Here is a 71,223-nt window from a genome sequence, read left to right as displayed (position 1 = left end):
TGATGTATTTTATTATTACTTAGGGTGATTTTATGTGTTGTAACTCTTTTAGAATTGATTTGGAGTATTTTAATGCTAGTTTTGAGCAACTTTTAGTCTTGGTTTACGTGCGTATATGGACATACTTAAAAATGCGAATTGCATGCAGGAAATTTTCCAAAAAACCGACGCAGTCCATCGGTTTTCTGGAAATTAATTTTGGAAATTTTCCAGAAAACTGACTCAGTCCATCGGTTTTCTAGAAATTAATTCTTAAATTTTATGAAAAAATCGACGCACTGTGTCGGTTTTTTATTTAAAATAAAAAAATTAGTGCGTCGGTTTTTTCATAAAATATATATTGTTTTTATATAAGATAAAAAATCAGAAATTAAAAAAACCGACTCAGTCCGTCGGTTTTTGTTATTTTTTTTTTTATTTTTTTAAATTATTGATAAAAACCCGACGGACCACGTAACCGACGCAGTCGGTTGCAAAAAACTGACGTGGTCCGTCGGTTTTCAAAAAGCGAGGCTATGTAAACTGACGGACCGTAAAGGGTCGGTTTCATTGAAAAAAACGACGCGGTCCGTCGGTTTTCGTCGTCGATTTTTGCCAGTTTTTTAGTAGTGCTATAAGGCAAGTGGAACTCAAAAGTTCAAAATCATCCATTTATAATGGATATGATAACGTCCTAGACCAAACCGTCTATTTAGCACCCAAACTCTAGGAAAATCAACCAAATTATGTTCAAAAACTTGGGCATAAGCATTCTTATGGAAGTAATCAATGGGCATAAGCATTCTTATGGAAGTAATCAATGGGCATAAGCATTCATATGGAAGTAATCAATGTGTTAAAGCATGATCATCGAGTCGGAATACACGTGAAAGTTGATATTGAGATACCTTATTATTTATGCAATGTAATATACTTATATTAGTTCAGCTTTGTATTAGCTTAGTTTGTATCAGTTCAGTCTAATCTAGTCAAACGAAGTCAAAGGTAGTTAAGTAGGTGATTAGGGTGTTAGTTGTGGTTAGTTAGAGAGTGGGCCAGCTATGTCCAGCTAGCACAATGCTGTTAGTCCAATTAGATATTTTGTAATCTGTACATATACTTCAATTCAATGAAGAAGTAAGGCTAAGCTTTCATTTCCTCACATCTCTTCTTCTCGTTTTCAATTCCCTATTGTTGCCAATGTTCATCTCAGATTAAAACCACCATTGAAGCTTCAATCTAAGCTTAGTTTCTTTCATTTCTCTTGTTATGGTATCAGAGCAAGGCTCGTTTCGTCCATTCCGCATTTAATTTTTGGTCAGTAATCCTCAATTTCTCAATTCATTTTTTTCTGGTTCAACTTCATTTCGCGTGTGCGATTGTGATTTCTTCTCAATACGAGTGTTGAGACAATAGTTTCTGTTCTCGACTGTATTGTTTGGCTTTTAAATTTTCGATTTCTATGAGTTTATTCAAGCTTTGACTTGTAACAATGGCGGTTACTGATAATAATGAACAATCGAGTGGTTCTAATAGTTCTACGATTGATTCTAGTAGTCCATTATACATGCATCCATCTGAAAATCCAGGTGCGATGCTGGTGCCAAATGTTTTCAATGGTACTCATTTTAGGTCTTGGAGAAGAGAAGTTTTGAGGTCATTATCGGTGAAAAACAAGTTAGGTTTTATTAACAGAGAATGTAAGAAGCTAGATCTTAATTCTAGAGAATATAGGTCATGGGAAAGATGTGATGATATGGTCACCCAATGGATCATGAATTCATTAGGGAAAGAGATAGCTGACAGTGTGGAATATATGAGTGCTGCTGTGGAACTTTGCAATGAATTAGAGGACAGATATGATCAGACAAATGGTGCTAAGTTGTATGAAATTCAGAGAGAGATTAATAACTTGTCACAGGGTAGTTCAGATGTGACTAGCTATTACACTAAAATGAAAAAGTTATGGGAGGAGATAAGTAATTTGAATACCAAGGCTCAATGTAGTTGCAATTGCACTTGTGGTGCCAAGGAAAGTATGCAGAAAGTGGAACAGGACAGAAGATTAGTCCAATTCTGATGGCTTGAATGAAGTCTATACAGCTGTGAGAGGCAGCATCCTCATGATGAATCACTTGCCATCTCTTGCCTTAGCCTTCTCCATCCTCATTCAAGATGAGAAGCAAAGAGAGATTAGGCCTAATAACCAATTGTACACTGGTTCTACATTACTAAATGCCAATGCATCAACAATGTAAGCTTTTCACAAGCGGAAGGAAATGGCAATGGCAGTAACAACAACTTCAGGACAAATTATGCACCAAGCTATGGACCTAGTTCAAGCAGAACAAGTATCATATGTGAGTACTGTAAGAAACCAGGTCATACAAAGGACAAGTGCTTCAAGTTTCATGGTTATCCTGCTAACAACACAAACAACAACTTTCAGAATCACAACAATTTTCAGTTCCAAAATCAGGGCCAAAACAACTACAGGAACAACAGAGGCAATTCTGACTATAAGGGAAAAAGAGTTGCCAAAAATTATGTGGGCCTTCTGTTGATAATCAGTCTGGAAGAAGAATGATGGAAACTATAGAGACAATACATCAGGTGTAACTCTCACAAAGGAGCAATTTGATCAACTTGTGAAGTTCTTACAATAGTACCATGGAAATACTAATGGAGGTGAATAAAACAATGATAATACCATAAATGAAATGGTGAACTTTGCAGGTATAGCAGTCTACTCTAGTAAAATTCTCCCTATTGATTTTGGTAAGTTCTCATGTACATGTTCAAGATCAGTTAATGATGTATGGATTATAGACTCAGGTACCTCAAACCACATAACATTTAGCAAAACACACCTGTCTAACATCAGACCCTTACCATATCCCATACTTATCACGTTACCTAATGGCTATAGGGTGAAAGTGACAGAAGTTGTAAATGTGTTCTTGACTTTTAAAATCATACTATACAGTGTTTTATTTGTCCCTTCTTTTAAATACAATCTCAGTTCATTACATTGTTTAACTTCTAGCCTTAAAGACATTGTATCCTTCACTGACAGTGCTTGTCTACTGCAAGTCCCTTCAATGAAGAGGCCTCTGGTAGTTGGTAAGGTGGAGGATGGGCTATATATCCTATGCTCTCAGTGTTTGAAGCCCACTGCTGCTGGTAGTTCTACTTCCACTCCTAGTGTTTTCAATTCTGTTTAGTGCCACTATGTCTGCAGATGATACTGGTTTTAATGCTTCCAATAAAGTGCACTGTAAGTCTGAGTCAAAATCTACTGTAAATACTATGAATAAAGTGCATATTTCTACATCTTTGAATTCTTGTTCCTTGTCTTTTTCCACATCTCAAAACTGTATTGATGTATTGTGGCATTACAAATTGGGACATGTGCCCTTTGGGAAAATAAGGGGCATATCCGCAATACCAGCAACTTTCTCCTCCAAGCAACCTTTTGAATGTCCCATTTGTCCAATGGCAAGACAAACTAGACTACCATTTCCCCAAAGGACTAGTCCAAGTAGCCACATCTTTGACCTTTTGCACATTGACTTGTGGGGACCTTACCATGTAACCACACATGATAATTTCAAATACTACCTTACCATAGTGGATGATCATAGCAGGTCCACTTGGACTCAACTTTTGACATGCAAAAGCAATGCCTTGCAGAGTGTCAAAGCATTCATTAACCTTGTTGAAAACCAATTTGAAACCAAAGTCAAGACCATAAGATCTGACAATGACCTAGAGTTTGTCAATAACGAGGCCAGTATTTTCTTCCAAACTAAAGGAATTATTCACCAAAGAAGTTGTCCATACACACCACAATAAAATGGTGTGGTGGAAAGAAAACACAAGTACTTGTTGGAAACTGCTAGGGCAATTTTATTTTAGTCTAAAATTCCTACCAAATACTAGGGAGAATGTGTTCTCACAGCAACATATATCATCGATAGATTACCAACCACTTACTTGAATAATAAGTGTCCTTATGAGATATTATATCAAAGAAAACCAAATTACACCACCTTGAGAACATTTGGATGCTTATGCTATCCTACAGTGCCAATGAACCTAAGAGACAAACTGGAACCAAGAACCACACCTCATGTTTTTGTTGGATACCCTTTTGGATCTAAGGGATACAAAGTCCTCAGTCTGACCACAAAGAAGATACATGTTTCTAGAGATGTCATTTTCCATGAGAGTGTTTCCATTTGCTATTTCTGATTTCTCTGATACTATTTCTACCATTTCACATGATATTTTTTATTTTTCTTCTAATGCTCGGTCTACTAGAGAGTTTTTTCCTACTGTAAGTAGTGGTGACAGTATTTCAAATGACATTTCCAACACTGAACCTGAGCCTGTACACTCTTTACCCATGAATGACTATGTTGCCATTAGGAATGATTCCATACCTACAACTGAGTTAACTACAACTTTGACAGAACCAGCTCAACTACTTCAAGTAACTAGACCAACTAGGACATCTCATAGGATACACAATAAACCATCCCACCTCAAAGACTATATTCACTCCTTACCCATACTCAAACCAAACCAAGACAATGTTTCCCTAAATGCCTTGTTTTCCTTAAAACACCATGTAAAACCTGATGGTATGGTCCATGACAGTCAGAAATTGGTTGACAGTATGTGCCAGGATAATGAGCCAAATTCTTATGAAGAAGCCACAGTTAATCCTGCATGGCAGAAGGCCATGACACAGGAGTTTATGGCATTATATGCAAATAACACTTGGGATTTAATTCCCTTACCATCACATAAGCAGGCCATTGGATGTAAATGGGTATATAAAGCGAAACACAAGGAAGATGGAAGCATAAAAAGGTTTAAGGCCAGGTTAGTTGTCAAAGGATACACTCGGCAACAAGGTGTTGATTATACAGAAACATTTTCACCTGTCATTAAAATGACCACTATTAGATCATTGATAGCCATAGCAGTAAAGAAAGATTGGTACATTTATCAGTTGGATATAAATAATACATTTCTGCATGGTGACTTATATTAAGAGGTATATATGCAAGTACCACAAGGTTTGGTCGTGGAAAATTCCAGTTTGGTATGCAAGCTAAACAAGTCATTGTATGGGTTGAAGCAGGCAAGTAGGCAATGGTATGCCAAATTGACTGAAGCCTTATACTCAAGAGGGTACAAACATTCTTTGAATGATTACTCTCTGTTCTACAAAAAGGAAGGTAATTCAGTGGTGTTTGTAGCTGTATATGTTGATGATGTTCTACTTAGAGGGACAAATCAACTTAAAATTCTTTAGTTGAAGACTTTTCTCCATGAACCTTTCAGAATCAAAGACTTAGGCAAGCTGCACTATTCCTTAGGCCCAGAGATGCTCTACAAGGATGATGGGGTGATTATATCTCAAAGAAAGTTTGTCCTTAATCTCTTGAAGGAATACAACTGTCTAAATTGTCATAGTTTCTCTTCCCCACTTGATCCAATTGTTAAACTGAAAGCAAAAGAGGGTGTGCTACTTGAAGATCCTACTGCATATAGGAAGTTGGTTAGAAAGTTGAACTTCCTCACCAACACCAGAGTAGACATAGCATATGGCGTTCAACACCTTAGTCAATTCATGCAAGAACCAATAGACACTCATATGAAAGCTGTTTTTCATCTCCTAAGGTATCTACGTTGGTGATCCTACTCTAGGACTTTTTATGTCCAAAGATCCAGATTCATGTTAGGGCATACTGTGATTCAGACTGGGCATCTTGCCCTGATTCCAGAAGATTAATGAGTGGCTATTAGGAGCAAGTCCCATCAGCTGGAAGTCCAAGAAACAGGAAATAGTGTCACTCTCCTCAGCTGAGGCAGAGTACAAATCACTAGGGAAGGTGGTAAGTCAACTGGTATGGCTCAATAGGTTGTTTGATGAACTCACGCGTTGCCATACTCTATTCCAATCTCAGTGTTTTGTGACGGTCGATCATGGTACTTTGCACGTTGCTCACAGAACTCAGTTTTCGATGAAATGACAAAGCACATAGAGGTTGATTGCCATTATGTTAGAGACAAACTTCAAGAAGGCCTTATTGATCTACACAATATCTCTACAAATGAGCAGTTGGTTGATGTTCTTACCAAAGCTTTGACAAGGGTTAAACATGCCGAAGTTTCTTGGCAGTTCGGCAAGCTTCACACTTCCAACTTGGGGGGGGGGGGCGATTGAGAGACCTTATTATTTATGCAATGTAATATACTTGTATTAGTTCAGCTATGTATTAGCTTAGTTTGTATCAATTCAATCTAATCTAGTCAAACGAAGTCAAAGGTAGTTAAGTAGGTGATTAGGGTGTTAGTTGTGGTTAGTTAGATAGTGGGCCAGCTGTGTCCAGCTGGCACAATGCAGTTAGTCCAATTAGATATTTTGTAATCTGTACATATACTTCAATTCAATGAAGAAGTAAGGCTAAGCTTTCATTTCCTCACATTTCTCTTTCTCATTTTCAATTCCCCATTGTTGCCAATGTTCATCTCAGATTAAAACCACCATTGAAGCTTCAATCTAAGCTCAGTTTTCTCTCATTTCTCTTGTTAGTTGATTTAAACTATGATAAAGAAAATTAAGCAGTGAATACATTAAAACCAAACAACAACAATGAATTCAAATGATAATAGACCGGGAGAAGGTGTAGGAAATTAATGACAAGAAGACTTGTACAAGTTGGCTAAATCTTTGACAAAATTCATTTATTATATTCAACAGCATAGTTCGCTTTCAATCTCTTCAATCTTTGGTAGCTCAAATCGATCAAATTAAAAAACAAATGAACATGTGGACTATAAATGGATCAAACTCATTGAATATAGGTAATTGACTCTAGCTTATGTATTATTTTCTCTCTAGAAATGACTTGTTGCACGCGTTGCTGTTTTATTAAATAGCCACAAGCCCTTATCCATAAATGCGTGAAGCCAAAATCTACTACTGTTTTTATGCATGCAATGCCCCCCTATAAATTAGACAACTTTCCTTAGTTTCTTCCAATTGTCTTTGCTATATGACAAAGTGACTTACTCGTGAACCATTCCTGTCTTGTCAATATGTTGTAGTCCTTCGTGTAGATTTGTTGTAACAGCTGTAACCAGATAGATTTTTTTTCTAATTTTTTGGAAGTTGTTGTCTCATCTTAATTTTCAATATCATGAGTAGTTTATTGGATTTTTTCAATTTTTCCTAATCCATTGACCAAGTATCAATTGTATGATTAGTGGATTGTTGGGATATGATGATTTACTTTGCTGGTACTCATGGGGTGGCAAAGTTAGCCCAATAGAAACTTGGCCCGCCCAATTCAGCCTATCTTGACCTGACCAAATCAGTCATTTAAAAGTTGGGCTAGTTTGGACAAGTATGCAGCCCAAACTAACCCATGTGAATCTTTTGATAATATTTTTTATTATTATTATTTTTTTTTTTTTTTTTTTTTTTTGGTAACATGGAGGTCAAAAGCTATCAATGGTAAGGTACATATTGGGAGCATACTTTAGACAAATAAGTCATGACCATGAAGTTCCAAATGTCCAACCATGAGTCCATAAATTTGGAGATAATATAGAAAAGGACAATTACCCTTTCTTTTAATCTTGAAGTTACATAGCAAAGTTTACTTGAACACAATCTTAGCATTACAAGATGCCTTAGAAAACCCCATTATTTGTGATTTGATTTTTTCTCTGTGAAGAGAGTCTCTTGATTTGGAAAGCTCTGCACACAAGAACATTTCTTGCAATACTTTTCCATGCTTCAACAAGAACTTGACTAAACTAACATCACTTTCACACTCTGAGAATCCATGAATTTTCACTACTTTAAGATGTTGAAGGAAGGAATTCATTGCATTACTTTGTGACTCCCAAAATCGTTCTTCACCTGAGTTTGACAATTGCCATAGGTCCCTATTCCATTTCTGAAACTTGGACAAGGCAAAATGTGTGAGGCTACACATCAATGTAATGAGAAATATATATATCGATAGTACTATCAATGAAATTTAATTTAACCTATTGTATCGTTGCAGAGGCTAGTCTCCAAACTTAGAACTTTGCACACATTCACCCAAACAACCAATCAACTAGAAAATGATTTAAGCTATATACATAGACAACAGTGATTTTAACTTGTGAAAGTGGGTTAGTTACTATATTTATCAAATTATCAGGAGGTTTACCTGAAATTACTTAATAATGATTGATTATCTAGATTTTTTTTACAGTACAGTGCGTACAATTTAAATTCAATGTAAAATGAGGACTTAGGGTATAACTTTAATTTATGTACGTTGTCAGTGTAATAAAATTCAATACAGGCAATCATTAATATGGTAAGACTAAGACATGTTTAAAGTACTGAGTATCCCACAACCTATGATTTTATTTTATTTTCTTTTCATTTTTATAATGTTAGGAAATCAGCATTTTCTCTTGGAAGATTCTTTTCAGACTTTTCACCAGTCCTTTCCCCAAAATTTTTACCTTTTCAGATTTCATTTCTCATAAAAGTGATGAGCCTATTTGGATGGGCTTAAAAAAAAAGCAGCTTATAAGCTGAATAAAAAAAAATAAGTTGGCTTATAAGTTGTTTGTACTTTTATCGCTTTTTTAAATGTTCTTAAATCCGCCAACTTATTTTTTTCGACTTATTTTAAACACAAAATGACTTATAAGCCTAACTAAAATAAACACTCAAAAAAGTTTTAAAGTTAAAATTTTTTATAAGTTGTTTTAACTTATAAAAGTTAAGCTAAACGGGCATATATGAGCCGTTTGGATTATTTTATACGTCATTAAACATTTATAAGTCATTTTTAACTTATTTGAATGTTTGGTAAAATAGAAAACAATTTAAATTAAGTTAAAAAGTGCTTAAAATAAGCCAAAATCAAGAAGTTGCTCAACCCCAACTTATATTTTTTTTTTTTTGTTTGACCAACAACATTACCCTTTTATCTCTTATATTTTCTGTTAATTTCAATACTACCCTCACTTCTAAAAACCCTCAAAGCACTTTTATCCAAACACGTAATTGCTTATTTATAAAATAACTTTCAGCACGTAAAAAGTACTTTAAGCACTTATGCTTAAAAGCCACTTTTTCAGCTAATTGGGCTCTAATTTGTCTTTTAAGACGAGTTAAAGGTTGTCTAGAGAAAAAGCTTCCTTAAATCCCACACTTATCTCAATGATAAACCTGTCTTTAACTAGAACAATTAGGCTTAATTCACCTAGAGAGCCGTTGGGATGGAGCCAAAGACCAAGGTACGGGTTCGGTCAAGTCCAGCAATTTTGGTCCAAATTTTGTATTTAACTTAAGTAATCCATTAAATATATACAAATTATTAATTTAAAACTAGTTACTGAAAAGGGCTAAAATCTTGAACTCATAGACTTCAAATCCTAATTCCGCCTCTGCTTATCCGTATCATTTACAAGGAATTTTAGCTTCTACTGTTTTATATTCTTAACAATGTAGTTTACAAATTACTTAAGATCATAATTTCTTTTAGACTATTTTCGTCGTTTGATTTCAAGGTCTACGTACCTCGTAACCTATATCTTATATACTCTTTTGCGCCAACAATATTCAATAGTGATCATAGAAGATCGATTTAACTAAGATGGATTTTTTGCTGAATGAAAAATTGCTTACCCTTCTTTGGATGTTGTGCTCATTGGTAATCTTGAGAATGAGTGTGTTAGTTGCTGGAGAACTCCTAAACAGATTTGCTAATCCTGGAATGTTGTGTTTGTGGAACCCTGTTTGCAACTCTAACGATCTCAGTTTAGTAAAAGGACGCAGAGATATGCCCGCCAAGTGATTATTCTTCGATAGAATCTGCAAGAAAATTAGAGTGTTAAAATAAAAATCTTAATTTTTCACTAATAATATGATATGCGCATAATCCCAGTAAATTGCAAATATGCATATCATATATGATTATTTCACTAATATCAATTTTAATTCTATAATGATATAACAACAAAATTGCACCCAAAGATGTATATCTTAGTGGTTAATAAAGTGGAAGAAGGACCATGAGGTCTGAGGTTCAAATCCTAGTGATTTCTTCACATCTGTCAAGTCTTGGTGGATAAAGTTATTGGAAGATATCAAATAGATGCTAAATTACTTAATCAAGCAAGCCTCATCCCGACACCACAGTTATAAAAGTACACACATATATATATATATAGATAGAATTAGATCATGGGAGATTAGAGCTCATATCTTGATAGGGACAAAATCAGGGCTCAAATCTCACTAAGGATAACAAAAATTAGGTGATTGCATTTGCCTAAATCTTAATGGACTGAGTTACTCAAGTACTATGCTAGTCGAAAATTGACAAACATCATGTAAACAAAAAACTGCCACACATCGATCCATAGAACTTAGAAGAGATCGATTTCTCACTAAATAAAAACATGAAAGTTGGTAAATCAAGTAAATAGTACCTCAACACTTTGGTTTTCAAGAACTAAAGAATGTGAATGTGAGAGCCCCGACAAGAAATCATTCATGCTCCGAAGCTTCATTGCACCAAGATCCTCCAAAAGAACAAAAAAACCAATCAATGCCTCAATTAACGAAGTTAAATTCTCCAAACAACTTTGATCCGTAATAGTATTATTCGACCATATTATCCTTTTAAGTCTCGGACAAACAATCTTAACCTCAGTACCACTGGTGTACGAATCGAAACAACTCTTGACACTCAATTTCTCCAATTTCGGACCCGTGATGTCTAAATGCTCCAATTGAAAACAATTCTCGAGAATTAATTCTTCGAGTACACGACAACTTACGTGTAAGTACATTAACCCACTGCAACCATCAAGATTCAATTTCTTAAGCAACGGGAAAGATGTATCCGTGAATAAATCGTGTAGCGAAGGTTGCTCGTACATAATGATGCACGAAAGTGACAATGAGAACAAATTTTTGAAACCATTTTTCATTATTGACGAAGGTGGTAACCTGAACCCTGGATATTTAGACTTTAATTTAAAAACCCTTAAAGAGTCACTGTTAATAGCACTTCGAGGGAAATTAAAATAGTCATTGGTCGCAACTTCGACGTCGAGTTCTTGGACATTGTGCTTGACAGCGCCACGAATCAGGGCATTTAATCGTGAGAAACTCAAATTTGCACGAAAACGAAGGACCCTAATTCCTGAATTTTTATCATGAAGGGACAACACTTGATCGATGAAATCAGCTCCTCCAATACTAGTCCAATTTGTGTTTTGCAATTTTTTGTTACGACTGTTTGGGCCGACTTTTGGGGTTGAGTTAGCAGATGATGGGACGTTGATCGTGGTGAAATCGAGATCTGGGAATGCGTGCCATATTTGCCTCCATCGCTTAGAGAGTACGCTAAGTTTGGCGATGGATTTAATGGGAAGAAAGAAAAGAATGTGGTGAAGAACTGCATCAGGTAGATCACTGATCCGGTCTTCACCACATGAAAAGCTCGCGTAGATTTCATCGAGAAGCCTTTTTTTCTTAACGGATCTTGTTTCCATTAAAATGATTTTTGTGTTCTTCATCTAATGTCACATCTGATCACCTTTTTCTTCTACAATTTAGATGAGATGTAACAGTGTCATTGGGGTTAGTTAAGTTTAGGGTTTGAAACTTTCAAAAAGAGTAACAAAAGAGAGGAAAAAAGACTTTCAAAAGAGTGAAATACTACTAGAATTCGTGCGGGAAGAACGCTTGAGTTTGTTTCGATTCAAATTGGACATTTTTCTTTAATCTCTTATTGTCTTAGTCTATTTTAAGTAGGACTTTTAATGTGCGTAAAAGAAAAAAATGATACGTACATAAGTCAGGCACGAATTGATTAATTGGAACACTGCAATAGTAACAAATTTTAATGAAAAAGGTTCCCTAGGCATTTACAATGGACAGCTTATGCATTTATTATGCAGCTTATGCAAGTTCCTGTTTTGTATAAGAAGAATATCAAGAAAATAGCATGACTCTGTATATAAAATACCGTTATGATCATTTCATTAAACTTTCAGAGATCTCGGATCAAGCATTTACGTCTCATATCCCCCATGGGCACCGTAACCAATTTAATTTCATCACCTATTTTTAAGATGAATTTATATTATATATACCGAAATTATAAAGATGTTTTCTATCATTAGTTCAATTTAACCTGCAATAACTATTTATTACTCTCGTTTTCAAGTTGAAATCAAACCAGCAATGAAATTTGACCTTCTATTGTAAGTCAACTTAACCTGATGATGTAAAAAAGTTTACAAAGAGTAAACTCTAATATGATTAGATTCCGGCACGTCATTTCTCAACCTTTACAACATTAATAATGAATCAAATTTCAAAATTTATGACCTTCACACCTAATTCCTTAGGGAATATGAACCTTTTGACTGTTGCGCGTATTATTTTCTAACGAATATTTGTCATTTTTTGTACAGAAAAAGGGGAAGGATAGTGGTTTCTTAGATCTTTGTTTCATGTGCTCATGCTTTTGTTGGTGCTTCTTGTGATGAAATATGAATAGCATCATGATGCTCGCATAAATCTGATTGCAACTTGACTAAGATGTAAAATTGAATCCATCGTATCATCAGTGTGAAAAATTGGAGAGGTTATGCATCCAAAAAAAAAAAAAATCATTTAATTTTTCAAATTACTAACTTGGTATGATGCATTTTTTTTATTAAATAACTGTTTTCTTCATGTACCACTAATATAATTCGGAAGCCAAAATGAATATGTAAAACTATGCGCCTACTCAAGAACTCAAGATGTTGCTGATATTGGATAAATGTACGTACCCGACTTTCTAAAATTACATTTAAGCCCACTACCTAATTGGGCCTACAAGTAGAGGTTCGTGATTGGGCTGGCGACCCAAGAGCACGGCTCCTGTACATCTTTTTTTCTTCAAAAAATTGCGTGGATTGTCCTTCATACGGACAGGTCTTTAATTTTTGTCCCTCAATTCGCTGGTCTTTAATTTTTTTTCCCTACTTCTCATTTAATGAAAATATGTGGGCTAAGTACCCTTTTCGCACCAGAAATTCTGGGTTCGATCCCCAGTAGAGTCGAATGGATGAAGTTACATAGAACCTATGCCTTGTTCGGAAAAGGTTTGTGGAAATGAAGTTCTGCCTTAATTTCGCAACTATCCCTATAGGCATAGGTTCTATGTAGTTCTATAGAAACCTTTGTCGTGTCCGGCATAGTTTCTGTATAGCTATATAATGAATAGGCATAGTTTCATATGAACTTATGTCTTGTTATTTTTTTCTTTTACTGAGCAGGGGTTCGAACCCAGAACCTCAAGGTATTTTCGGCTACCTTTTAAGCTAAGGGAAAAAATTAAAGACCTGCCTCTTTGAAGGGAAATCGTGCAAATTGCCCCTTTTTTTTAGGGAAAAGGACATTGAGAGGCCCCGAGCAAAACAAAGGCTGAAAACGTCCCCATTTTGGGCCTAATACCGCAAGGTGGCCTTTCGGCCCAAATAAATACCAGGCGCTAGACACCCAGCCCTTCCCTACCAAAAAAAAAAAAAAAAATTGACCTTTGTGGCGACTTTAGTCGCCACTAAAAGTCGTCACTAAAAGTTCGTTGCAAAAAGAACAGGACTATTTGTAAAGTCGCCACTAAAGATCAACCAAAAAAATTCTGAGCCTTGTAAAAATACATATACAATAGTGATACATATTCTATACATATACAGTATAATCATTGTTGTATAGAATGTGTATCACTACTGTATATGTATAGAAACAATGTATTACACATATAGAAACTGTATCATTATCATATAGAATATATATCCGTAAAGTATATGTATAGAAAATATATCATTGTTGTATAATTTGTGTATAAAAAATGTATAATCAACTTATAATTCCTGTTTAATAAATATATAATTAATGTATACTTACTAATTATACACATATTATATATTTTTTTAATACATATACAGTAGTGATACATTTCTATGCAACATTCTATACATATACAATATAATCATTGTTGTATCGAATATGTATCACTAATGTATATGTATAATACGTTTTCTATACGTATGATACACTTCTATACAAGAATGATACAATATATATATATATATATATATATATATGCTGGAATTAGTTAAAAAAATAGCGAGAAAATGAAATTATTTTGAAAAGGCTAAAAAATGACCTTTAAGATTCTTGGGCCACTAGGTGTCAATACTTTCACCCGGATGGTCATATGTGTCCTTTTCCCTTTTCTTTAAAGATGTGTCTGATGACAGTTTTTGTGATGGGTTATTTCATAAAGAGATAATAGTCCAAAACACACCTGATAGTTCAAGTGTGTTTTGCTAAATAGGTGGTGATAATTCAAGTAGAAAACGCAAACACTTGATAGATCGGATAGAAAACTAGCAAAATTGTGATATTTCAGGTTTTTTCTTTCTTTTTTTTTTTTTTTTTTTTTTTTTTTTTTTTACCCATTATCTCTTTCATAAATATTTTCTTAAATATTAGACGATTGTGGCTAAGAGATGTCCTATTTACAGAGTTTGCAAGTGAAGGATTTCATATTTGGAGTTTCAATTAGGATACATATAAAGTTTATAAACTATGAAGAAGGATCCAACGTAAACGGATCTATGCTCCCATTGAGTCCAAGGTTCATCACTCAAAGCCCATCGTATACTTCTGTCTTTTGATTGTTAGAACCAACACTTTTTGCTTGGACAATGTATTTTATCTTTTGAGTTCCAACTTAATTGACCCACAAAGTGGGTGTTTGATCCAAAATACCCACTAAAAAAAAAAAAAAGTTACAATACTACCTGCGCAAATGACTTAACAGTTAACGACGCTGTTATGTCCTTTAGCGCAGAAAATTCTTGCGCAATAGGTAAAAGTCCTTTTGCGCAGGATATTCTTGCGGGATGGGGGTTAATTATTTAGCAACCCACATCTGACAACATTATGCTCGCTTTTGACCGCTTTTATATAACTCATTAAAAAAAAAAAAAAATCGTCATTCATTACAATAACAAAATACTTAGGGGTGGTTTGGTAGGAGGATAAGTTATCCCATGTAGATGGGATTGGGTGGGATAAGATGGGATTACTAATCCCACCTTATCCCACCTTTTATCCCATCTACATGGGATTGGATGGGATATCAAAAAAGTTATCCCACCAACCAAACATAGGATTAATTCCAATCCCATTAGATTAATAATTCAGCCCATCTTATCCCTCCTACCAAACGACCCCTTAAGATTCATAATTCAGGACAATTCGAATACATCAAGAAGAATTAAAATACATTCATAAAATCATGAGGTTCTTCAACCACGAGAGTTTTGTCCACTATGAGAGGTACTTGCACCACCACGGCTCCGTAGGTTACACAAGCGCTTATCATGGCCAAACTCATTACACGTCGAGCTCCTTCGAGAGTATGTCCTATCCGAAACATCCATTTGATTGGGAATCCGCCCTCGTGTGTTAACACTTATTTTACGGATATACTCCCTGTTAGCAATCATTAAAAATGGCTCGTTTGGCCAATAAGACTGATCACTAAGTGGGTAGAAACTATCGGCATATGCTCTACGATAACTATTGATGCTGTATTCCGATGCCACATAATTTGATACCGTTTTTCTCATTGCCTCGAAACACTTGATGGCATGAGAACGCGACATGTAGTATGATTACCACTTACTACAACTACACGTTCTCGTGTTCTCATAAACGGTATGAATGTTTCCTCTCCGACCTTGGTAATAACCTGTCCTTACTTCATACACATGTTCAATATGGTTATACTCTACCATCTTGTGTAGCACATATTTTTCCTATGATGCTCGAACATTTTTACAGGATTTGGCATCCACTTCCCACCATCTGCTAATATGGCTTTGGCATGTCTTGTTCTAATCATAAACCGCTCCACAACTTGCTCGTAAGTCATTCTCACCATTGCAGTAACGGGCAGTCCCCGAAGCAGATTTTAGAAAACCATTGAATGACTCCGAGCTATTTGTTGTTAGCATCCCCCATCTCATGCCTTCATCCGCATGTAATGTCCATTTGTCAACATCGATTTCTTTAACCAATCATATGCTTCCGGCTTCATTACCTTAATCATCTCCATCCGCACAAGAAACCTTTTTTCTTGATGCTTTATTGCAGCCGTCCACATTAATTTGTTTAGTGTGTTGTTTTCAAATTTCGTTTGAAAATTTGCCTATATGTGCCTTAAACAAAAACAACGGTAAGCAAAGGGAGGCTGCCACCCCGCCAAATGAAATATATTGTTCAATATACCGTCATGTCGATCAGATAGCATGCATATGCCCATATGATCCTTAATAACATATCGCCTCAAATGTGTCAAAAACATCCCCCATGTCTCGTTGCTCTCGTTAGTGGCAATGGCGAAAGCAAGAGGGAATATCGACCCATTGGCAGCTATTCCTATTGCAATCAGTAGCTTGATGTCGTATATCCCGTACACATGTATGCCATCTATGGATATGACTGGCCGGCAATGAGCAAAACCATCAATACATGGTTTGAATGTCTAAAACACAAAATTGAAAATATTACCGACCACACAAAGTTGGGTGTCGAGCTTCACTCTACAATAGTACCAGGATTTAATTTTTGTAGAGCTGCCATATACCTCAGCAACTGCTTGAAAGAGCCCTCTCATGTACCATAAATCATCTCAAAAGCGCGCTTACGCCCGAGATATCCCTTTCTCTTGCTTATCGTTTTACAATATACTCCCTCAACGTTTCTTGTACAACCCTTGATGGGGATCCTGGACAAGTTTAAACAAACAACATTTAGCAATGATAATTTAATTGATGTCAAAATTACAATGAACTTGGTCGAATAGGTTACCTTGGGGTTTCGGCAACGTCAAACAAGTAACACTTGAGCAATAATATTTGTATCTAAATTAAAATGATCTGCTCGATTCTCTTCCATATCACAAGTGTGACGTGGGTGGAATTTTGTGATAATCCACATACTATCATGCCTAACAATACCCCGAAGCATCCATTGACAACCTTGATACTGTCGTCTGCAAACCAGTCTCCATATCTTTCGGGTTGAATCATCAACCCGAAACTCCCTCATTTCCTTGTAGCTATAAATTTTGACGGCCCTTTGCAATGCCTTTTTGGATTCGAACATCATGTCTTTTGCAAGATGAACTTCATCCCTTACAAGATTGACAGGTTCTTTCCACAATTTTTGGCGAATTGGATCATCTTCTCTGGTGAATACAAAGGCATCAACACGACCTTGAAGATTGTCAAGATATGGAATCATGTCAGAATAACACTGAATTGGGCTTTCGGCCATCGGTACATGTTGGTGAATTGGGCTTTCTGCCAACGGTTCTTGCTGGTTTGGCCGACTTTGCATCATTTATACTAAATGTTGTTCCCGCATATGAGGATGAACATTAATCTCATCGTCGTCGTCATCATCATCGGATACCTCTACATTCGATATATCATTGCTATCACTCGATGATGTTTCTATATGATTTGAATAATCATCACCATCCAGTAAAGGCCTCTTCCTACACGAAAAATAGGTAGCATATTTTAAATACGAACATCAAAATATATATGGATTATTTAATATCAAGGTGATGAACCTACCGATAATGATCAATATTGTCAGGGTTTGAAGAAAGATCGACTTCACCGAAATCAACATTTGGTACCGCTGGCGAGTTTTGTGAATAATTTTCACTACAGAGATAGTTCAAGTATTGTAAATATTAAACATCAAAACACTTGTATTATTTAATTAATAAAAAGTATACCTACCGATAATAATCAGCTGCACCGAACTGAGAGGATTGCCAATATTACTCATATCAGGTGTAAAACCCTTAAAAAAATACAAAAAAACATTACTATTACCATATGTATAATAAAATAAACATGTGCTACTACACAAAATAATAATTTAAAAATGAATATTTACCAATTTTCACCGTAATTTTGATTAAATTGCTGGCTTAGAGTTTCCAGCGGCACTTGACCACTCAAAATGTCTCCATAAGAACTCAAGTCAGTATAAGTGTTACCATGAGTAGGCAGGACTTGAGGGACTTCACTACGACTGTGAGGTATCTTTTCAACATACATTTCAAGAACATTGAGGGTGATTAACCCCCTATATTCTTCCGGGGCACTCAAATATTCCCTCAAAGACTCATCATCATTGATAGTCCACTCTTCATAAAGCACTAAACCTTGCGGTGCAATGAATATTGGATATCTGACTATTATAGATAATACACACTCACGATTACTTTTCATTCTTTTGTATATAACATTGAATAATGTTTCGTAATCCAAGGTAGTTGTCAAATCAAGGATGTCATTCTGAAAACTCATATTTTGCGCATCAAAATGTTGAGCAATATAAGTGTGTTATAAAGCGGTCAAAAGCAAACATAGTGTTGTCAAATCAATGAGTAGTCTATAACATGAATGACGAACAACTAGCATTCACATTAAAATGAGTTATTATGTCAATTTGGAACCAATTTTCTGATATTGGTTTTATTACATGTTTTACTCCAGCAAACATATTCGAAGCAATGGGTAGGACATGGGAACTAGATGAGGATGATTTTAAATACTCAAATAACCTAAACCACATATACAATCAAGAATACAATAACACAATGAGAGCTGAGTGGAATTGGCATGTTAGGGAGACTGAAATGCTAGAACAAAACTTGAGGGCACTCGGACTCAAACGTCCAAAAAGTCATGTTACGTCAGTGCCTCGTGGTACACCACAAGAGTTCAATTTTGCTCTTAACCGTTTTCGCAAAGAGAACAATAGGATGAAAATACATTGCCCCAGGGTAGAATTTGGTCAACATGGATACACCAAATTCAGATCCAAGTGGAATTCGGACTGTGAGATGTCCGATGAAGATAATTCCCCCTGATCCTATTAATATTTTTTTATAATAAATTAGTTAGGTAGGGTCATAATGACGACCCCAAGGGTACTTGGGGGTTTGCAACTGTATAAGTAGCCTTTCATTTGTTATTAAACTACGACATATTCAATGTCGAGTAGTAGAAATGTAGATTGGTCGGTATTCCTTTCAAATGATTCAAGTAGCAGTGGTGATGAAAGTTCAAATCATAGTAGCTATTCCGGTGAATCGAGTTATCTTGATAACAATGAATTCAAGATAGACGATTTGGAACCTCACCTTCTTATAGAGCGTAATGATGATTTTTGCAATGTGAAATATTCAAATCCATGAGAATATTATTGCGGGTTACGCCGAGAATGAGCATCACTTGCTTAGTTTTTTGGGTCATTTAAGTTCCGGACTCATGATTTAGTTTGTACTTTTAATTTACGATGAAGTCATCAATTTGAAGAAAATTAATATCTTTTTAATTTGCTTTGATTGTTATAGTCTATTATTAATTTGTATAAGTTTCTTAGAGTTTATAATACATAAAAGTTCAACAATTCACAATTTTAAAGAAAACACAAATAAATTAGTACATAGAAGGTGTTGATTACATAATACATGAAAACGTACAACTAGTAAAAATAAAATACATAAAAATAACAAAAAAAAATACATAGAAATAATATACAACAACAAGATAGCACAAATAATCTTTCAAAATTTTAGTTTTTCTTTCGAAGCATTTTTCTTGTATTGAGTGTCTCTAAGGTTAGCCTTGAAAAAAATTTGTTTTTCTTTGGAGTCTTTTAGCAAGACCTCCAAAAGGTCAATTTTTTCTTAAGCTTCCATAAGCTTAAACTGCAAGTCAAACTTCATGGTATCTCTAGTGATACGTGAGGTCACGGTATCTCTATCAACAAGGGGCTTTTTAAACTTCGCCGCCACCGTTTTATTCACGAGAATGCTATCTTCCCATCGAAAATGTTTGCAACCATTCATATTTTATAAACATTACAAGAAAATCAGTTTTTGAAAGTAAAATATGTAGATAATGTGAAAAAAATCTAAAACTTAAAAATTTGTAAAAACACTTACTTCAGGCACTTTACACGCCAAAAATGACGACGCGAATTATCTTGGGTCCTTGATGTTCTTAACTTACAATAATAACTGCATTCACAAACATCGGATTTTATAGCAAAGTTTGACGTTTCAGAGCTTTGAGACATGATTTTCAGGGGGTTAAAGTATGTTGAAAGAGTGAAAATGGAGGAGGTGAAGAGTGACCTGAAAATGGTGAAGTGTTAGGGTTTATATTAACCCCTATTGAGCATGAATTTCCTGCGCAAAAGGACTTAACAACACCGTTAACTGTTAAGTCCTTTTGCGCAGGAATTTCCTACGCAAAAGGTAGCAATGTAACTTTTTTTTAGTGGGTATTTTGGTTCACTTGCTTAGTTTTTGGGTCATATAAGTTCCGGACTCTTTATCTTTCTTTTTTATATTAAGTTTCTATTTATGATCACATAAATTATCATTAACCTTCTTTTAATTGTCTATATTCTTTTCTTTCTTTTTTTGGAAATTCAGGGAAACCACGCCCACCCTTTTCTGCCAGTGCGTCTTTGGACTGCCGCTCATCAACCAATAGCTTGCAAACCACATAGGAGATGTAAGCCTAACTAGGCAAGCCTGGTGCGATGAGCTTTGACTGAAAAGGCTGATGGTGAGGGAAATCGATCCCATATCTCCCATGTGAGAAACCACTCAGCCGACCCTCTATGTTCTTATAAAATAGGATTTCCAATCTTGTAAATTTTTAATATTTGAAGCCAAATGCATTTTCTAAGTCAACCATTTCATAGTATATTAAGGATAATAAATTTGAGTTAAATAAATCGAAAACTTGAAAAAGAAGATATATCCACATATCTCAAAAGTCCGAACTGGGGATAAAAAAAATTAACTTGAATCCAACTAATAAGAATCTTTTCGGACAAATACTAATCCAATTGGAAACATGGTTAATTATGTATTATGTAACGACATGATTAAATAAACATCCACGTGATTAGTACGCTTAGATCAGTATTGTTTTAGTTGAAGTAGAAAAAAGTTGTGAAAGCTCACTGCCCTAGCTGCCCGGTTGTGTTTTAACATAATCTGTCTACTAGGAAAAAAGTGTGAAATTTGAGAATTCTTAAGTGAAATTAATAGTATTATAGTTGAAATACACATTAATTTAGTATTTAAATATTTCGTTTCAAGTTCGATTTTTACAAATTCATATTTACAAGTGTGCAAAGAGTCTATATTCATACACAAAGGGACATTCTTGGCTAGGGGTAGGAAGGAGGCTAGGTCGGCGCCATTTTTTTGGTTTGTAGACTGTGACTCTGACTTTTTAGCGGTCCACTATCCAATTGTAGCCAATTTTTTTCTCACAAAAATTAGTTTTCAGCTGCCAGGAAGCATATTTCTAGTTGTCTCTAGGGGTGTTCATGGTTCGGTTTGGGTCGGTTATTGGTTAAAATCATAACCAAACCAATTTAGTCGATTTTTAAATGTCTAAAACCATAACCAAACCAAGTAAAATAATAACCATAGGTTTGGTTATTGTCGGTTTGGTTCGATTTGGTTCGTTTTTTCAATTTATGACTAGCGCGTACAATTCAAATATTCTCTCTACATTCTTCAAATTTCTTATAATTTCTTTTTTCCCTCACGGCCCACAAGGGCGAACTTTCACGTAATGAGGGAAAGAATCATGCGATGCGATGTAAAATGAAAAGAGATAGTAGGATTTTTACTTTTTACCCTTATCTTTACTTATTAGAGTTGTGGTACGGATTGTTGGACTTGGACATATTCTTTTAAGACGTGGGCCTTAAAAATAAGTAGACCAAAATTAAATTAATAATTAAAAGGTATAAAATATCTTTAATTATTTATGAAAAGTTAATATTATACATATAAATAATTATAAATTTTATGTATATAATTATCGGTTTGGTTCGGTTATTTATTCGGTTATTTTTTACTATAACCATAACCAAACCAAATATTATCGCTTTTCAAATTTAAAACCAAACCAAACCAAACCAAACCAAATGTCGGTTTTTTTATTCGGTTTGGTTAAATTTTCGGTTTGGTTTTGGTTTTAACAAAAACTGTGAACAGCCCTAGTTGTCTCCATCCAAAACATATATTACTTAGTCAATAAAAAAAAAAAAAAAAAAGGAGTAAGCCAGCAACAGGAAAAGAATAAGTTGTAAATTGTTAAAACTTTAAACAGTCATAACTTTATACTAGTGTGTTCAATTTAAGTGATATTTTTTATTTTGTATATTTTTTCATAGCTGGACTTGGCCCAACCCATTTCAAGAAAACGATGAACAATTTGCACGATTGACCTTATTCAAGGTGGTCTTTCATTTTTTTTTCCTTCGCATAAAACTCTTGAATTTGGGGTTCGAACCCCCCATTCAGTCAAAAAAAATTTTGCAAGGCAGAGTTTGCCAACAAAACTCTACCTTAAGGCAGAATTTGCCTCACACTCTACCTTATCAGGCAGAGTTTGACTCTCCTTTATCATGCTGAGTTTTGCCTTCAGGCATAAGGCAAACTCTACCTTAAGGTAGAGATTTGTATTAGGACAAATTAATTTTTTTTACTCGTGAAATTTTTCAAAACTCTACCTTAAGGTTTAGCTTTTGCCTGAATAGGTCTAGTTTTATTACGAAACTCTGCATTAAGACGGGGTTTGAAATCCGAGCCTTAGGATCTTAGACGAAAAGCAAAAATTAAAGACCAGTAATTTGAGGGACAAAAATTAAAGACAAGCAATTTGAGGGATAAAAATTAAAGACCAATGCCTTTGAAGGACAATCCGAGCAAAAAAATGGAAAGGGATCACTTTCCCATTTAATTTACATTTTTGCTGAGTTGTATAAATCTATAGGCAAAATAATATAGTTCAAGATCGAAATGTCTGTCATATAGAGTATCTGATATGAATGTCAATTTCAGTACATATAAAACTCAATTTAAAAAATGAAGCAAAACAACAAAAAAAGTTTAAAAGGTTGCCGACCCTGGCTCATAAGGAGCCAATAGGCCTCACCCTTAGTGGTCATGGCGAACCCTTCTCGGCCCCACCCGGTTGACTCTCTTACAATTACAATGACTCTACCACATTCAACGCAGTGGAGCAAGAATTTTTATTGAGGGAGGTCAAGATATAAACACACAACAAGTGAATGAAATTCAACATTTACTGCTTTTTTCGTCTCAAAAAGATTACATTACTTTAATTATTAGTTTGTTCTAAAAAAATTAACATATTTTTATATTTAAAAATAATTTATTTTTATAAGATAATTTACAGCTACATAAATATCTAAAACTTATTTTGAAACATACATTTTAAAAATTCTCCTTTATTTTTTAAATTTCATTATTTCTTAAACTATATATCTAATTAAATTAGGATAATTTTTTTGAAACAGAGAGAATATATAAATAATTTTAATCTTATATATACGGTATATAATTTTTCGTGAAAGGAGGTTCGAATTAATCCCCATCCAACCACTTCGCTTCGCCCATGATTCAACGCATCATACGCAGATATGATTATTGATTATGAACCGGCTCATATTTTGATCAGCCATTAAACGAATTTTCACAGCTTTGAACCCTATTAACATTAGACGCACACTGTACAAATTGCCCACTTCTCTAAACACAGATGTAAAAATAAGCAAAAACTAGAAAAATGAAATGAATCCTGAAAGAAAAAAATTAAAAAAAACAGAAATTACAAAAAAGTATTTGTATATTTGGGGCAAGAAATCAAATTAGCAATTCTTGTTTCCAGCTTTGCTATTACATTTTTCCTTCCAAATTTGAACATGAAACAACACAAATTCAAGATCCCCAAGAAAGAAAAATCAAAGTACAGAATGAGACAGCAATTGATTTCCCTAATTATTGGACACAAATCACCTAGCTGAATTAGTCTTGAATTCTTGTTCAAGAGCAATTTCAAGCAAATCTTCAGATTCTTCCATCAATTCAGGACTCAATCTAAACATAAGTACACAAAATTCCATTTGATCAAGTGCACCATCACCATTCAAATCACCTTCTTTTAACATACTCATCAACTCATCATCTCTCAAATTTTGTAAACCAAGAAGTGCTGAATTTTTCTTCAAGCTCTCAAAAGTAATAACCCCTCTTTCCTTATCCATCAATAGCTTAAAACCATTACAAAGCTCCCTTATTAAACCATCCCCACCTAGCTTATTTGCCATCATGGGTAACATATCTTGAAAATCATTGGTTTTTGTACCTGCCATTATTTTCTTGAAAAATAAAAGAACCTCTTTTTTCTTTTGCTCTTTTTGTTTGATTGATGATTCTTGAAGTGGGGAACAATATGTTGATCTTCTTTAATATATATAAAGGGGGGAGATAAAGGGGTTAATTCTAGGAAAGAGGAATTTTTTTTTTCGTTTTATTTTTTATTTATGGATGACAACCAAATCACAGAGATTTTAATAGCTGGTCGGCTTAGGTTCTTGCAGAATGCAATTGCCTCTCTGTTTCTCAGAAGAAGCCTGTCAGCCTGTCACTTTCTAAAGGGCAATTACAGTCATTTCACAGATGGATCATTTTAATTATTTTATTATTAGTACATTGTCCCCTTTGACCTTCTCCATTCTGCTAGGAGAAATTTTTGAGAGATTTTTTTTTTCTTTTTTAAATGATACTGTTTCCGTTTCTATTTATGTGATATAGTTTGATTAGACATAAAGTTTAAAAAAAAAAAAAAAAATTGTGGTTTAAAAATAAGTCATAGATATTTATGTGCCTGTAAATTATTTCATTAAGGGTAAAAGGAAAAGTTTAAAGTTAAATTATTTCTAAATATAGAAATATATTATTACTTTTTTCAAATTTAAAAAAAATGTATCGCATAAATTGAGACAGGAGATTTTTTTTTTTTTTTTTTTTGGGTATTCAAAATTGAGAAGCCAATTGGTTTGCTTTTGATATTGTTGTCCTGGTAGGCAGGGAATTGTTTAAATTGCTAGGTGGAGTCACATGATTGGGATGATTATTGTTGGGTTGTGAGGGGACTTGTAAATTGTGGTGGAAACTTGGAAGCTGGAAAAGGATCTCTAGGAAAGCTCTGCCAAACTTACCTAAAATAATTTCCTTCTTTCCTTCATTCATGCATATCACATGGTAGTATATTATAACTAATCAAATAATATGTTGTCAAATTTAGATTCAAAATAGTACTCCTCCATCCCATTTTATAGAACGTTATTTGATTTGACTGGATTTAAAGCTTAGGATGTTAAATTGACACGCACACTCATATAGTAGTAATATTTATAGTAGTAGAAGAAAATATTATACTTATTAAGGATATGGAAATTTAGTTGATAGAGATGACGTCACACTAAACATAAAATTTGAAAGTCGTGAAATTGTATAACAATTCAATAATATCAAAGTTTTCGGGACGCATAATGAGGTGTTTCATATAAATTGAGATAGATGGCATGCATAGTATATGACAATGCTTTCTTTTAAGTATGAAGATATTGATAATTCTTTAAAGTTATTAGTCAATTTCATTTAGATTTTTGAACTACATCATGTTTTAATTGAGCTTCTGAACACATGATAAACTGTTCTCATTTTCAGGTACTCAATTGAAATAGACCGTAATTTAAGTGTCTAAATAAATTTATTACTGGCAAATTTAAAAGGTTGTCAATGTATTCAACCTTTGTTTAATATTATAACATCATATATCAAAAAGGTAAATGTATGAAAATGGTTTCCGAGAAAAAGGAGCATGATAATTCCAAACCACAAAAGGATCAATGTAGTACTACTAAAGTATATTCTAAACAATTATCCGTATCTTTATTATGTAGAAATCCTACGAGAAATTGATGTCTATTCTCAAGAAAAGGATCATGAGGATAGCTATTAGAAAGTACAATTATCTATACTTCCTGTTATAGTCAGCCAACTACAACTACATCTACATATCCTTACTATTTAACTATATAGGCTAAATGAAGTTAAATTATATTGAGGGAATTTTATCTCAATGCATTATGAGTAAATTAAGCATCGGTTTCTGTCATAGTAAAGGTTGTTGGTAGAAGATCATTGTAGCAGTAAAAAAAGGAGGCAAATATGAGAAATAAAAGCCTGTTTCGTGCCGCTTGTTATTATCTAGTTAGAAGGGAAAAACATTTGATAAAAGGTTGATCTTATACTCTTTCCATCCTGTTTTATGTGACACGATTCAAAGTATGAGGTTCAAACTGTTTAATTTTTTGCGTGAATTCAGACATAAAATCTTCTAAATGTTTTGAAATAAAATTTTACATATTCAGAAAATACGTAAAAATACTATAAATTACAACAATTAACAAATTTAGAATATCTTTAAAAATGCGGTCAGAAAAAACTTTTTAACTCTTCAAATAGTAATTGCAAAACTTAATGTGAACAAGTATGGAGTATTAGTTTGTAGATCAGTATAACCGTTGCTCAAATTTAATGTCGATAACAATTATGTAAAGTTAACGCCAGTTTTTTCCTTAGCCTCCAAACTAACAATCCTCTAATTAATATTCTAGCTGTCTATTACCCGAACATTTACAACCAATCTCAAGAAATTCCGTTGGAGAATTAATACTGCTTCTCAGGATTATGAATAGCTTAGATTAGAAACTAACACATAATTAGAGGCAAGAATTACGTTCCGGTAATCAAACGCAAGGGGGTCTGATCAATTGACATTAATTAATCACATTTAAAAAATAGTATTTTATACTGCTTTAAGTTATATCCCCAAAGGTTTTGCAAACAATAGCAGAAGACTTCTCATTATACAAAGTAAATCAGATTATCCAATATAACACCTGAAGAAATGGATATTGTTGGATAATATGCACGTTGGTTAATGGACTTATATTATGGATAATATGCACAATACTAAATAAAAATCAGGACAATGATATTTTTATATATTTCTGATTTGGATAATACGTAGTGTCCTTTTAAGTGACGAAGTCTATAATAGAAATAGAAGAAAACAAAGTAGAATGAGAAAAAGATTTTAGAAGTCAAAGAAAGATTGAGCCCTGCGTCTGGTAATTAGTATGACTTGGTCATCCTTTCATTTTTGTTCCAAAAAATGAGTTATTACACAAGAAAACTACACTCTTCAGTTTTATTTTATGTGGCGAGATTTAATTTTGGTTGGGAATTAGGAAATAAATTTTCAATTTTTCTTAAAATAAAATTTATCCTCGTTTAAAATTCGGAAAAAGGGTTGGATTTGCCCTTATACTCTCACAAATAACTATGTTTGCCATTTATTATATTTTTTTGCAACATATTTGTCATTGCCATCCAACTTTAAGGTTATATTTACCCTTGTACTCTTAAAAAATTACATTTATCTCTACTTCGTTAAATCCCCATGTCCCATCTTATTTCCTACGTAACGCCTACGTGACATATTTTTTTCCAAATTAAATCTGATCTACGTTTCAATTATTTTAACCCGCTCACCCAATTAAACTCGACCCACCAATCAAAATAAATCCAACTCCCTTTCTTTTATTTCTCTGTTTACATGAAAATAAAGTCATCCTTTTCGTCACGAAAGAAGAAAAGTGAGAAATTTATTAGTCAGAAAAAGGACTTGGAAGCCTCTAGAACTTTAGTCCCTTGGAATCTTAAGATTGCCGGTTGTCACACCAATTTGATTCAAATTTTGCCACACTTATATAAAAATTATCATAACCTCTATTATACAATTTTAAATTAAGATAAACTTTGAGAAGAAAAAATAGAAATGACATTAAGTAAGCATAAATTATTAAATTTGATCTAAATAGTCATATGAATTTATTCCATTTAAACTATTGTGGCCAAAATAGTGTGACAAAAAGACCTTATTGTAATTCCTAGTCTTCGTGAAGACCAATTATCACTTGGGCATGCAATCTTATGGTGCAATTATTATTCTTTTCCGTGTTGGAAACTCGTTTTTCTTAATTTGTTTGCCAAAAAGCAATAAAATGAGTTGATTATAAAAGAAATTTAGAGTAGGAATATTAGACCTTTTTAAAAATTACTTTAATAATGTTGTTTTGCTAAAGCACCGACCTAATTAAATTAATTAGCAACGTTTTCAGAAAAAAGAGAAACCGACTTCACAAAAAATCTTTTTGAGATTTAGCTGTTCATTAGTTTGGTGTTTTATTCGCTTCGCATTAGCCTTTTAATTATTTGTTGCTATAAAAATCATTGATACTGATACTGTTAGCATTGTTGAGTTAGGCACATCTTTAATTAATATTATTCTTCCTTACCGAATACCATGAGAAGAAATGACATCTTACTTTTTCTAGAGTCTCCTAGCTAATTAGATTAATTAAACAAATTAAGATGCAGTGTGAGAAGATTTATGAAATTTGACAGATGTACCCACATCATAGAGATAACAAAAATAGAACTTTTAACATGTACATGTAGGCTTTTTCTAGTATCTGTAACTTATAGTGTTAAGATTAGGAGAAAACTCACACAACTGACATTACCTGCGTGAAGTTCTTTTTTTATGAGATAAAAAAGTGAATTCATATCTTATATTTTTGGGTCCACAAATTTTGAGTTTACTTTTTTGTCTCACAAAAAAATGCCTCACACAATTAATGTCAGTTGTGTAAGACACATTTTAAATTTTTTCCAAGATTAGGCCTATTTCTCCGATAAAATTTGGTCATTAGTTCTGGAAGAATCAAGTTACTCCTTCCGGTTAAAAAAGAGTGTCCAGTTAGCCATTTGCAGTTCCTTTAAAAAACATACTAACTTTTAGGTAAAAATAGGTAATTTGACTAAAAATTTCCTAATTAAATAGGTATTGAGATTTGATCACTTACCACGTAATAAGAATAAATTTGAAAAAGTAAGATTAATTCTTTCTTAATTAGATAAGTAAACACTCTTTTTTAACCTGACGGAGTATCCACTAGTTCTACCAAATCTTTTAGATATGATTTATCTCCTTTCAAAGCTGGAATCGGATAATGATTAACAAGACTATGGTTGTGATAGTTAAATCCAAGTGGGGAGTGATGGACGTTTTTACGTTCAAAAATACTTAATACTGCTTGAATTAGCATCCCCGTATATTTTTCAAACAAAAGTAAAGAATTCTCAGCGCATATAAAATAGATCAAATTATCCAGTATAAATAATATAATACCTTATGAAATGGATCTTGTTGAGTAATATGCACGTTACTTGTTAATTAAATCAGGATCCTAATCAATGACATTACTAGCCTTTTCCGGATTTTGATTTTGTGTTGTGATTTCTGATGACAAGTAAACATCTTTCTTGGGGGGTTAACCAGTGGCTTGTAGAACGTACGTAATTATTCCTTTTCTCCCATAATAAGTGTTATTTTAGATTAAAACACACATATTAAGAAATTAATAATGTAATGTAAAAGTTACCAAATTAATAAATTATAATTACTTTTTCTTCTTGATTAGAGCATGCACGAGTAGTAAATCTTTTGACATTGGGAATCCAATAATACCAAGTTACTATGTGGCTTTTTCAATCCTAATTTTTTCTTTAATTTGTCAGTTTTTATTTAAGAGTAGAATTGAAAAAAATTAGCCAGTTTATGTTTTGATTTCCTAAAATAACATTTATTATGTGAAAAACTTTTTTAGCTAAGATAATACATATTATGAAACGGAGGTAGTAGTAATTTAGTATGACTTCGCCACGGTTTCATAACTGATCCGAAAATGTGTCACAAGCAACTCTACAATTTTGTTACAAGAAAAAAAAACCATCCTTTTCATGATAATTTCGAAAGAAAGAGAGAGAATTCCAAAGTCACAAAAGGACTTGGAAGCCTCTAGAACTTTAGTCGGTCAGAAGCTGCCGAATCATTTCTGCACTGCATGAAGACAAGTTTATTACTTTGCGTTGCAATCTTATTATGCAATTTATTATATTCCTTTTCATGTTGGATATCTTTATATAATTATCTACTTCCTCCATCGAATTAGTTGTCATATTTCATTTTTCGAAAGGCAATTTAATTAATTATTGAAGTTAAATTGAATTAAATTAATTCAATATTTTATATTAATTAAAAGTTTGATATTAATATATTGTAAGAAAAGTATTATAAGTTCATTAATTCTTTTCATATCAATATAACGAAAAGTATTTAAAAATATTAATCAAAATTTACATAACTCTACCCTTGAGAAGCGAAACATGATAACTAATTTGGACGAGGGAGTAAAATATATAGCTGAAATTCATTGGGTCAATTAATTCAGATATAAAGCCTATTAAAGGATCAAAAGAGTCTCTCTCTATCTCATAATTCAAACTCTAAATATCTAATTAAAAGTGGAGTGCTTCCATCTCACATCATGCCCTTTTTATGATGGTTACTCCTCCTGTTTTTTTGGGGGGACCAAAAATTAATAAGCTGAAACAGTCATAGAAGACTTTAGAATTGGCTTCTACATTAAGGATCCCTTAAATGACGTTTTGCTGGTAAGGTACTAAAGTAAGTTTCCTGAAGGTTTCCGAGAAAAATTGTCCTTTCAATTTCCGTTAACTTTACAATATCTTTTTGAGACTTTCTTAAACTCGTTCAGAGTATTTTTTTTCTTCTTTTTCGTTTGATGCTCTGACTTGTTCTGAAGTATTTTCCTGCTATATTGATTTAACATTTAGAGATTTCAGATTATACTTTAGTGCATGTAGAAGTAGTATAGTGTTGTTTTTGTTATTTTTTTGGATTTTCTTTTGATGAATTCTTACATGCAGGTTGGTATTGTGCCCCTTTTGCTCAGGGTTTTTCTGATTTATAGCTAAGAGACAAGCTGCAAGCGAGTTAAATGGAAGAAGATGAAAGAGTTGGTTTTTTGTCTTGTGATAGAAAATCCATGTGACAATTTTAGTTGGATGATTTCTATTACTTGGAGCCAAAGGATGATTTACTTGGAGCCAAAGGATACTTGGAGCCAAAGGATGCATTGCTTGGAGCCAAAGATGTGGAGGAGAATTTAAATGCTCATGTAGCACACTTGGAGCCCAAGTCATTTTATGCCTATAAAATGAGAGGCAATTCTTCTTTGTTCATAATCCCAAAAAAAAAAAAATCATACAATCCATTGTAGTGAGTAGAGAGTTGAGAGAGCAATTCTCTTAGGTGTAATTGGGAAATCTCCCCTTCCTTTGTTAATAATATAAAGGCAATTGTTCTCTGGTGGACGTAGGATCATTTTGATCCGAACCACGTTAAATCTTGTGTTCTTTCTTTTACGTTTCCGCTAACAATTGGTATCAGAGCGTTAGGAATCTTTGAAGATCCTAGGAGGAAGAACAAGCAAAGATGAGTTCCATGAAGTTTGAAATCGATAGATTCAATGGACGCAACAACTTCAATATCTAGAAGATCCAGATGATAGTGTTACTGCGGAGGGAAGGTTCAATCCATGCTATTGACGGAAAGTATACAGATGGTACATCGGCTTCCAATAAGGAAAAGATTGAAGGGGATGCATCGAGTGTAATCCAACTGTCCCTTGCACTATGTACTTTGTGAAATGAGTACAAGTACCGAAGAGACGGCCAAGCAGTTATGGGACAAGCTACAAGGGCTTTACCAAGACCGATTCGTGACAACAAAGATGTTGTTACAACAGTGTGAAGACACATTTAAGATGGGTCAGGTACTTTTTTATAAGATCATTTAGACACGTTCAATAAACTTGTCATGGACTTACAGATTGCAGGAATTAAAAAGGACGAGCAGACGTTTGCATGTGTTTTGCTATTTTCATTGACTTCAGGATATCGTGATATCGAGAATTCAATGATGTATAGCAAGGAGCCTATCAACCTTGAGCAAGTGCGGCAAGCACTTAACTCTAGTGATGTGAGGAGGCATTTTGAAGGAGACAGAGATGATCAGGCAAGTGGGCTCTTTGTGAGAGGCCGGACTAGCCAACAGGGAAGGAGCAAATCAAAGCACAGATCAAAGTCTCGTGTGAACAAGAAGAATGCAGATTGTTGGGGCTGCGGCAAGAAGGGGCACTTTGAACGAGATTGCCCAACGTCAAAGTCCAAGGAAAAGGCGAGTGCATCCCAACGCTTGAACAGGTACATGATTCTGATAATGATTATGTGCTTACAACATCAAACAATAATGGAAGTTATGGAAACAAATGGGTGTTAGACTCTACTTGTACTCTACATATGACGTTCCAAAAAGACCGGTTTAGCAGCTATGAGAAAAATGGAGGAATCGTAGTAATGGGCAATAATGCAACTTGTGCAATAGTTGGCATTGGCTCAGTTCGGGTTCGCTGCCATGATGGAGCTGTGAGGACTATTACACAAGTCCGTCATGTTCTTAATCTGAAGAAGAATTTGATCTCCCTGGGTACTCTGGATGAACAAGGTTATAAGTACATGAGCGAATGATGAACTATGAAGGTGACTAAAGGTTCTTTAGTCATACTAAAAGGCAAGCTGGAGGATGGCCTTTACACATTGGCAGGAAGCACCATTGTTGGTTCTGTAAATGCATCTACAGTGCAGTTATCTAATGATGACAAGGCAAGATTATGGCACATGAGATTGGGTCATATGAGCGCACGTGGACTAGAGATGTTGAGCAACGTAACCTTTTGAAAGGTGAGAAGATCAAGACACTTGAATTTTGTAAGCACGCGTTCTAGTGGAAGCATAAGAAGGTCGAACTTCAAAGACTAGAAAGCACAAGACCGAGGGGTGCTAGACTACATCCATTCGTATTTATGGGGTCCCTCTAAACTTCCATCGAAAGGCGGATCTTCTTACTTTTATTGATGATTTCTCACAAAAGTTTTGGGTGCATTTTTGAAGGCAAAAAGTGATGCTTTTGAAATATTTAAAGAGTGGAAGCTTTTGATTGAGAATCAAATGGAGTGGAAAATCAAGTAAAACCAAGTATCTTCGCGCAAACAATGTCTTGGAGTTTTGCAGTGAATAGTTTAATGATTTCTACAAGGTTTATGGAATCTCAAGACATAGGACTATCAGGCACACCCCACAGTAGAATGGAGTTGCTGAGAGGATGAACAGAACTCTTTTTGAAAAGGCTCGTTGTATGCTCCTACAAGCCAAAATGTCCAAAGTATTTTTGGCAAGCGCTTCACACGTTTCCTCATATTGTCAATCGATCTCCAAAGATCGGCGATTGACTTTAAGACTCCGAACGAGGTATGGTCGGTGAACCCTCTAACTATTCATACTTACGAGTATTTGGGTGTCCATGCCTTATTATCATGTTAATGAAGGAAAGCTTGAACCAAGGGCTAAGAAGGCCATATTCGTAGGTATGTGGATGGAGTAAAAGGGTACAAACTTTGGTGTTTGTCTTTACTCAAATTTATAGTTAGTAGAGATGTCACCTTTGATGAATCCTCTATGCTTGATCCCCGTAAAGTTTCTGTGGAGTTTTCAGGAAACGAGAACAACGAGCAGGTGGAGCTTCCGGTGGAGCTTACCAAGGAAAAGGATCAAGAGACTCAGGTTAAAAATGAGTCAAAAGATGTAGATCTTGAAGAACTTGTTGTCAATGAACCATACACAATTGCAAAGGGAAGGGAGAAGAGGCAGATACGAAGATCGGAACGCCTTATAGATCAAGCAAACCTGATTGCATATGCGTTCGTACGTAGAAAAGAGATTAAGGATCTGGAGCCCTCCTCGTATGTTGAAGCAACTTCTTGCAAGGATGCTGCACAATGGCGGTTAGCCATGACTGAAGAGATGGAGTCTCTTCAGAAGAATCAGAGATGAGTCTTAGTGATAAGGCAAAAGGGGAAGAAGATAGTTGGATGCAAATGGGTTTACAGAAAGAAAAAGGGAATTCCTGAAGTAGAAGATGCTAGGTTCAAGGCGAGATTGGTTGCAAAAGGTTTCACTCAGAAAGAGGGAATTGACTACAATGAGATTTCTCTCCAGTCGTGAAGCATAGCTCAATTCGCGTGCTAGTAGCATTGGTTGCACAATTTGACTTGGAGCTTCAACAGCTTGATGTCAAAACTACATTCTTACATGGTGATCTAGAAGAGACAATCTATATGGATCAGCCTGAAGGTTTCTTAGCTGAGGGAAAAGAAGATCATGTATGCCAACTGAAGAAGTCTTTGTATGGTTTGAAGCAATCCCCTAGACAGTGGTACAAAAGGTTTGATGCATTCATGACTACACATGAATTCTCAAGGAGTGCATTTGATAGTTGTGTGTATCACAAGAAGATGTCCGGTAACTCAATGATTTATTTACTGTTGTATGTTGATGATATGCTTATTGCTGCTAACAACATTACAGAGATAAATGCTTTAAAGAAACTGTTAAGTAAGGAATTTGACATGAAGGATTTGGGAGCTGCAAAGAAAATTCTTGGTATGGAGATTTCAAGAGAAGACGGTGTTGTACATCTTTCTCAGAAGAGGTACATTGAAAGGGTTCTCGAGAGATTCAATATGCATACGTGCAAGCTTGTAAGTACACCGTTAGCTCCTCATTTTAAACTTTCAGAGTTACAAATGCCTCGGTCCGAAGATGAGGTGGAGCATATGTCAAAGGTTCCTTATGTCAGCGCAGTTGGTAGCATTATGTATGCTATGGTATGCACACGTCCAGATATTGCTCAAGCTGTAAGTGTGGTAAGCAGATACATGTCCAACCTGTGAAAGAGGCATTGGGAAGTTCAAGTGGATATCGAGATATCTCGGGAGCTTCGATGTTGGTCCGACCTTTCAAAAGATGGTGGAGGTATTTCAATTCTCGGTTATGTGGATTCGACTATACAGGATCTTGAGAAGGAGGTCCACAATCGGATACATCTTTACTTTTGTTGGCAGTGTTGTTAGTTGGAAATCTACTTTGTAGTCGATTGTCGCTTTGTCTACGACAGAAGCAGAATACATGGCAGCAGCGGAGGCAGTGAAAGAAGCTATCTGGTTGAAAGGTTTGGTGGCGAAATTGAGTTTGGTTCAGCAGGAATCAATCCTTAGATGTGATAGTCAGAGTGCTATTCATCTGATTAAAAATCAGAGATTTCATGAGCGCACCAAACACATTGATGTCAGATTTCATTTTATTCGAGATGTTGTTGAAGAGGGAACTATCAAGGTCGTGAAGGTTATCACAGACGATAACGCTGCAGACATGTTGACCAAGATAGTCCCGCTCGCTAAGTTTGCACATTGTAAGGACTTAGCGGGAGTACGCATCAACTGATGCAACTCCGAGAGAACAGTTGTTAGGTGGAGGTGGTATGTTCAACAATGGTTTGATTCTTTTGTTTCTTACAACGGGGTTGCCCAGTAAGCTTAGAAGTTTTGGCCGGAGTTGTTCATACACATGCTCGTGACGCAAACCAAGGTGGATATTGAAAGAGTTGGTTTTTTGTCTTGTGATAGAAAATCCATGTGACAATTTTAGTTGGATGATTTCTATTACTTGGAGCCAAAGGATGATTTACTTGGAGCCAAAGAATGCATTGCTTGGAGCCAAAGGATGCATTGCTTGGAGCCAAAGATGTGGAGGAGAATTGAAATGCCATGTACACTTGGAGCCCAAGTCATTTTATGCCTATAAAATGAGAGGCAATTCTTCTTTGTTCATAATCCCAAAAAAAAAAAAATCATACAATCCATTGTAGTGAGTAGAGAGTTGAGAGAGCAATTCTCTTAAGTGTAATTGGGAAATCTCCCCTTCCTTTGTTAATAATATAAAGACAACTGTTCTCTGGTGGACGTAGGATCATTTTGATCCGAACCACGTTAAATCTTGTGTTCTTTCTTTTACGTTTCCTCTAACAGAAGAAAAAAGTATGTTATGACTACCTCTCTCACGTTACTTGAAATGAATAATCCAACTAAATCCCGAAGCATCTCCTTTATGTATTTGGAAATTAAGTTTCTCATTTTAATCAGAACTGAAAAAACAGGTAAATGTAAATCAACAAAGTTAATTGGAGTTCAGAGAAGTGTAAAATAAATATTATGATTTATAAAGTAAAAGGACGAACAATGGCTATATATAAGTATATAAAACTTTGTACATGCATTGAAGACCTTTAGATATCCATTCATACAAACCTGCAGAAATATTAAATTACATACACAGTTAATGATTTGTTCAAGTAATAGAAATTACCTGAGAAACGTTTGGGAGATTTATTTCCAGGTAATTGATAGAAGGAAATAATACATAGACAAAAAATCCTTAACAGGTTTCCTGATGAACCTAATCCTAATGTAACATCGCATTAATGGTTGAAATCTGAGTAGAATCATTAGCTCATTGGTGATATTGTCATCATGCTTGAAATCCGAGTAAAATCATTAGTGCATTGGTTACTTTTCTCATGCTGCTAATAGAACATTTTTCAGTTAATCGGCGACTGCTTTCAACCAGGTTCAACTTGAGTGCCATAAATGAATCACATAGTCCAACTTTTGAAAAAGTTACAACTGCTGGTTAGTATGGCCATAATCCTTCACTAATGATGTTTACCATTTCTACAGTTTCTATCCCTTAGAACTTTTTGCAATATGCATGTTGTGTAAAGAATAAGAAAGCTATATATGATTCGTATTAATACTATTATTGAGAATTCTTATTCTATTTCATACAACCTTGGTAGGACATCTATTTTCTCAATTCGAGAACCCTCAGCTCAGTAAGCTCAATTTTGTTAATAATATTGATTTTATTTGAAATGTCTTTTACGTTGCTTCCGATAACTCTAGACGATATAGAGTTCAAAATAACGATTTAATAATGATGGTTCCCATTCCTCAGTATTTTATTTCATGCGCTACTGCATCTGGATTATACTTAAAAAAGTACAACTTTAGTTCTTACTTTATGGTGTTTGTTGTACTTCAGAGATATGGTGAGTTTTCAATATAGTTCCTTTTATCAGTTTCTTCACTTCTATAATATAGACATATACAACGACTACACATGTGCCACCTCCGTGTATAATGTAAAGATTGTGAAGCTTCTTCCTCCTTGAATGTCGTTGACAAAGAGGAAGATACAGTTCATCTTTTTCGAGTTTTTGGAAAAGGTTAGCCCCCTAACATGTAATGCTTATTTAGATTTGTGCGTTTATTATTATCCACGTACATTAATGGGTGGATGCTTTGAACCAGGTTCAACATCGGATGCCATAAATGAATAACATAGTCAAACCTTTGCAAAAGTTACAACTGCTGGTTATTATGGCCATAATCCTTCACTAATGATGTTTATCATTTCTACTGTTTCCGTCCCTTCGAACTGTTTGCAATACAGAGGTTGTGTAAATTATGAGAAAACTACGATTAATATTAATCGATTGTGCTCTAACTATCATTGAGAAGTCTTATCAATATTAGTAAAGGTTGGGTGTTCTATTATGAAGTTGTCTTTTCACAAAAATATCCTATTAAGGTGTGCAAGCTGCAGAAACATAGTATAACCATTAACACTTCTAAATGAAGCATGAAGGAGAACTTTGATTAAAGGCCTGGAATGATTGCAATTTGGCCTTAAGTAGAGGAGTAAATTGAGTGCATAGAATTTAAAATCTGAAAAATCAGTTTAACATGGAGGATATGAAAAATAATTGCTGCTTCTGTTATATACCAATACTTCCTTTCCTATCCCGTATAACTTGAGGAAAAACAAAATTAAAAGCTCTTTAATTCCTTTTTGATATCAGTCTTAGATCTCTTCCTACATATAAAGTTTTTTGGATAACACTTTGTAGTTGCATTTGAAGTCGAATACTTCAACACTAAAGTTTGTGAATCCACAAAGTGAAGCGTGTTTAAATGTTAAGATTATCAAATTTGATTTTCATAAATAAACTCCCTGAAATGCTTGCGAAACACGTGCCTAACAATAAAAGCAAGAGATTGAACTACAAGAGTAGGCATTACACTTCTTCTTATCTTACTGTTTGAGATTGACATATTAAACGATAACTTGTAGATGAAAACAATGTAAATGATTGAACTAATTGAATTTTATCAATATTGGGAGTTGTGTGATGGTTGTCTAAAAAAAGCAAGAAGAAAGATTGTTTGGATATCTTGGGAAGTCAAAAGTGTAACAAATTTTTCTTCTATGTGAACATTTTTCTTTTAAGCTTGGTTAGGAACAAGTTCATGAGGATTGAATATTTGTGATCATGTATATATCCTTATTGCTTGGACTTTGAATATTCTACGTGAAAAAATATAAAGTTACGTCCAGGGGAAATACTTTAATAGTGTTGATAAGGCCTGGTAATAAATGAAGTATAAAGCCATTGCTCTCCACATGTAACATGTCAATCATGTTATACCGTAAATATCAAACTACATTCGACTTCCTATTAAGTCTTCTCATTTTTAATTTAACTGTTTGCAAGAGGGTTATTTGAAAGGAGATGAAGAAATTTAAATCGTAACCAGATTGTTGCTGCAGCAAGTGATCGAGTCAAAAGGAAAATACAAGCTCCGTGTAATGTTCCTCCTTTTTATATTTCAGGTAGGCAATTTTTCCTTTTTCCAATGTCTAAAGAACTCTATGTTTTGCACGTGTCCCTTTTACTTTTGTTTTATGCTGTTGAGTAGTATTTGCAGTTTGTTTAAGTTCTTGAGTAGTATTTGCAGTTTGTGTAAGTTCACAGTAATGTAGTTCATGAGCAATAGTAGCCTGGTGAAAGACATTTAGTCCTTGTAATTTTTTCCCTGTAAAAATATGAAATATAAGACCGTAACTCAAAGGCCGACCAGGAATTTAGAATAGTGGGGGTACTACTACTCTGTGGTTACAAAATGTCAGGAAAAACATTTTGTGCGGATACTGAAATGGGGAATCGACTTCGAGCACTGATAAATCAAACTTGAGTTGATTATGGGGCAAGGGAAGATTAATTCTTACAGTGTTTCTCTTATTTTTAACAAGCTGGAGAGGTCTCTCACGCATGTTAGTTTTGCAGCTTTGGACCTAAAGTGCACTTTTCCATTCTAATTTTCTGCAAATACTTGATAATATTATGTAACACATCAAACTTTCTCTTTATTTAGCACCAAAGTCATTTTAATGATTAGGCAAGATATCTTGCTTGGGCTCTCCTGTAATTGGCAGGTTCTAATACCTTTCTCAAGGAGTTTCGAAGGAAATTAAAGAGGAAGCTTAGTATAACGCATGCAGGTAAATGATCGATCTTCCAAGTGAAGGCTCTGTCTCATGGAAGATGAGAGCATTTACTTCTCTTGATGGCTGGTCAAGTAACAATACTATTCTGAAGATGCCCGATAATTGGCGACTCTTTGGTCTTGAACCTTTCTGGTAGTGTTACCATAAATTTACTCTCTTTAAGAAGAGATGTGAAAGCTGCTTTTGGTTTGACATTTCTATGTTACAGTATTTGAGACCAAATGAAAATCTAAAAGATAAAGAAAGGCGGTACATAGTTAGCTTGGTTAAGGCGTTTCTTAATGCTCGAACAATAATTCTGGTGAATGCATTATTGTAGATGCAAAAATGATTTATTTATTGACAAAAAGTTTAGAGAATGCTAGCTATGCAGTTGGACAACGAATGTTGGAACTCCTCTGCATGGAAAAACCTATGAAAAATTCTTTTGCAGTTTATTCTCTGTACTATTTACTTTTAACTTAAGTATAATTGGTAAATATAAAATCTATTTTGAGCCTTGCACTTATATTATATGAGTTAAAATACTAATCAAATCTTACCTTTGATGTCCAATGCAGTGAAAAACACAAGCAATGGTGTTGATGTGTTCATATGTAGCAGTTAGACGAGATTTCAATCAATGAAGCTAATTTTGGTTGGTGAAGGCCTTTTTTGGGTTAGCTCTGTTGGAAGGCAAATGTAGTGATTCAATTGAAGACATGTCTAAGTATGGACATAAAAAATTTCAGTCCTTGTGTTGTATCATATTAAAATTGTTATTGTTAATTTGAAGGAATAAAAATCTAGAGCCTACATTGACGTGTAGAACTTACTGTTGGGCCCGTGCAACGCACGGGCATCGCTATCTAGTACCCTTTAGTTGTAAAAAGCCTGTCTAGCAGTTTAGCTACTAAATTAAATAAATAAATAAAAAAGTATTTCTACCTCCAACATGAATTAATTTCAAACTCAATTCACACATCTCATTGACTACCAAACACTAATAAACAGTTAATGAAAGCACCCAGTGAACCATATAATCTAAGAGAACACATGGTTTCTAGGAAAATAAGAACTGCACTGCATACCAAACAAATCCTTTGCAAGTCATAGTGCTGGTCACTTTTCAAGGATAACAGTAACAACAACATACCCAGTATAACCCCATAAGTGGGGTCTGGGGAGGGTAGGATGTACATAGACCTTACCTCTACCTTTGCGGGGTAGAGAGGCTGTTTCCGAATAGACCCTTAGCTCATTACGAGGATACCAGTATCTATTGTAAATCCATACAGAATCTGCTGCAACAGGTTCACTGTAATAGGCGTGAGTCCTGTTCTTGGTAGCTTGGCTGTGGTTCTGAAAAACTGCACAAATAAACTCCCATCAGAAACTCTTATTGCATCAGATAAGAAAGATTAAAAGTCTAACCTGTTAGCAGTGCCTTCAATATTTCCACCGTCGCAATTGTTACGTTTATAGCACGGAAGGATCTTCAATTGGAGTACTCCGTCCATTTGTGATGTTATACTTCGCATTTGATATCCATTCCTATGAAAATGTCCATGTAACAGACACCAATCAAGACATATTATAGTTCAAATTTTCATTGTACTTTTAAACTGGTACAAGGATGAAATTTGTTAACTCTTTATAAGATAGAACTGAGGGGCCTACCGAGCGTTCATAAGAATGAACATAAACAGCAAACACCATGTTAACCTTGCTCTGAGCAAACCTAGACTCAAACATTACTCTCATGCTTTCACCTTCCATGTAATGGTAGTATTACTGTTGTACCATGGATGAGAGAAGCAGAACAATTAGCCATGAATCTCAAAATGCCAAATTCCAACAGCATTAGAATTGGTTAACTGCCATAGAAAGATGATGCAAGGAAATTGAAATACGAACTACCATCCATCCATAGGAATTCCATATCCATGCTTGCACATCCTTCCTAAGATCTGATGAAGTTTATCCTTTTCCCCCCACGCTGTGTAGTCTTTAAGTAATATCCAAACTGTTTTCTTTGAGATGTCCAAATTCACATTATCCATCTCGCTAACAACTCTCTCCATTTCAAAGAGTCGTCTTTGTGATGCATACATAACCATCTTGCAGTGGTAAAGGGACCTGCATATTTTCCAACCAGCACATTCCGCACGGCTAACAAAATTAGCAAGTTTGTCCACTGCATTATTTCGGTAGTAACTTGAAATGATGCAACGCATGACACCAACCGTTGTGACAGATGTGTTACGTTTAAATGCCTCATTTACTGAATTTTCCATCTCGTCTAATAAATCCTCCTTGCATACAAACATATCAATATGACATTCAACCAAGGCCTATAGTCATCTTTAGGAATCAACCTCATCAATTCCTCAATCTTTTGAACTTTATTTACGTCAGAACTTTTACTGTAAGCACATATCATAGATCGAATTAATGGGATTCCATACTGATCAACATGACCTTTGACAAGCTCATAGATTTCTTCCATTTTATCCAACTTACCAGAATATGCATATCCTCGAAGCATCAATAAATGGGTAGTAAGATCAGGTTTTATAGTTCCCGCCTTCATGATTCTATACGTCTTCTCCACATCATCCCACATCCACCCTGTGATATACCCAGCAATTAAATAGTTGTACGTACTAACATTTGGGCAGATATTCAAATCATTTATTTCTCGTAAGGTTGCCTCCATGTGATTATCAGCATTAATCTTCCCAACACCGAGATGAGTATGTTACAATAGTTGGAGTACATGTTGCCTCCTTCTTCAAGTCCCCAAAAACTGATTGACACTTTACAGCCAAACCATTGAACATATATGTAGTCATAAGGGCATTATATAAAGAGGTCGACTTGAGTTGTTTGTTGGAAGCCTCCTTGAATAGTTCGGCTGCAAGAACAACACCTTTAACCTTCCAGCCACAAGAATAGCCTTGGAATGCTCCTCAACTGTCATGGGAGTCCAGTAATCCAATTGTCTTCTTGCTTCTCAACTGTCATGGGAGTCCAGTAATCCAATTGTCTTCTTCTCCAGTCAAAAGCCTGATAGAAAACAGTCAAAGTATATTACTTCCTCAACGAGAAAAAATGGCGGTGGTCATAGACTTAACATCAGCTCTTAGGTAAAAGGCATTGAGAAGAAACTATGTAATACAGTAAAGGCATACAAAACAATTCTTCAACTGTGACTAGTAGAAAGGCACAGAATCACTGTTGATTAATCGGAAGGAGAATTGTTTGATATTGCCAAAAGAAGAGCAAACACTCATTTTTGTTTCGTCCACAAACTCAGCTCATTTTATTTTTTGCACGCCTAAACTTACATAATCTAATCATAAAAGTTATACTCATGCAATAACTATATGAGGTCCCAATTTAATTCCTCTTTGACCCCAACTCCATTCATAAATTTGTTTTATCGTATTTTTCTGTCAAAAAATTGGTGGTTATCGGAGTTTTATGTAGTTTCTAACTAACAAATAATCAATATCCACCAGACAAAATAATAATCACGCCAACCATCAGTAAACAAAATTGGTTCCGTTATAATGAGGATGATATCATATGTTGCTAAAGTACAGATATGAAGTATATTACATACAGAAAGAGAATCACCTGGAGGGCTAGTACGGGCGAAGATTTTAGCTGCGTTAAGAGCTCAACAACCGCAGAACCATCTGCATACCTTCTAAACAATGAACCCCTCTATCTACTAATATTTTCTCAATCTTTTCAGCATCACCACTGTATGCTAGCAACTCATCCCTTAAATGTGAAACCCTTTCTCTCATATCCTGTTTGACCAACGAATCAGAGTGACTCCACCTGTCTGCGAACAAAGCAAATACCTGTGGCCACGCAGGTTGGGAAGAAGAAGGTGCCGCGCTTGCTAGTCCTCGGACCCACAACGTATTGGCTGAACCTCTTGCAATTGTGTAACATGATGAAAGCTTTCTATGATCTTCAGAAAATCTTTGGAGAACTGCTTCCATCTGGAAAGCATCCGGGATCCTCCATACCGTCTTCATCGTTGACAAATAGGTAAAATGGTACCCTAATTTACATATATTTCAAAAGTGTCAGCCAACTTGAGGTTTTCAAATGGTTAATTCCTTTCGTTCAGCAGCTTAGATAACAACCTCCATAACATCAATATTAATTCCAACTTCCGCATTTATCTCAAAAGTTATTCTCTATCCAAACAGAAACATTTCAAAACACACAAAAACAATAGAACTTCTTTCAAACCCATCTTCTATCCAAGCAAACCATTTGAAAGCCCAAAATTATGGAAAAGAAAATGAAACTGAAGAATCATATGATATATGAAATATTGAATGCTCCCTCCTTTATGGTCCACAAAACATAAATAACACTAACAAATCTGATATATCATCACATATACAGTCAAGATTCACCATACCCAAGATTTCTTCTGCAATTATTTTATATCCAGACAAAAAATAAATTAAACCCCACAAATAAGCCCCAAACATTAGATAATGACCTTTTTTACGAGCTACAGATACAAGAGAATCGGAGGAAAGGAGGGAGAAAGAGGGTGAAACGCAAAAGAGCATAAACAATGACGCAGAGAGTAACAGGTGGAAACAAATACATATATGCAGATGAAACATGCAAAATCAGACACATGTAGAATTGACAAGCAAACCAAAGCTTCCCTGTGATATTCTAGCATATTTCTCACATTACCTCTGTATGCAAACTATGCAATTACCAATATGGAGCAAATAGTAAATACTACTGGAAAATAAAGCTTGAAAGAACCAAAAAGGTGCACGCCGCAACTCCAGGAAAACTCTAGCAGTAGCTAAACAAAAGAAAGTTGCATACGCGATGTATCTAAAAACCTAAACGTTGTAAAGATTCAAAGAGCATTTGGCCGTGAGAATTATTCACTTTTTACCGGAATATTTTTTCACTTTATTTCAAAATCAGTGTTTGGCTATAAAATTTCCAAATCCAACTTGGAACTGGATTTCAAACGTATTATCCAATTCAACTATGGTGTGTATAGTTGAGTTTATTTTTTAAGAAAATGTCACCAGATTTAGGGTGTGTTTGGTATGACAGAAAATGTTTTCCGGAAACTGTTTTTTTATTTTTTTTTTGTTGTACTTGAATAGAAAATGTTATCCTCAAGATAGGAGAAAATGTTTTCCATAAAAATTTGAGGGAAAATATTTTCTGGGTTAATAAAAACGCACCAAAGCATTTCGCAACCCACCCCCACCTCCCGCAACCACCCCCACTCCAAACCACACCCCACCCTACCACACCCCCCCATCCCCCACATCCCACCTTCTAACACCCTCCCCACCCAGGGCGGAGCCAAGCATAGCCAAGGAGGTTATCTGAACCCCCTTTGACAAAAATTTATATTATTTATACATGGTTAAAATTATTTTTTATGTATAATAGTACATGCTGAACCCCCTTCAACTTCTTCGTGTGTTCACTCATACAAATTTTGAACCCTTAGCGAAAATTCTGGTTCCGCCACTAGCCCCACCCACCCTACCTTCGACCACCCCCCTCTGAATTTTCGTTTTCATATAATTTTTTACTTTTATTAAAAAAATTATAAAAAATATAAAAAAGTTTCTTACCCCCACCACCACGAAGCAACCCACGCCCCCCCCCCCCCCCCCCCACAACCCTCATCCTTTTTTTTTTGGTTTTTTACACCACTCCACTTTCCCCGGCAGCCTATCCCAACCCGTACTCCCCACCGCCAAAAATTGCACTCTGATTTGCTTTGAGTATATGCAAATGCTCTTAAAATAACATTTTTCAACTTCTGTACTAATAAATACAAGAAAATGAGCAGGAAAATCACTTATTTTACGAGAAAATGTTTTTGTCATACCAAACACACCCTTAAGATTTTTCTTAATCTCCAATTGTTTCTTTTCAAAAAAAAAAAAAAAAAAAAGAGACTGTAACTTACCTGACGACAAAGAAAACGGACGAGCGCAGGTGGATCAATCTCAGTGAAGTGTGAAGTGAGTGAACAAATGACACTTTGTTTGGAATCCCACTAGGCCCCGTTTGGACATGGTTTGAAAACATGGTTCAAACCATGTTTGGACATGTAATTTGGATATTTTAAATTGTTTTCTGTTATAGACATAAAAACCCCACAAATTGTGAAAACTATCAAAACGTTCTCAATTCTTATACAATCTTACCAAATGAGCAAGTCATAGTTCATAACAAAAGTAGTACAATACTAGAAGGTCTTTCTAAAAAATACAACATCAATTAATCAAACTTTAGTTCAATAAAAATGAAAATTTAACATGAATAGTAATGTAGCTACTCTTTAATATAATCCTCCCACATATATTAAAGGTTGGTAGACATAAATAAAGGTTGGTGGAAGTTAATGAGATTGGTAAATGATTGATGGAGGTAATTGTTAAAAATATCTATCAACTTATGGGTATTTTTTTACAAAACATAAACTTATGGGTTAAATTTTATATTTAAAAAAGTTAAAACCATGGTTTCAAACCCCAAATCATGCCTTTTTGAATGATTTGGGGTTTGAAACCATGAGTGAAAACGTATGTCGTCGTTTCAAACCATGGTTTGCAGACGCATGGCCAAACGCCTGCTAAGTCCTAACAAACGAATACAAGTGCTATGCCTTGGGCTAATGGATAAGTGCTATGTTTTGGGCTCAAGTGTGAAGGGTACTGGATTTGGGCCTACACGTAAATCCAAGAGTAACGGTTTTTGTAAATTTCAGGGGATGCTCTATTTTGATCACGCTATTTAATTAATATCCTCCTTGTGTTTTGTTTTTGCACGAATAGCCACTACTCTTCTCGCTTCTTCTTGCTCAAGCGCATATGACTGAAGTGTAGGCATATTGAAAAAAAAAAGGTGCGTTAATTGGGTTTGTTAGACTTCTTGTGTTTTGACATATTGATGACTGAGGTGCATACATACATGAAAAATTATTTTTGACGAAAAAATTCAGACACAGATGACTGAAATTTTAGCTTATTTTTACATGTACTTCAATCATGGACGACTGAAGATCAGGCATACATGAAAAAATTCTAACCAATTTTTACACGCATGTCAGTCAAAAATTTCCAAACTTTGCCTTGACAAGTCATACCAAACATCAGGCGAAAATTACTGATGTTCGATCTTCAAAAAGCTACACTTTCAGACGTGACTGTTTGAAGTTGTCAAGCTTCGGGGGCGAAGTGGGTACTCCTGCAAAAACGAACACAAGGTGAATGTTACTTAAATGGCGCAATCAAAATAAGGTATTTGTGTACTTCCTCAGTGAGGCTTAAAAACTGACCACTAAAATTTATACTTTTTAAAACCATCTCAATAATCTTGGTTTTGTCTTTGATATCGATATGATTCAGTATATTTATATTTTTGGTATTCTTATAAAGTCATCTGATAGTCACACTGTTATTAGAACCTTTAATATAGTGCACAAAGTATATAATTCTCATGATCAAATTAGGAGACCAAGAGAGATTGATGCGAAACTTACCAATTCTTTTCTACATGACTTATAATATCACCTGTCATAGAATGAACATGAGAATTCGTAAAATAACACATCACGCCATCTAAAATATATAAGAAGATAATGCTCAATAACAAATTTCATATAACCTCGGCCACTAAACTCAAAATAAACCTTTATATTAGGAGCTTTTTGTTATCACATGAGCAAAATAAGCAACTCTTTAGGATAAATTTCTCTGCTGCCATTGAAAAGAAAAAATGCAAACTGCAAATTATATAAAGATGTTTGGCAATTTTATATGTACATTTAGATTAGGAGAAGTTTTTAAAGTAAGCATTTGATTATAAGGAATGTATAAAATGAAGCAAAGTTTGGTCAAATCAATACTCTAGCAAATCGTAACAACTAATTATGATCAAAGTATTAAATGTTCATCATATATAAATAATGCAACATAATAATTCACAAATCAATCAATGAAAAAGAATTTGAAACTACTCCAAAGTATATTTAAGAAATTATTTTGAATCTACCTGAAAATATAAGGGATCACTTTTATCGGCAATTTTAGCTTTACCTTTTATATTTACATTAACTAAATTATTATTATCTATAAAAAAATATATTGTAACACTTGAAAAATATCGAAGAGAAACTGCTAAGACAAAAGAAGAAATAGAAATTAATTCAGATAATCATTGGTAGTAGAGTCGTTGTTGGACCCTACACAGTTAAGGCCTCATTTGTTTGCACTTAATGGACGTCTGAATCTGAATGGTTTAGACGCCATTAAGTGCATTTGTTTACATTAAGATCTAAGCACTTATTTGGTCTGAATAGGTCTTAATCATTAAGATCTTGAACAAAGTCTGAATATCATTAAGAGGTACCCACTCTAAACCTCCCACCCCCCACCACCACCCCCCCCTCCCCACTCACCACCAACACCACCCCAACCCTCTCACCCCCACCTACCCGCCACCTACCCCACCCCACCCCCACTCCCACCCCCACAACCCATCCATCCACCCCTAACCCTACCCCCACACACCCTCCACCCACCCCCAACCCTACCCCCTACACACCTTCCACCCACCCCCTAACCCTAGCCCCCACCCACCATCAACACCACCCCAACACCCTCCATCCCCACCTACCCACCCACTATCTACCCCCAACCCTATCCCTACACACCCTTCACCCACCCCAACCCCGCCCCCACACACCCTCCACTCACCCCCCCCCCCCCCCCCCCCCCCAACCCTCTCACTACCCACCACAACCCTCCCACCACCACCTAACCTCAGCTACCAACCCCACCACCCACCACCACTACAAATATTTCATCATTACTAACAAACATAAATGTTGCATTTTTTTATCAAATAGTATTTTTATTTTATTAAATTTGTATTTATTTTCTAATATTTAGTTACTTTCTTATTTGAATTATATATTTATTATTTTAAAATAAATTCAATATGCACATTCAGATGTCGAAAAACAAACAATCTTAATCATTCAGTGTTCAGATCTAGGGACAACATCTTAATCATTCAGATGTGCATTCAGATTCAGATGTCTTAATCTTAATGAAAACAAATGAGGCCTAAATCTTTCTGTAACAATCACTTTTTATACAACAATTCATTATGACAAGCAAATTTTCTTTGGATCAATTTTATATTATATTTTACTTTTCTATAAAGTCTTCTATCTAAAATAACAATATCCATCGTTATAATGATATACTTCAATTACAAGTTCTTTTGCATTTCTTTAACCTAATATTCATGTAGCTTGTTGAAATTGTCGAGCTTATATTCACCATTTTACCTCCTACTCAAACAACAAACTACCAATCTTGAAATTTTACTGATTCTTGGAGAAAAAAGAGAATTTTTTGTGACTCTGCTTTTTGATAATCATTGATAGCAGAGTTGTTGTTGGACCCTGTCCAGTTAAATCTTTTTGTAACAATCACTTTTAAACAACAATCCATTATGACAAGCAAATTTTCTTTTTATAGATTATTATATTATATTTTACTTTTTTATAAAGTCTTCTGTCTTTAAATAACAATATCCATCGTTATAATGATATACTTCAATTACAAGTTCCTTTGCATTTCTTTAACCTAATATTCACATTTTTTGACATTATCAAACTTTTATTCACCATTTTACCTTTTGCTCAAGCAACAACCTACCAATCTTGAACTTTTACCGACTCTTGGACAAAAAGAGAATTTTTAGTGCCTCTACTTTCTCAGCGAGATTCTTTATGACCAAATTGCTTCCTAAGTTGAAATAATAAAGAGATCTTGAAAGGTGCTTCCAAGTTAAATTTTTGTGGCTCTATCATATATGTTAATGAATGCATATCAAAGACTGATAATTTCACCTTACTATGCTATTAGCACCAAGCAGAACTTAAAATATTTTCAGGGGTCATATAAAACAACCACCATTTTCTAGGCTTCTAGGCTAATATAGTATTATTCACTAATAAATGAGCAAGACTAATTTATAGTAACGTGGGATCAGCTGTTCATTTTAGTAATAGATAAGGAAAAGAGAGATATCTAAAACATCATAAAATATGATTATAAAACAGTTACAACATATCCTCAAGTTTTTTTTTTTTCATTATTCCCAAATTTCAAAAGGCTCCTAACGTAATTGAGGGCCTGCAACTAGGGGTGTTCATGGTTAGGCAAATACACTAGTTGTAGATAAAATCGATTCAAGTTTTAGCAGATAAGAGGAAATGAAGTAACTGCATTAGGCTACCACTTTCGTCTATAATTACATAAAAAAAAATACCTAAAAAACAGCACATATTATTAATGATTAGTGGACAAACCCACAACAAGTGGTTGGAAGATTTATTTGTTACTAATAAGAAGTACTAATAATTATTTGAATAGCATATCTATATTTAATAAGAATAATTTTTGGGAGCCAATTTTTTAAGGCCTAAAACAAGAGCTTTACTGGCTAGGGGTGCAGCCGTCCTTGGTTGCAATAGTGCGCCACTAGTGATTTGTTATAACTTAATCATGAGTTCACAAAGTGCGCCATCAGTGATTTTGTTATATTCCAACCATAAGATCACATAGTGCATCTCTCTGTATTTCAGTTTTTAAGATAACCAATCTCTAAAATATACAATCAACACCAAAGTTAATAGATTCATGTTCATCCATTAGGCACAATATGTGAATTTTGAAGCTTAAGGGTTTTGGATTCTGGTCCTATTATTAATGGATTCCTTAAGACAAATACAGAATTTGTACCAGAACTACGGGTTCACCTGAACGGTAAGCTATACTCTAGCTCCGCCCCTAGTCCGCTAATGACATTGTAGGTGGAAGAAAAACATGAACAGTTTAATCCAATCAATAATATATATTTGCATTAAACTTTTCAAAACTTCTTTGTGCCAATAGCCAAGAACTTGACATCTTGTGGTTGAGCTCAAACCGTTACAACATGGGTGGAGTTTGTGGAACATGATCATCACATCAGAAAGTCAATCTCTTCACTCTTCAATTTTCAAATATTCAGTTCATAGGAAACTATTCATGAGCAGAAAGGAAACGAGAAAACATTAATTAACCATAGAAGTTCATTCTCTTCTTCCTCTTATCGAGGTATCATCGAGGTAAATGTCATCTCATTTATGGATAAATAATCTAACTGCTGAGATTGCCAGTTGCTGCGAAAAGCAGGTTCTTTTGGTTCAGGGATTGATAACGTTTCGTTGCTTAACATGACAACTATATCAGACATTGTTGGCCTATCGATTGGGATTTCTTGAACACAAAGAAGGGCAACCAGAATCGACCTTGTTGCTCTGTTGCTGTCGCAGGTTTCTCTTATTGGATCAATCAACTCCAACAGTCTTCCTTCTTTCAACTTATGGTATGCCTAAAAAGCCAGGAGATTTGCATGATAGATGAGAAAAAGAAAAAAAAAAAAAAATTAACTTGGACTAAGTTTTCAAATGAATACTATACTTACCCATCCTAAGAGGGAAACAGAAACTTCAGTCACAGAAAAGTCTGAGTTTCGTTCACCACTAAGAATTTCTAACAGCAGCACTCCAAAGTTGAACACATCTGATTTATCTGAAAATTGACCATACAGTACATATTCTGGAGACATATAGCCACTGTGCCAGCATTTCATAAATCAGTCTTCGTTAGATATACACAAGAGACAATGACATAAAAGCTCAGAAACCAGAAATCATAAGGGATTATAACTTACTATGTACCAACCACTCGGTTTGTATTGGCCTGTGTTTGACCAGTCCCAAAAATCCTTGCCATTCCAAAGTCTGATATTTTAGGGATCATCTCTTGGTCTAGCAGAATGTTGCTTACCTTCAAGTCCCTGTGTATTATGACTTTTAATCTTGAGCATTTGTGTAGGTAAAGCATTCCTTTAGAAATTCCTTTTATTATCCCCAAACGTGTAACCCAATCGAGTGTAATCTTCAAAGAAGGGTCTAAAATAAAAATAAAAAGAAATATCCAATTAGCCAAGGGAAATAAGAAACACAAAGTTATGATTCTCACAAAGACAATAGTAATGAGTATAACCGAAAAGAAATTTGTCCAGGCTGCAATTTGGCATATACTCATAGATCAGTATCTTCTCCTCTCCTTCAACACAGAAACCTAAGAGGCTGACAAGATTTTTGTGCTGCAATTTTGCAATTAGCTTCAACTCATTCATGAACTCCTCTAGTCCTTGTGATGACCTCCTGCTTAGCCTTTTGATGGCTGTATCTCCAAACTCAGCCAAAAACCCTAAAAAGCATGTTTAAATCCACATCTTCCATATTCATGAAAGAAAATGAGAGAGATATCTGAAAAATAGCATCAGTAAAATATTAACACAGAATTTAACACCTTTAACACAGGGCCAAAACCACCTTCTCCAAGTTTGTTTTCTTCGTGGATGTTGTTTGTAGCCTCTCTTATTTTCTGCAGGCTGAACTGTAGCAACTTAATATCGCTTTTCCCAACTGGATATAAACTAGACACGGACTAATGAGAGGTTTAGTTCCATCCTTCCAGCCTAGTTTCAGACAGAAAGCAGTGTAATCAATACGAAATTTGAAAATCATTACTAGTGTTAATTTACAATTAAGAAGTATTTGACACACCTCGTCTTCTCAAGTGCTTTATTTTGAAGATAAAGGCAAAGATACCAGTAAGCACCAAGATAGAAGATATTGCAGAAGCAATTGTGGCAATGAAAATTTTGTGTCTTTGAGCTGAATTCCCAGATCCACCAACAGTTACTGCATCCAGAAGATGGAAGGTGAATAAAATTGGTTTACTAGACCAAAGACGTAAAGACTCGTTAGTAGAATTGATAAGGATAGAAGTGAAAATACTTGGCTCACAGCCACGAACGCGAACATGGAGAGGTCTGGCGGTGGAAGAGCTGTGGCCAAGGTCCAGTAAATCTCCAATCCATATTAAACAGGTGCTATTTGAATATGCATTAGCTGTGCATGAACTGTTCCTAATGCACTCGGTTTCACAGTCCTTAATGCTCATTTCTCCAAAGAAGATAGTATGATCTGGTACCTTCATACTCTCGTGCTTCAAAAACACATCACTACTATCACATCCCAATGCTACTTTCCTGGCACAACCTCCATTCCATTTTCCATTTGCCCAATCTTTTGAAAATCTTGGTTCAAATCCGGTTAAACATCTGCATAATCCACTATATCTAATCTCACAGCTGTCAAATGGACCACAGTGTGCATAAAAATCACAAAGAGTTCCTGGTGCCTGAAATACAACTTTCCACGTATTAGCAATCAGAATCCATGCCAGCACCTGAAGGTACCTGCTCGGACTCAAAATGATACTTAAATTGACTGAGCCTTTGGTGTGTAACCATAAATAAGAAATACTCCACTATTTCCAGAAACAACAGAAGTATACAATGCAACTCCTAGCATATTCCCTCCAGAGTATTCATTATTGTACTCAAACCTATAAGAAATACTGTTCTGCTTCCAAATGTAACAGGGCGGATGCCCTTCACGGTCTATTCCAAATGAGAAATTTCCCGGCCGAGGATCTTCACTACTTGTCCCTGAATTGATCAGAGTTCTTTGACCAGTAGTTCTATTCTATGTTGCTCGGACTCTTCACTTTCAGTGCCGCACCCGTGTCGACACGACATGGGTGTGGGTGTGGGTGTGGGATCCGTACCTGATTTGGTCAACCAATTTTGGGTACTTTGACCAAAATCGAGGGAGAAATTCCGGACAGATTCAATGATTTATGTAATAAAAACAAAAGCTATGGGGCAATTGAAGAAAATGGAATAACTTGCATATAGAAATTTCTATGTCACTCCTTTTCCTTTTATCTCCTTCCTAGATTCTCCTCAAGTTATCCACATAATATCTCATAATTTGGGTTTTATAACTCTATTTTTAGAATTTTGAATTAGTTTTTGCCGAATCCACGCACCCGTATCCGTACCTGGATCCATACCCACGAACCTTAAAATTTAGATCATGACGAATCCGACCTCCAGATCCGTACCCATATCCGACACCCGCAGCCGAGTCCGAACAACACAGGTTCTATTATAACCAAGTTTCATCTCAGGCATTAATATATCTGTAGGATGTTTAAAGGTCTCCTACAATGTATTGGACTCACCACGTCTCATGAGAACAAGATTTTCATTTTCTAATAGAGCACCTGCAGTAGAATTTGAAGCTAATCCGGGTGTGGATGAAACATTTGATGACCAAATGAGTTTACCCTTTGCATCAAGAATCACAAAATTTCCACCAACACCAATAGTGAAAACTGCAGTACAATTCTGAGGGATTGGAGATTCTCCGTTAGCAACCCAAACGACGGTTTGTTCAGGGATCGTGTTGTACCATATGCCAAGATAGGTGAAAGTAGAATTGCCTGGAGTGAAGAAGCGTAATGCAAAGCTTCCACTTGCTGAAACCATTTCCTGATTATCAGTGATTACTTTGCCAACCCTGACACTGTCTTGGCTTGCATGACGGGTAAGCAAGAACATGAGAATACTAGTGCAACAGCCTGGACAGTATCCAACTCTATTTATTTTCCAAAGTACAGCTCCTCTGCTCCTGGTTCTTTTTATTTCCCATGTTTTGCCTTTTTAGTGTTTTAGTCAAGAAAATGCATCTTGTCGCCCATGTCTCCAACTTCTACCATGTTGTACTTAAATAAGAGTATGTTCTTTAGTACCAACTCTTTTAAACAAAGATTCTATCTCTTTTAATAGAATGAGAGGATTGAAAAGATTTGCGGTCCCTCTCTGTCAAAGTATATGCACACACAGTATTAACACGTCTCTAAACATTAGATAATGACACAAAAGATAACCTTTAGCAACTCATTTACGTGTAGAAACGATATTTATTAAAACTATGATTTCATTTGTATAGAGTGTTGAAATTGAACAAAGTAGTTGTTTCCGCCCTCTCAGACTCTACGTGAGGGGATTTCTCAGGTCCTTTAGCCGCTATCAATCCTTCAAGTATTTTTAGGTAATGGAAGAGAATAATGTCTCTCTTGGCCCCATTTCTGATTTTCTATCTCTTGTATGCATATGTTTTCCTACTTTGATATTGTCTCCGGTTGCAAGAAAATGAGAATACAAGTGGAAGAGCTAGTTAGGACAGTAACCAACTCGTGTTTCTTTCTTTTTCAGTATGGTTTGCCTTTTTAGATAAACGATTAGTTTAGAAACAGTGAACCTTGTCTCCAGTTTTTTGTCAAGTTCATCCCACGTGATTCATTTAACTTTTCTTTGCCGTTGTGAAATTTCTAACAAAATTCTATCTCTAACCCATGATTGATATTTTGATGTAAGTTCTTCTCACCTTCAATACTATATGTAATTCAAGAATTACTTAATATGTTATCTCTGGTTCGGAAATTAGCAAATATTCCCTCTCTTCCAAAGTAAATGAAGGGTAAGGCTTTTGCTCACAAGCACATTCGGGCAGTTGGTATACCTTAAAAAGTTAGGATAAACTATTAATACTCGGTAAGCAGAGATCGCTGTTCCTTGGATGATCTAATTTTCCTTTCTTCTCATACATTTGAAATGGTTTATTCTCATAAGTTAAACACTTGGATTTGTCAAATAATCATAGCCTAAGTTAGAACGAATGACAAAAAGTTCCAGTAGGCACTAATGATGCTTTATGGAATGTGAAACATGAGTCACTTTGTAATAGAGAAAGGGGGATGTATTTGGACAAAATGAGATTCCACATCCAGTGGATATGATTAAGAATGCTTTTCTCTGTTTTCTAATAGAGTGAGTATATAAATGAAAGCACTGAGACAGGTAGCCAAATTTTTTAAGCTTCAACCACCACAGAATTCTTATCCCGCATATTCTCATTAACTAAGGATATTTACATTTGCAATCATCAAGTTTCTTTTATCTTTTAAGCAGCTTTTCACTCTGTAAACTAGAGCGTTACTTAACTTTGTTATTTGTTCAATCTCCAACTACATGGAACTGCTCTTTGCATAAACCAAAATTCTTTCATTACAAATTTGACCAAAATTAAAGCAAAGTGAACATTAAAAGCAAGATGATCACAAATTTGATACAGTGGAAGAACAGAAAAAAAAACACAAGATGACATTAATCAAACTGTATTTCTTCCAGAACCTACACTTTTGTAGGTCCAATAGTTAAGGACCTTATTGTCTGGTACAAGTAAAACCCCAAAAGATTTTTGAAGTAAAACTCTCCAGATTAGTTTATCCTAAAGTTCTCCCAAACTGGAGCCCCTATCAAGGGAGATATCAAACATCTCTTCTATCTACAAACACAATTGAGGCGGTTCTATGCTAACTACAAAAAAGGGAAAACCAAATCCACTTATCGAGGTTTCGGCAAGGTAATTGTCATCTCATTTATGGATACATCACGTAACTGCTGAGATTGCCAGCTGCTGCGAAAAGCAGGTTCTTTTGGTTCAGGGATGGGTATAGTTTCATTGCTTAACATGACAACTATATCAGACATTGTTGGCCTATCAATTGGTATTTCTTGAACACAAAGAAGGGCAACCAGAATGGACCTTGTTGCTTTGTTACTGTCACAGGTTTCCCTTATTGATGGATCAATCAACTCCAAGATGCTTCCTTCTTTCCACTTATTCCATGCCTAAAGTTCAAATGAGTCGCCCCATAAATAAAAAAGGAAAAATATTGAAAGAAAACAAAACGTGGACAAAGTTGCCAAAATTGTGAGTATTCTTACCCATCCTAAGAGGGACACAGAAACTTCAGTCATGAAAAAACCTGAGTTACGCTCACCACTCAGAATTTCTAACAGCAATACTCCAAAGCTGAATACATCTGATTTCTCCGAAAATTGGCCATATACTACGTATTCCGGAGACATATAGCCACTATGCCACATTTGTATAAATCAGTCTTCATTAGATATACACAAGAGGCAAAAACGAAAAAAAGCTAGTAAAGTTCAGGAACCACGAATCATAAGGGGTTACACTTACTATGTACCAACAACTCGGTTTGTATTGGCCTGTGTTTGATCAGTCCCAAAAATCCTTGCCATTCCAAAGTCTGATATTTTAGGGATCATCTCCTGATCTAGCAGAATGTTGCTAACTTTTAAGTCCCTATGAATGACTTTTAATCTTGAGTATTTATGTAGGTAAAGCATTCCTTGAGCAATTCCTTCTATTATCTTGAATCGTGTACTCCAATCTAGTGTAACTTTTAGAGAAGTGTCTAGAATAAAAATGATTATCTCATTAGCCAAGGGAATTGAGAGGAATAAAATTTTAAGTCATGCGAGTCTTAAACATTTTAGAAGACTAACCAAACAGAAATTTGTCCAAGCTGCAATTGGGCATATACTCATAGATTAGTATCTTCTCATCGCCTTCAACACAGCATCCCAAGAGGCTGACAAGATTTTTGTGCTGCAGTTTTGCAATTAGCTTCAATTCATTCATGAACTCCTCCAGTCCTTGTGATGACCTCCTGCAAAGTCTTTTGATGGCTACGTCTCCGAACTCAGCCAAAACCCCCTGAAATAGAATGTTTAAATCCACATTCTCCACACTCATGAAAGGAAAATGAGAGGGATATCTCAAAGTAGCATCAGTAAAATATCAGCACTGAATTTAGCACCTTAAACACAGGGCCAAATCCACCTTCTCCAAGTTTGTTTTCTCCATGGAAGTTGTTAGTAGCCTCTCTTATTTTCTGCAGGCTGTACTGCAGCAACTTCATATCGCTTTTTTCAGCAGAATATAAACTAGACACGGACCTAATGAGAGCTTTAGTTCCATTCTTCCAACCTAGTTCAAACAGCAATCAGTAAAGAAAACCAGTGTAATCCATACAAATTTTGATTCAATACTAGTGCTAATATACAATTAAGAAGTACTAGACACACCTTGTCTTCTCAAGTTCTTTCTTTTGAAGATAAAAGCAATAATACTGATAAGAACCAAGATGGCAGATATTGCAGAGACAATTGTAGCAATGAAAATTTTGTATCTGTGAGCTGAATTCCCAGATCCATCATGTGTAACTGCATACAGAAGACAAAAAGTAAATAAATTTAGTTTAATAGACAAAAGATGTAAAGAATCGTTGTTAGTAGAATTGATAAGGATAGAAGTGAACATACCTGACTCAGAGCCAAGAACCCGAACATTGAGAACTCTGCCGGCAGTATAGTTATGGGAAAGGTCCAGCAAATCTCCAAACCAAATTAAACATGTGCTATTTGAATAACCATAAGCAGAGCAGGAGCAGTTCCTAATGCACTGAGTATCACACTCCTTAATGCTAATATGTCCTAAGGAAATAGCATGGTCCGGAAACTTCATATTCTGATGTTTCAAGAACTTGTCTCTGCCATCACAACCCAATGCTACTTTTCTCACACAACCTCCATTCCATTTCCCGTTTGCCCAATCTGTCGAGAATCTTGGGTCAAATCCAGTTAAGCATCTGCATGATCTGACCCCACAGCTGCCAAATGGACCGCACTGCGCATAACGTTCACAAGGAGCTTGTGGTGCCTGAATTAAAACTCTCCACTTATTAGCATATTGGGTCCATAACAGTAACTGAAGGTACCCACTAGGAGTCAAAGCGGCCCTTAATGTTATCAAGCCTTTGGTGTAACCATAAGTCATAAATACTCCATCATTTCCAGAAACAACAGAAACATACCATGCAATTCCTAGGAGATTCCCTCCAGAGTATTCATTACTATCATCAAACCTATAATAAATACTGTTGTGCTTCAAAACGTAAAACCGTGAACTCCCTTCAGGGTCTATCCCAAAAGAGAAATTTCCAGGCCGAGCATCTTCGTTACTTGTCCACGAACTGATCATGATTCGTTTGTCAGTTTTTCTATTATAACCGAGTTTCATCTCAGGCATAAATGTATCCGTAGGATGTTCAAAGCTCTGCCACAATATATTCGACTCACCATACATGAGGACAAGATTTCCAGTATCTAACAGTGCTCCCACAGTAGAGTTTGAAGTTAATAATTCCCCTGTGCTTGTGGATGAAACATTTGATGACCAAATGAGTTTATCCTTCTCATCAAAAAGCACTAAATTCCCGTCATCGCCAATAGTGAAAACTGCAGTAGAGTTCTGAGGGATTGGAGATTCTCTATTAGCAGTCCAAATGACCGTTAATTCAGGGATAGTATTGTACCATATGCCAAGGTAAGTATTTGTAGAATTACCGGGAGTGAAGAAGCCTAAGGCAAAACTTCCACCAGCTGAAACCATTTTTTGATTAACAGTGATTGATTTTCCCACCTTGATATTTTCTTCACTTGCAAAAAGAGTTAAACAAGAACAAGAAAATACAAGTAAAAGAGCTAGGACATTTTCCAACTCCATTATTTTTCCTGGTACAACTCCTTGATTGCTCCTGTTTATTTCTTTGTCCCACCCTTGTCCCTCTTAGTAATTTAGCCAAGAAAGTGCACCAATTCTCCCACTTCTATCAAGTTGGATTTAAAAGAGAGAATGTGCTTTACTACCACTATTTTTTAAACAAACATTTTCTCTCTTTTATAAGATTGAGAGAATTTAAGATTTGTGGTGTCCCTTTCCTTAATATGACCTTTAGCAACACATTTGAAACTGTATCTGTTACAAATATTCTTTGAATCTCCTTTATGCAGTTATCTACCCACTTTGTTTACTAGGAAAATTAGTTGAACTGGATATTTAGCTTTTTTGTGTATATATCATCAAAACCGACCATTTATTTTATGTGTCTGTTCTCACACTGTACAGTGTAGACAGATTGGTCAAAAGAGTTAGAAAGGTCTTAGGGCACTAATTACCTTAAAATATTGAATGAGTGCTCAAATGATTACACATTAAAATGATTTCTAGAGGATCCAGCAACCAAGAGAACTACATAATCATGAATCTAAACAAACAAACAAACAAACGAAAAAAAGAAGCTTCTTTTTAGAATTTTGTTAATGTTGGATTTCTATTTATCTTCCATAATGTGACAACTATTTGCTCCCGGGTCAGCTTGTTTGGCCAAGCTTCCAAAATAAGCTTATTTTAAAAATTATTTTATCCAAAAGAACTTTCGGCGACAAACAGTTTGTGTTTGGCTACGCTTTTAAAAATTGCTTCTATATGTATTTTTCTCAAAAGCACTTTTTTAAAGGGAAAAGAGTCAAAATTACTCATCTACTTTGTTTTATTAGCTACAAATATCTTCCTTTATAAATTTGGGTCATTTATGCCCCACCCATTAGTAAAGTGTTTAAATATTCCCCAAACAGAAATCCCAAACCTCCAAAATAACCCGATTTCATATTTTTAACCCGCTCTATATTTAAACCCGAGTCTAACTTAATTAATAACCCATACATTTGATTGAGGAAAGCAAACGTCTCAGAAGCCATTGATGGAACCCAATGAAGCACGATTATGGACATCTTTTAAAAAATGAAATGGAGATTCTAAAAAGTTAGTGCCAGGCGGGGCCCCAACATAGAGATAGGGATAGGAAATTAATAGTGTGGAAATTCCATTAGCCGGCAATATTTTTTGGATGAGAGAAATGGCTGCTGCCTTGTAATTAATCCAAAATCACCCTAGAAATCTATCAATTAAACACATTTTCTTCCACTAGAAAGTTCCACAATCACATAATTCACGGCCCTCATCTATCAATTTCATCCAAAACTATCCTAAATCGGAGAATTTCTGCTATTCTGGAGAATTTAGATGAAACGACCCATCAAATCCTATGAGTTATTAATTAAGTTGGATCGAGTTTAAATGATGGAACAATTTAAAAAACATGAAATGAGGTTATTTTGGGAGATTTGAGGATTTCTGTCTAGATAGGATATATTTGAACACTTTGACCGATGGAAGGAACATAAATGACTCAAATTTGTAACAGATGATATTTTTAACATTAAAACAAAGAAAAGGGGTATTTTTGACCCTTTTCCTTTCATCTACAAGCTATTTTTTTAACTTTTAAAAAACAGCTTCTGTTATTCCTAAAAATAGTTATTTTCTCTTAAAAATTTAATCCAATACCTCATTTTTTTTAAAATAAGCATTTTTTAAAGAAAAAAATAGGCACTTCTGCCTCCCAAAAACTTGTCTAAATAGGCTAAATGGTATTCAGCCATACCTTTATATGAAGCAAGAAAGAGTAGATGACTGAAGCTCTCCCCCATAACAATGATCCATTCGGTGTACGAGACGAGAACATATTGCACGGTTCCGGATGCTAGTACATACTTACAATCATTTAAAACTAGTAAATTTGTCGCGCTTCGTGCAGTTATGAGTGATTTCATTATATTTATGATTTTTTTTTTCTAATGTTCAATTTTTTAAAATAATTAAGATAGGTTGTTTCACCTATTTTTTTTTACCTTCTCATTCTCTTATATCATGTTTGGTTTCACAAAGTGAAGAGAAATTTAACGGAGGAAAATTTCATTGATTAATTTTCTTTACATAAAATATCTATAATTAACCTTTTTAGTTGTTTGGCAAAAATTGCAATAAAGGTTAGATATGTTCTGATTTTAGTCTAATTTTAAGTAATATAAAAAATCATATAGTTAGATACGTTTTCCCCAGGAACATGGTATCTATTCATGTAACTGTATGTTGTTTGATCGAAACTTATTTAAAACTTATCTAAAGCAAGTTTTGATCCTAAGATCTCTAACTTTTAAGGTTTGAACCTTTTTTGTTTGATTAATGCTTCATTAGCACATTTTAGTTAATTGAGATTTGTTTGGGAGAGGATAGTAATTGAGATTTGTTTGGGAGAGGATAGCTTATGAGTTGATTTTGGTATGTTACTTGTCCAATGGAAGACAATATGGTGATATTCTCATAATAAGTCATTGGTCCCTTCAAGTTATAAGGAGCATAATTTTATTTTATTTTTAAATTTAAAAATTCTAAAACTTATTTTGTTGGCAAGAGAAACCAAAATGCTTTTTTCAGAAATCAAAACAAAACATTCCAAATGAAAAAAATAACTTGCCATTGTTGGGGTAAAAGTCTATTCAAACATAAAGTAATTTTACAAATTCAATTAATAAATTTCTCCTATAGAAATATTTTTCAAAAAGTGTCCAAAAGCTAATGGAACTACACCTCAATCGTTCAAAACATGATTGAGGGGTGAAACAAACATCTATCCTTATATTCGTTTCAAATAATTATTAATCCTTATTTTAATACAGATTACAGCAGCATTATCTTTCGTTCTTTCTTGTTCATCCGTTTTTTTCTTCCTTCTCTTTTTGTTTCCTTTCTTCTCACTCCTTACCCACCAATTAGTCACCAAAGTCTGAAGTCACTGCTCTAAATATAGTAAAATTTCTTCTCCCTTTAAAAAAACCAGACTAACATTCTATATTTATTGCATCTCATAAAATTCATGTCTACCGATTTACAATTTTCATCACGTTTTTGGCATATAATTCCGCAAAAGAAAGGACGTATAGAAAACAAATCTACAAAGTTCAACTGAAAGAGAAAAGAGCAAATAAATTAGAAAATTAAGAGAAACTAATATGCAAGACTCCATATTCATGAAGTACAGAATACTATGGATTAATTACATGTAACAACTCACGAACATACCAAAATGTTTCTGCGAAGAATCCAATGCTACCATGCATCTCCACCTTTAATTTCTACCTCCACCGACATGATCACTTTTGTCATCTTCATCGTCTCATTATATAAAGTCGTCATTGTTTTGTCCATTTGATCGAGGTCTCTCCTCATGTACGTTCTTCAGATCTGATATCTTGCAATTTTCCGTTCTTTCTATTTTTAATGATTCACTTCTTTCCTCTGCGCTACATATACTACCGTGATCGTCTATTTTCTCCATTTCATTCCTTCCTCAGCAACACTATAAAAATGCTTTTTTCTATTTTGCTTATCATATACGTTGTCATAGCTATAAAATAGCCGTCCTCAAATAAAAACAGTTTAGGATGATGAAATGTCCTAAGAAGTGTTATTTTTATATCTTTCGTTTTCATTTATCTTCCTCTTTAATGTGCTTAAACACATATACAATATTTAATGTCTATACATGTACATTCTAATAATAAAGCAATTAATGGTAGAAAATTAAGGTAAGAAATGAGTAGAGGGTAACGTACATGTAAATTCTAATAACAAATAAAATAGTGGAAGAAATTTAAGGGAAATTAATAGTGAGTCTTTATTTAGTCTTAACAGAAATAATCTGTTCATTCACTTCTTTTTGAAAAGATATACTACGCTAACCGAAAAATAAGTAAAAATAAGGAGGAAGTGGTGACCCTTTGTCTTCACCCGTTTATTGACATATTAAAGATCTTATTTTGGGGACTTTAATTCTAATTAATAAGGGAAAGTAAAAAAAAAAAATCAAATTATTTGGATATTTTTGGAGCAAAATGAGAAGGGGAAAAATTCAAAAAAAGGAGAAAAAAGATAAATAGGAATGGTGGCCATAGAGAGGTGCTACGTCACCTTGTTTATGCTTAGCTTTATATTATATATAGATTACCTAGTGATGATCATCTTAATCAATTAAATGTCTCAATTTGGTCACAACATGTCTCTTAAATACAAGTGTCTAATGTGATAAACTTTTTTTTTTAGTTTTATGACCTTTCTACAAGAGATCTTCATGTTTTACACATAGAGTGAAAGTGCAAGAGGGGGGGGGGGGGGGGGGGAGGGTGAATTGTAACTTTTCGTTTAGATAGTCAACTAACTGAGAACACTAGTTGACTATATCATAATGCAGTAATAAAAATGCAGAAATAAAATTGACACAGATATTTTATCTTGGTTCGGATTCAATGTGAATCCTAGTCCGGTACCCTTGGAGTTTAAGGGTGTTCTCTGAAACTCTTTGCAAATGTTTTGGTACAATGGGTTGTTTGAATGGAGCTCCTACGTCTACACTCAAACACTCGAATTCTTTTTGATACAATGCCTCACAACTATTCCATATCTCCTTTTTTTTTTTTTTTTTTTTTTTGTTTACACTATATCACTCAAGAATACAATGTTTGTGAAAAGTAAAGTAGAGAACTTGAGAGTATGAGACGACTGTATATCTTTCTTCGTTTCTAGAGTCTTGAATATATAGTCTTCAAATCAACTAGCCGTTAGACTCCTTTTCAGCATAGAGATATCAACTTCCAGATTGATCCTTGTAAATTAGGAATATTGAGGATCCTAATTTCCAAGAATAAAGCAAGAGCTCATTAAGTCTTGTAACGTTGCTTTCCTTCTGTGATACCAGCCTGGTTGGCAGATGCTTCTTTCTTTGTACGTTGTTGTTGAGAAATAAAGTGCGTCATTTGCCTTGTTGGAGTGGTACTTGTTTCCTTGTATAGTAGATCTGATTTGATGCTTGACTCACCATGATTGTGTTGATTTAAATGCTTGAGTAAAACTAATTTTGTTCCAAAAATACGCATTAGCCTATTTTTAATTCCTTTCCTTATGCAGCCGACTTGGGCTTGCCCTTCTATTCGGCCGACTAAACTCCTGCTGTCCATTGGGCTTGTTTATCCGATCCATTTGATTTATCCTTTGAGTATTGGTACCTACACAACAATTTGTCATCATTAAAATTATAACACTAACAATCTCCCCCTTTTTGATGATGACAAAAAAAATAATTACTCAAAGTGAGTGTAAGGGTAGTCAACTTCCCCGTCTTGTTTGATTTCATGCTCCCCCTGAATAATTGACTGCCCTGAACAGTTGACTGGTCCAAACTGGACTCTTTCTCCCCCTTTGGCATCAATAAAAAAGAAAGACACACAACAAAGGCCATAATAACAACAAAACAAAAATTACAAACTATAGGTGATGCGATAAGGGGTTAGATTATAAGGCTGAGCGATCAGCCACCCGCTGTAGTCTGCGGAGAGTTAAGCAAAAAAAAAAAAAAAAAAAACATAGTCAAGGTGGACTAATGCCAAAAACAAAAGAAATTGTCTTAATAAAATAGGACAAAACATCATTAATCCTGCTCCCCATCAGATTGTTGTTGCTCCTGCTACTGTTGAGTAAAGGGCCGAAGAAAGTACGCTAAGGTGTTAACCATAGATTCCTTCATAGCATCCAGAGTTGCAGTGAACTTAACAGGAAGACCATCAACACTACCTTGCAATTTGGTAGCCAACTAGCCTGCTTCCCTTAAACTACCATCAATCTTGAGACGCAGTCGAGCAACATCAGCCCCAGTTTCTTTAGAGACATCTCTGACTTTTTCCATATAAAAATGAGTGGACACAAGGAGATCTTTGAGAGAGTCAATTTTGTCATCAAGGACTGAGAGCTTAGCAAGAATATCAGAGGGATGATCGGATGGGAGATTTGAGGAGGAAGGTTTGGATGTTTGGAAGACAGGAGGACAGGGTTGGTCAGGTTCCTTGTCTACATCCTTTTTGAGAACCCATACATCATCCATACATACATAACCCATGCTAACAAATGCTCTAGAGTCATAACATTATTTAATGAAAATAGGGGGGGTGGTTATCAAGATTAACATGATGGGCTTCCATAATGCGAGTAATGAACATACCATTGAGCAAGTTGGTAGGATCAGAAGCAGAGTCTAACATATGGTTCATGACTAGAAAGGAAAGATGGACTTTACGCTTCTTAAACAGACAATAAGTGAGAAAAGTGTCACGTTGAGTGAGGGTCGACAAAGAGCCTACACGAGGCAGTATAGTAGTAGCAACAATGTAAGCAATCACACGGGTCTCAAAAGACAAGTGTTTGGGGTCTAAGTGAGAGGGAAGGGAACCAGTTGAGTCAAGAGAAATGGACCGTTTAGCCTCTTCATAAGTGACCTCAAAGTCAGATGGCCAGGAGTTACGGGACAAGGCAGAAAAACCAGAGCTTTTGATATTGAACATTTCATCAAAACCAGAGTTATCAAATAGAATACGAGTGCCAAAAACAAGGGTTTCAAGTTCATCATCTTTTGTAGCTCTAAGATTAGCATAAAACATGCGAATATGATGTTCATAAACACGAGTAGGAGCATATGAGAAAAGATTTACCCAACCTTGAAAGTCAAAGAACTGCTGGCTATTACAATGTAGTGACGAGATTACATCAAAATCCTTTATTCGACCATGAGCAAAAGATTTACCTTTAAGGGAGTGAAATAGATCAGAGTTTGGGGTGGACCAGAAGCGCGACGGTCAAGAAAGGCATTTTCATAGTCGAACTTAAATTTCTTGGAAGACTCACCACACGCTTCAGTTGCATAGTCACATTTGCTCGAAGAGCGAAGAGGTAACGAATTTGTAGAGTTGTGAGGGGAGGAGTCAGAGCCATCAGATTCGACATGAACAAGGGATGATGCTTTACCTTTGTTTTTGTTTCTAGTGCTTTTGCGAGTGGAGAGAGAGGAGAGTTTCAGAGTTTTAGCCATAGATTGGAACAGAGGAAAACTGTTGGGTGAAGAATGAAAGGGGAATGGACGGTTTTAATGGTGATTGTGAGGAGATGGAAGGGTCATGGAATTTAAAGGGTTTTATGGGGAAGTGGAAAAGATAGTGGGAGAAGTGAGAAGACGGCAGAGATGATGATGATATTTATTGAAAGGCGAGAATTAGGGAGGAAGTATGGTGCGGTAATCAATGAAAGGACAGAGGGAGTTTCAGAGAAGGAAAATTAGTCAATTTACCAAAGATAACGTAATTATACAAGTTTATCAATAATTCCTAGAGATTCTCTAAGCATGCAAAATCTTTCCTCAAGTAAGAGTTTTGTAAAATATCAGCAAGTTGATTTTCAGTGGAAACAAACTGTAATTCAATCGACCCCTTGATAATATGATCTCTAATAAAATGGTGTTTAATATCTATATGCTTTGCTCTAGAGTGATGCACAGGATTTTTTAATAAACATATAGCACTAGAATTATCATAGAAAATTTTAACAGGCTTAAATAATAAATCATAATCACTTAGTTGATGCACCATCCATAGTAGTTGAGCACAACAATGCCCAACAGCGATATATTAAATTTTCAAAGTAGTAGAAAGAGAAACACATTCCTGTTTTTTGTTATGCCAGGAAATTAATGATTTTCCAAGTAGTTGGCATGAACCACTTGTGCTTTTTCTATCACCTTATCTCCCGCAAAGATCGAAAATCCTTCTAGATTGAAGGGATTAGTTTTGGGATACCATAATTCATAGGAAATGGTTCCAAGTAAATATCTAATTATTCGTTTTACAGCACTAAGATGAGATTCCTTAGGAGCTGACTGAAAACGAGCACATTTGCAAACACTAAACATGATGTCTGGTCGACTAGCAGTAAGATATAGTAGAGAACCTATCATTCCTCTATACTTAGTTTCATGTTGCCTTACTCCGTGTCATCTCCGTCAATGGAACATGTAGGACTCATAGGAGTTTTCATAGCTTTAGCATCATTTAGACCAAATTTGTGAACAAGCTCCTTTGTATACTTACTTTGACAGATGAATATTCCTTTGTCCGATTGATGGATTTGAAGCCCCAAGAAAAATGTTAATTCTCCTATCATACTCATTTCGAATTCACTTTGCATGAGATCAAAAAATTCCTTACACAGAGATGGGTTAGTACTTCCAAAAATAATATCGTCTACATAAATCTGTATGATTAAATTTCCAGATGAAGATCTTTTAATGAAAAGAGTTGTATCAATCTTTCCTCTAGAAAATCCATGTTCTACTAAAAAGGTACTAAGTCTATCATACCAAGCTCTAGGAGCTTGTTTAAAAACATATAACGCCTTACTTAGTTTGAACACATGATATGGGAAATTAGGATTTTCAAAACCAGGTGGTTGTTTAACAAAAACTTCCTCTTCAATAAATTCATTTAAGAAAGCACTTTTAACATCCATTTGAAATAATTTAAAACCTTTAAAAGTAGCATAAGCAAGTCAAATTCGAATAGATTCTAACCGTGCAACAGGAGCGAAAGTTTCATCATAGTCGACTCCTTCCTGTTGAGGGTAGCCTTGGGCAACCAGTCGAGATTTATTTCTCACAACTTCGCCTGCTTCATTCAACTTATTTCTGAATACCCATTTAGTTCCTATTACTGATCCTTTTTCAGGCCTGGGAACTAGATTCCATACTTTATTTTTGTCAAACTGATCCAGTTCTTCTTTTATCGCCTTGATCCAATGATCATCCTTTAAAGCCTCATCTACTTTCTTAGGCTCGAACTGTGATATGAGTGCTAGATTTGCACTATTTTTGCGGGAAGCTCGAGTTTTCATTCCTTCATTTATATCACCAATAACAAATTTTTAGGATAATCAGGCTCACTTCTCCATTCATTTGGAACAGGCCCAATCGTAAGGTTAGTCGACTCGTCAGCAGAGGTAGTTTCTTTTAATGAGAGACTTTGATCAGTTGAGGTAGTAGTCGTAGTGATCGAAGACTGTGGACATCATCATCCGCAAATTTTTCTTTCTCGACCAAACGGTTAGTATCATCAAAAATAACATGAACAGATTCTTCAATAGATTTAGTGCGTTTATTGAAAACTCTATAGGATCCGCTATTATTCGAGTAACCAACAAAAATACCTTCGTCACTTCTAGGATCAAACTCACCAATGTTGTCCTTTCCATTGTTGTGCACAAAACATTTGCACCCAAAGGAGTGAAAATAGCTAATATTAGGTTTCTTACCATTCCATAACTCGTAAGGAGTTTTCTTTAGAATGGGTTGAATCAAGCACCTGTTTAATACATGACATGTTGTGCTTACAGCTTCTGCCCAGAAGTGATGTGGCAGATTATGTTCTAAATTCATTGTTCTAGCCATGTCTTGTAAATTTCTATTCTTTCTTTCAACAACGCCATTTTGCTGAGGGATCTTGGTGATGAAAAATTATGCACATAACCTTGTTCATTACAGAAATCCTCAAAGGCTTTGTTCTCAAATTCTCCTCCATGATCACTTCTTATGGAAGTAATGTAGTACCCTTTGTCACGCTGTACTTTCTCACAGAAAAACTTAAAATTCTTTAGAGTATCATCCTTATGAGCAAGAAATATAACCCACGTAAAACGAGAGAAATCATCAACAATGACGAAGGCATACCTTTTTCCTCCAATACTAGCAGTTCTAGTAGGACCAACAAGGTTCATGTGTAGAAGCTGCAATGGTTTAGAAGTAGATACAATATCTTTGGAATTGAAAGAGCTTCTTGTTTGCTTACCTTTCTGACAAGCATCGCAAATATGATCTTTTGAATAGTTTATTTTAGGCAGGCCTAGGACCAAATCGTGTTTGGCTAATTTTTCAATTAGCCTCATGCTAGCATGTCCAAGTCTCTTATGCCAAACCCAAGGATCTTCTCCCATAGATGCCAAGAAAATATGTCCAGCTGGATTTTTAACAGAGTCGAGCACATACACATTTCTTGTTCTGCTACCAGGAAGAATTTCTTTTCCGCTTTTTTGTCTTCTATAACACAACCAGTCTTTTTGAATCTTACCTCTAAGTCAGAATCACACAATTTGATACTCAAGAGATTATATTTGAGTCCTTCAACCAGATAAACGTTAGAAATATCACATGAATTATTAAACGAAATAGTTCCTGTACCGATTACCGTTCCTGTTGAGTTATCACCAAAAGTGACTAGTCTTCCGTCAAAGTCAGCAACTGATTTAAACAAGCTCTTGTCGCCTGTCATGTGAATGGAACACGCCTTTGTCTAGATACTATTTCCCTTTTGACTTCTTCTTGTGGTGTTCCTGCAAAACAAGGTAGTTACTTTCTTGGCCAAACCCATCTGCAGACATCTGTGGTCGTCCACTTCTTTCACTTGAGCACCTAAAGTGAACCTTGTTTCATTTAGACACCCCAGCGGGCAATACAATTGCCCGCTTAGACAATTTTTGCACCGTTGGCATGTCGCGTGTTATCGATCAAAAAACGCGCGTGTAACCTTTTTTTTTTAATCCTATGTGGCAGCCAACGGTATTATTACTTCCCCTTTTATATATATCATCTTCCCCACTTCAAAATTAAATCCAATTTAGCCCTAATTTTAGCCCCTTTTCACGATCAATTTTTTTCCTCAAATTCAAGCTAATATTTTTCGCTTCTTGCTAATATTTTCGGTTCATCACGTTCGTTCTTCCATTGTTGTTACTATTATGTCGAGCTTATCCGACTCTTTCATGGAGTTTTTTGATGAACATGCCCGATATTGTAGATGTGGTAATGAAGCATTATTGAAGACTTCTTGGACCCAATTAAACCCGAAGGTCGCATTTTTATGTTGTAAAATACCAAAGGTAAACTTATATCTTCATTCATTCCTTATTTAATTATTTATTAGATGATTAATTGTTGGGTTGAAAATTGGTTTTGTAGAAAATGGGTGGTTGTGATTATTTCTTTTGGATGGAAGATAGGCACCCTGCGCAAGCAAATAGGGTGATGTGGGGTTTGTTGAAGAAAGTGAAGGCTTTTGAAGAGAAAAGAATTCGAGCAAGAAATATGCTCATTGTTGCTGCCATTGTTGCTGGTTTTGTGATGCTCGGGATATGGAAAATCAAGCCAAATTGTTAGATGGAGCAGTCAATACATGCTCCTTAAGTAGTTGCCTTTTGCTAAGTTGTGTAGTTGTAATATTGTTAGGATTCTTGGAATGTAATTTAGTTCTTGCATTGTTGTGACAATTTTGTATTTTGGCATGGCTGAACTTTGTCAACAATACTCATGTAAACCAACATTTTGAATGAAATGAAATGAAATGTTGATTTGTCTATCTCAGTATTTGCCAACAATGCTCATTTTGAGCTCACACGGTTGCATAAAAACCTAGCTTTGCTTCCAATAAGTTTATGCTACATATTATTGCCAACAAAAGTAGGCCAATGTTATTTAACACCAACAAGAACTATAATTACATTAGCACGAACTTGTTTAAACACCAACAACGAGTAACCCCAAATAGTAGCTAATATATTAACATCTTTGAAGAATGAGCTCAAAGTTAGCATACAAGTAGCCAAAAGCAAACATTAAAATATCGCAAATTGTTTATCGCTACATACAAGTATCGCATTGCCAAAATAACCATCCAAAAAGAGAAATTGTTTGGTGCCATATTACATTGCCAATTAAGTACTACATCCTATCCTAATATCGCCAGCTCTTCTTCTTCTTCTTGTTTGCCATCTGCTTCAATTGGGGGCCGATGATTTCTTCCTTGTTTTTCCATCTCAATCCTCTAGCTTTATAACCAAGGTCTATGCACGTTGGACTTGCATCCTTGTAAGCCGAACCGATTTCTAGAATCCTTTGGCTTGATGTTCGGGCCGCATTTTAGAAAAATGAAGCATAGTCGCTTTGTTACATGTAGTTGTGTTTTAGAGACCAAAGTTAGAATTGACTTACATTTAGTATTTGAGTTCCACTTGTACTTGTGTATATGCCAAATCCAACATCACCGCCCTCTTGTGTCCCTCTTGTGTTCCTCTCCGTTGCAACCTTGGCTCTCTTCCGTCCAAAGAACTTGTCTTCTTCTAAGAGGTAGTTGACTTGTTATTCCTCTTGTAATAGGAATACTTGTATCTGTAGGTGGGGCGGGCTGGCTTGAGCTTCTAACTCTTTTTGATTGATTCACCCTCCTAACTCTAGTT

At 35.1% G+C, this 71,223-nt stretch overlaps 6 protein-coding genes, 2 long non-coding RNA genes and 1 pseudogene across 9 annotated transcripts; 2 read left to right on the top strand and 7 right to left on the bottom strand.

Annotated features, from left to right (window-relative positions):
* Positions 1-7,584: 7,584 nt before the first annotated feature.
* Positions 7,585-11,654, bottom strand: LOC132037617 (putative F-box/FBD/LRR-repeat protein At4g03220). The gene is made up of 3 exons (XM_059428150.1): positions 10,507-11,654; positions 9,701-9,886; positions 7,585-7,961 (listed from the first exon to the last, which is right to left on the bottom strand). Exons 1-3 carry the CDS (start codon positions 11,599-11,601, stop codon positions 7,659-7,661), a joined length of 1,584 nt encoding a protein of 527 aa, XP_059284133.1. The 5' UTR covers positions 11,602-11,654; the 3' UTR covers positions 7,585-7,658.
* Positions 11,655-23,807: 12,153 nt separating this feature from the next.
* LOC132037011 (calcium-binding protein KRP1-like) lies at positions 23,808-24,563 on the bottom strand. Its single transcript, XM_059427443.1, has one exon. The coding sequence runs from the start codon at positions 24,398-24,400 to the stop codon at positions 24,041-24,043; it is 360 nt and encodes a 119-aa protein (XP_059283426.1). The 5' UTR covers positions 24,401-24,563; the 3' UTR covers positions 23,808-24,040.
* A 13,163-nt stretch (positions 24,564-37,726) lies between these two features.
* Positions 37,727-39,765, top strand: LOC132036771 (uncharacterized). Its single transcript, XR_009409665.1, has 2 exons — positions 37,727-38,717; positions 39,321-39,765. It is a non-coding gene; the product is annotated as an uncharacterized LOC132036771 (long non-coding RNA).
* Positions 39,766-40,385: 620 nt separating this feature from the next.
* On the bottom strand, positions 40,386-40,880 carry LOC132037853 (uncharacterized). Its single transcript, XR_009410059.1, has 2 exons — positions 40,806-40,880; positions 40,386-40,733 (listed from the first exon to the last, which is right to left on the bottom strand). It is a non-coding gene; the product is annotated as an uncharacterized LOC132037853 (long non-coding RNA).
* A 27-nt stretch (positions 40,881-40,907) lies between these two features.
* Positions 40,908-43,426, bottom strand: LOC132036639 (pentatricopeptide repeat-containing protein At2g30780-like; annotated as a pseudogene).
* A 6,837-nt stretch (positions 43,427-50,263) lies between these two features.
* On the bottom strand, positions 50,264-51,158 carry LOC132038680 (cysteine-rich receptor-like protein kinase 10). The gene is made up of 2 exons (XM_059429368.1): positions 50,952-51,158; positions 50,264-50,858 (listed from the first exon to the last, which is right to left on the bottom strand). Exons 1-2 carry the CDS (start codon positions 51,117-51,119, stop codon positions 50,574-50,576), a joined length of 453 nt encoding a protein of 150 aa, XP_059285351.1. The 5' UTR covers positions 51,120-51,158; the 3' UTR covers positions 50,264-50,573.
* A 312-nt stretch (positions 51,159-51,470) lies between these two features.
* On the bottom strand, positions 51,471-53,939 carry LOC132038389 (G-type lectin S-receptor-like serine/threonine-protein kinase SD1-13). The gene is made up of 4 exons (XM_059429065.1): positions 53,633-53,939; positions 52,870-53,054; positions 52,150-52,744; positions 51,471-51,745 (listed from the first exon to the last, which is right to left on the bottom strand). Exons 1-4 carry the CDS (start codon positions 53,937-53,939, stop codon positions 51,471-51,473), a joined length of 1,362 nt encoding a protein of 453 aa, XP_059285048.1.
* Positions 53,940-55,376: 1,437 nt separating this feature from the next.
* LOC132038676 (receptor-like serine/threonine-protein kinase SD1-7) lies at positions 55,377-59,380 on the bottom strand. 2 transcript variants are annotated; one of them, XM_059429364.1, is made up of 8 exons: positions 58,734-58,875; positions 57,651-58,638; positions 57,414-57,551; positions 57,146-57,315; positions 56,832-57,042; positions 56,503-56,740; positions 56,244-56,394; positions 55,379-56,147 (listed from the first exon to the last, which is right to left on the bottom strand). In XM_059429364.1, exons 2-8 carry the CDS (start codon positions 58,471-58,473, stop codon positions 55,860-55,862), a joined length of 2,019 nt encoding a protein of 672 aa, XP_059285347.1. In that variant the 5' UTR covers positions 58,474-58,638; positions 58,734-58,875; the 3' UTR covers positions 55,379-55,859. The 2 variants fall into 2 exon arrangements, with proteins under 2 accessions (XP_059285346.1, XP_059285347.1); XM_059429363.1 differs by having other exon boundaries at positions 55,377-56,147; positions 57,651-59,380.
* A 10,328-nt stretch (positions 59,381-69,708) lies between these two features.
* LOC132038681 (uncharacterized) lies at positions 69,709-70,151 on the top strand. Its single transcript, XM_059429370.1, has 2 exons — positions 69,709-69,870; positions 69,950-70,151. The coding sequence occupies exons 1-2, from the start codon at positions 69,730-69,732 to the stop codon at positions 70,145-70,147; spliced, it is 339 nt and encodes a 112-aa protein (XP_059285353.1). The 5' UTR covers positions 69,709-69,729; the 3' UTR covers positions 70,148-70,151.
* The last annotated feature ends 1,072 nt before the right edge of the window (positions 70,152-71,223 follow it).

The sequence above is a fragment of the Lycium ferocissimum genome, chromosome 11 (assembly GCF_029784015.1).
Source record: "Lycium ferocissimum isolate CSIRO_LF1 chromosome 11, AGI_CSIRO_Lferr_CH_V1, whole genome shotgun sequence".
In the NCBI taxonomy this organism is placed as follows: Eukaryota; Viridiplantae; Streptophyta; class Magnoliopsida; order Solanales; family Solanaceae; genus Lycium; species Lycium ferocissimum.
The sequence above is the reverse complement of the archived record's forward strand: the minus strand, read 5'-3'. Positions and strand labels throughout refer to the sequence as shown.

What these genes read in the sequence shown, in the direction of transcription:
- LOC132038681 (XM_059429370.1), top strand. Translation starts at nt 69,730, where the DNA reads ATGTCGAGCTTATCCGACTCTTTCATGGAGTTTTTTGATGAACATGCC. An exon ending in TATGTTGTAAAATACCAAAG is followed by an intron (nt 69,871 to 69,949) that starts GTAAACTTATAT and finishes TTGGTTTTGTAG; the next exon opens with AAAATGGGTGGTTGTGATTA.
- LOC132038676 (XM_059429363.1), bottom strand. Translation starts at nt 58,893, where the DNA reads ATGGAGTTGGAAAATGTCCTAGCTCTTTTACTTGTATTTTCTTGTTCT. An exon ending in AACCGAGTTGTTGGTACATA is followed by an intron (nt 56,395 to 56,502) that starts GTAAGTGTAACC and finishes AATGTGGCATAG; the next exon opens with TGGCTATATGTCTCCGGAAT. An exon ending in CTGTGTCCCTCTTAGGATGG is followed by an intron (nt 56,148 to 56,243) that starts GTAAGAATACTC and finishes TTTGAACTTTAG; the next exon opens with GCATGGAATAAGTGGAAAGA.
- LOC132038389 (XM_059429065.1), bottom strand. Translation starts at nt 53,939, where the DNA reads ATGGTTTCAGCAAGTGGAAGCTTTGCATTACGCTTCTTCACTCCAGGC. An exon ending in TTGTTTCTGGAAATAGTGGA is followed by an intron (nt 52,745 to 52,869) that starts GTATTTCTTATT and finishes GTTGTATTTCAG; the next exon opens with GCACCAGGAACTCTTTGTGA. An exon ending in TTCTATCTTGGTGCTTACTG is followed by an intron (nt 51,746 to 52,149) that starts GTATCTTTGCCT and finishes CATGCTTTTTAG; the next exon opens with GGTTTTTGGCTGAGTTTGGA.
- LOC132037617 (XM_059428150.1), bottom strand. Translation starts at nt 11,601, where the DNA reads ATGAAGAACACAAAAATCATTTTAATGGAAACAAGATCCGTTAAGAAA. An exon ending in TTGAAAACCAAAGTGTTGAG is followed by an intron (nt 9,887 to 10,506) that starts GTACTATTTACT and finishes ATTTTCTTGCAG; the next exon opens with ATTCTATCGAAGAATAATCA. An exon ending in AGCACAACATCCAAAGAAGG is followed by an intron (nt 7,962 to 9,700) that starts GTAAGCAATTTT and finishes TCCAAGTTTCAG; the next exon opens with AAATGGAATAGGGACCTATG.
- LOC132038680 (XM_059429368.1), bottom strand. Translation starts at nt 51,119, where the DNA reads ATGAAATGCTGGCACAGTGGCTATATGTCTCCAGAATATGTACTGTAT. An exon ending in CTGTTTCCCTCTTAGGATGG is followed by an intron (nt 50,859 to 50,951) that starts GTAAGTATAGTA and finishes CTGGCTTTTTAG; the next exon opens with GCATACCATAAGTTGAAAGA.
- LOC132037011 (XM_059427443.1), bottom strand. Translation starts at nt 24,400, where the DNA reads ATGGCAGGTACAAAAACCAATGATTTTCAAGATATGTTACCCATGATG.